The sequence below is a fragment of the Panulirus ornatus genome, chromosome 1 (genome assembly GCF_036320965.1).
Source record: "Panulirus ornatus isolate Po-2019 chromosome 1, ASM3632096v1, whole genome shotgun sequence".
NCBI lineage: Eukaryota > Metazoa > Arthropoda > Malacostraca > Decapoda > Palinuridae > Panulirus > Panulirus ornatus.
In genome coordinates this window covers 92974593-93046681 of record NC_092224.1, presented here as the reverse complement: position 1 = coordinate 93046681, position 72089 = coordinate 92974593, and the positions used below count along the sequence as shown (strand labels likewise).

General features: G+C 44.9%; 1 protein-coding gene across 1 annotated transcript; it reads left to right on the top strand.

Annotated features, from left to right (window-relative positions):
- The first annotated feature begins 25288 nt into the window (after window positions 1-25288).
- Window positions 25289-47731, top strand: LOC139751077 (uncharacterized). Its single transcript, XM_071666184.1, has 4 exons — window positions 25289-25442; window positions 39736-40585; window positions 40886-41041; window positions 44310-47731. Exons 2-4 carry the CDS (start codon window positions 39737-39739, stop codon window positions 44826-44828), a joined length of 1524 nt encoding a protein of 507 aa, XP_071522285.1. The 5' UTR covers window positions 25289-25442; window position 39736; the 3' UTR covers window positions 44829-47731.
- The last annotated feature ends 24358 nt before the right edge of the window (window positions 47732-72089 follow it).

Below are 72089 nucleotides of genomic sequence, written 5' to 3'. Positions count from 1 at the left end.
ACTGGAACTACTTCATCAACGACCACTGGATCAATTTCATCCACAACCACTGGAACTACTTCGTCAACCACCAGTGGTTCAACTACTTCCACAACTACGGGAACTACTTCATCAACAACCAGTGGATCAACTTCGTCCACAACCACTGGAACTGCTTCATCAACAACCAGTGGATCAACTTCTTCCACGACCACTGGAACTACTTCATCAACGACCAGTGGATCAACTTCTTCCACAACCACTAGAACTACTTCGCCAACAACCAAGGGATCAACTATTTCCACAACGACTGGAACTACTTCATCAACAACCACTGGTTCAACTTCGTCCACAACCACTGAGACTACTTCATCAACAACAAGTGGATCAACTACGTCCACAACCACAGGAACTACTTCATCATCAACCAGTGGGTCAACTTCTTCCACAACCACTGGAACTACCTCATCAACAACCAGTGCGTCAACTTCATCCACAACCACTGGAACTACTTCATCAACAACTAGTGGATCAATTACTTCATCAACCACTGGAACTACTTCAACAACCAGTAGATCAACTACTTCCACAACTACTGGAACTGCTTCATCAACGACCAGTAGATCAACTTCGTCCACAACCACTGAGATTACTTCATCAACAGCCAGTGGATCAACTACGTCCACAACCACTGGAACTACTTTATCGACAACCAGTGGGTCAACTTCTTCCACAACCACTGGAACTACCTCATCAACAACCAGTGGGTCAACTTCCTCCACGACCACTGGAACTACTTCGTCAACAACCAGTAGATCAACTACTTCCACAACTACTGGAACTACTTCATCAACAACCACTGGTTCAACTTCGTCCACAACCACTGAGAGTACTTCATCAACAACCAGTGGATCAACTACGTCCACAACCACAGGAACTACTTCATCAACAACCAGTGGGTCAACTTCTTCCACAACCACTGGAACTACCTCATCAACAACCAGTGGGTCAACTTCCTCCACAACCACTGGAACTACTACTTCAACAACTAGTGGATCAACTACTTCAACAACCATTGGAACTACTTCATCAACAACAAGTGGATCAACTAATTCCACAACTACAGGAACTACTTCATCAACGACCAGTGGATCAACTTCGTCCTCAACCACAGAAACTACTTCATCAACAACCAGTGGATCAACTTCATCCACGACCACTGGAACTACTTCATCTACGACCACTGGATCAAGTTCATCCACAACCACTGGAACTACTTCGTCAACTACCAGTGGATCAACTACTTCCACAACTACTGGAACTATCTCATCAACGACCAGTGGATCAACTTCGTCCACAACCACTGGTACTACTTCATCAACAACCAGTGGACCAAGTTCTTCCACGACTGGAACTACTTCATCAACGACCACTGGATCAACTTCCACATCCACTGGAACTACTTCCTCAACGACCAGTGGATCAACTACTTCCACAATTACTGGAACTACTTCATCAACGACCAGTGGATCAACTTCCTCCACAACCACTTCATCATCGACCAGTGGATCAACATCCTCCACAACCAGTGGAACTACTTCATCAACAACAAGTGGATCAACTTTGTCCACTTCTAGTGACGTAACAACATCAACTTCATCCGCAGGTACTCCTCTATCACACATCAATATGTAAATCTCCACATCTAGCCACATGGAAAGTAAACAAACTATTTGAGTTCATTCATCCTTCAAGAGTACTTTTAGTAATTTACTGATCAACTCATTTTGTTTCCTTTCCTGAAATTCCCAATGTTGAACACGTAAATTACCATGACACCGCTCGATTGGAGCCAGTTTACAAGGAACATTTTACTATCTTAACTTTTACATGTATTACACACTGTACTGGTGACAAAGGATAATCCCACTGGTTTACTTCGATTATACACGAGGCCTCTTCTCCAGTCGCTTGTGTACAAGACCTGATCTTTACTTCAGCTCACCTTATGCTAGGTGCAAATTCAAGATCTCTTAATGTTGATGCCTTAACTTTTTCTCCTCAGAAAATCTTAGATTCTACTTATCTTCCAGTTCAGAAGTGATCAAATACTGTAACCATCTTCATGCTAATCACAACCACTCTCTCTGAAATAAGCGAGGAAGAGCCGTAATGTAGTGGCGTAGTTTATTAACATATTACCATGTCTCCGTTAACCTTCTACAACTATAAATTAATGACGTATTTAGATACAAGACCTTTCATTATCAGTTATCTCTAGAACCATTAAGAAACGTTTACAGAAACGAAATTCTTTATATAAAAAGCTATTCAACAATTGATAAATATTTTTTACTATCAACCACAGATACAACCTCATCAACAACCAGTGGAACAACTTTATCAACAACCAGTGGAACTACTTTATCAACAACTAGTGGATCAACTTCATCCACAACCACCGGAACTACTTCATCAACGACCAGTGGACCAACTTCTTCCATGACCACTGGAACTACTTCATCAACGACCAGTGGATCAACTTCTTCCATAAACACTGGAACTACTTCGTCAACAACCAGTGGATCAACTACTTCCACAACTACTGGAACTACTTCATCAACAACCACTGGTTCGACTTCGTCCACAACCACTGAGACTACTTCATCAACAACCAGTGGATCAACTACGTCCACAACCACTGGAACTACTTCATCAACAACCAGTGGGTCAACTTCTTCCACAACCACTGGAACTACCTCTTCAACAACCAGTGTGTCAACTACTTCAACAACCACTGGAACTACTTCGTCAACAACCAGTGGATCAACTACTTCCACAACTACTGGAACTACTTCATCAACGACCAGTGGATCAACTTCGTCCACAACCACTGGAACTACTTCATCAGCAACCAGTGGATCAACGTCTTCCACGACCACTGAAACTACTTCATCAACGACCAGTGGATCAACTTCTTCCACAACCACTGGAACTACTTCGTCAACAACCAGTGGATCAACTACTTCCACAACTACTGGAACTACTTCATCAACCACCAGTGGATCAACTTCGTCCACAACCACTGGAACTACTTCATCAACAACAAGTGGATCTACTTCAACGACCACTGGAACTACATTATCAACGACCAGTGGATCAACTTCTTCCACAAAAACTGGAACTACTTCGTCAACGATCAGTGGATCAACTACCTCCACAACTACTGGAACTACTTCATCAACAAGTGGATCAACTTCGTCCCCAACCACTGGAACTACTTCATCAACAACCAGTGGGTCAACTTCTTCCACAATCACTGGAACTACCTCATCAACAACCAGTGTGTCAACTTCCTCCACAACCACTGGTATAACTACTTCAACAACTAGTGGATCAACTACTTCAACAACCACTGGAACTACTTCGTCAACAACCAGTGGATCTACCTCTTCCACGACCACTGGAACTACATCATCAACGACCAGTGGGTCAACTTCGTCCACAACCACTGGAACTACTTCATCAACAACCAGTGGATCAACGTCTTCCACGACCACTGAAACTACTTCATCAACGACCAGTGGATCAACTTCTTCCACAACCACTGGAACTACTTCGTCAAACACCAGTGGATCAACTACTTCCAGAACTACTGGAACTACTTCATCAACGACCAGTGGGTCAACTTCGTCCACAACCACTGGAACTACTTCATCAACAACAAGTGGATCTACTTCCACGACTACTGGAACTACATCATCAACGACCAGTGGATCAACCTCTTCCACAAACACTGGAACTACTTCGTCAACGACCAGTGGATCAACTACTTCCACAACTACTGGAACTACTTCATCAACAAGTGGGTCAACCTCGTCCACAACCACTGGAACTACTTCATCAACAACCAGTGGGTCAACTTCTTCCACAACCACCAGAACTACCTCATCAACAACGAGTGTGTCAACTTCCTCCACAACCACTGGTATAACTACTTCAACAACTAGTGGATCAACTACTTCAACAACCACTGGAACTACTTCATCAACAACCAGTGGATCTACCTCTTCCACGACCACTGGAACTTCATCATCAACGACCAGTGGATCAACTTCTTCCACAACCACCGGAAGTACTTCGTCAACAACCAGGGGATCAACTACTTCCACAAGCACTGGGACTACTCCATCAACAACCACTGGTTCAACTTCGTCCACAACCACTGGAACTACTTCATCAACAACCAGTGGATTAACTTCGTCCACAAACACTGGAACTACTTCATCAACAGCCATTGGATCTACTTCTTCCACGACCACGGGAACTACTTCATCAACGACCACTGGATCAACTTCTTCCACAACCACTGGAACTACTTCGTCAACCACCAGTGGATCAACTACGTCCACAACCACTGGAACTACTTCATCAACAACCAGTGGGTCAACTTCTTCCACAACCACTGGAATTACCTCATCAACAACCAGTGTGTCAACTTCCTCCACAACCACTGGAACAATTACTTCAACAACTAGTGGATCAACTACTTCAACAACCATTGGAACTACTTCGTCAACAACCAGTGGATCAACTACTTCCACAACTACTGGAACTACTTCATCAACGACCAGTGGATCAACTTCGTCCACAACCACTGGAACTACTTCATCAACAACCAGTGGATCAACGTCTTCCACGACCACTGAAACTACTTCATCAACTGACCAGTGATCAACTTCTTCCACAACCACTGCAACTACTTCTTCAACCACAAGTGGATCAACTACTTCCACAACTACTGGAACTACTTCATCAACGACCAGTGGATCAACTTCGTCCACAACCACTGGAACTACTTCATCAACAAGTGGATCTACTTCAACGACCACTGGAACTACATTATCAACGACCAGTGGATCAACTTCTTCCACAAACACTAGAAGTACTTCGTCAACGACCAGTGGATCAACTACCTCGACAACTACTGGAACTACTTCATCAACAAGTGGATCAACATCGTCCACAACCACTGAAACTACTTCATCAACAACCAGTGGGTCAACTTCTTCCACAACCACTGGAACTCCCTCATCAACAACGAGTGTGTCAACTTCCTCCACAACCACTGGTAAAACTACTTCAACAACTAGTGGGTCAACTACTTCAACAACCACTGGAACTACTTCGTCAACAACCAGTGGATCTACCTCTTCCACGACCACTGGAACTACATCATCAACAACCAGTGGATCAACATCCTCCTCAACCACAGAAACTACTTCATCAACAACCAGTGGATCAACTTCCACGACCACTGGAACTACTTCATCAACGACCAGTGGATCAACTTCGTCAACAACCACTGGAACTACTTCATCAACAACCAGTGGATCAACTACTTCCACGACCACTGAAACTACTTCATCAACGACCAGTGGATCAACTTCTTCCACAACCACTGGAACTACTTCATCAACAACCAGTGGATCAACTACTTCCACAACTACTGGAACTACTTCATCAACGACCAGTGGGTCAACTTCGTCCACAAACACTGGAACTACTTCATCAACAACAAGTGGATCTACTTCCACGACCACTGGAACTACATCATCAACGACCAGTGGATCAACTTCTTCCACAAACACTGGAACTACTTCGTCAACGACAAGTGGATCAACTACTTCCACAACTACTAGAACTACTTCATCAACAAGTGGGTCAACCTCGTCCACAACCACTGGAACTACTTCATCAACAACCAGTGGGTCAACTTCTTCCACAACCACTAGAACTACCTCATCAACAACGAGTGTGTCAACTTTCTCCACAACCACTGGTATAACTACTTCAACAACCAGTGGATCAACTACTTCAACAACCACTGGAACCACATCATCAACGACCAGTGGATCAACTTCTTCCACAACCACCGGAAGTACTTCGTCAACAACCAGGGGATCAACTACTTCCACAACTACTGGAACTACTTCATCAACAACCACTGGTTCAACTTCGTCCACGACCACTGGAACTACTTCATCAACAACAAGTGGATCAACTTCGTCCACAACCACTGGAACTACTTCATCAACAACCAGTAGATCTACTTCTTCCACGACCACTGGAACTACTTCATCAACGACCACTGGATCAACTTCTTCCACAACCACTGGAACTACTTCGTCAACAACCACGGGATCAACTACTTCCACAACTACTGAAACTACTTCATCAACAACCACTGATTCAACTCCGTCCACAACGACTGGAACTACTTCATCAACAACCACCGGAACTACTACTTCAACAACTAGTGGATCAACTACTTCAACAACCACTGGAACTACTTCGTCAACAACCAGTGGATCAACTACTTCCACAACTACTGGAACTACTTCATCAACGACCAGTGGATCAACTTCCTCCTCAACCACTGAAACTACTTCATCAACAACCAGTGGATCAACTTCTTCCACGACCACTGGAACTACTTCATCAACGACTAGTGGATCAACCTCTACCACAACCACTGGAACTACTTCGTCAACATCCAGTGGATCAACTACTTCCACAACTACTGGAACTACTTCATCAACGACCAGTGGATCAACTTCGTCCACAACCACTGGAACTACTTCATCAACAACCAGTGGATCAACTTCTTCCACGACCACTGGAACTACTTCATCAACGACCACTGGATCAACTTCTTCCACAACCACTGGAACTACTTCGTCGACAACCAGTGGATCTACTTCTACCACGACCACTGGAACTACTTCATCAACGACAAGTGGATCAACTTCTTCCACAACCACTGGAACTACTTCGTCAACAACCAGGGGATCAACTACTTCCACAACCACTGGAACTACTTCATCAACAACCACTGATTAACTCCGTCCACAACCACTGAGACTATTTCATCAACAACCAGTGGATCAACTACGTCCACAACCACAGGAACTACTTCGTCAACAACCAGTGGATCAACTACTTCCACAACTACTGGAACTACTTCATCAACGACCAGTGGATCAACTTCCTCCTCAACCACTGAAACTACTTCATCAACAACCAGTGGATCAACTTCTTCCACGACCACTGGAACTACTTCATCAACGACCAGTGGATCAACCTCTACCACAACCACTGGAACTACTTCGTCAACAACCAGTGGATCTACTTCTTCCACAACTACTGGAACTACTTCATCAACGACCACTGGATCAACTTCTTCCACAACCACTGGAACTACTTCGTCAACAACCACGCGATCAACTACTTCCACAACTACTGGAACTACTTCATCAACAACCACTGGTTCAACTTCATCCACAACCACTGAGACTACATCAACAACCAGTGGATCAACTACGTCCATAACCTCAGGAACTACGTCATCAACAACCACGTGGGTCAACTTCTTCAACAACCACTGCGACTACCTCATCAACAACCAGTGGGTCAACTTCCTCCACAACCACTGGAACCACTGCATCAACAACTAGTGGTTCAAGTACTTCAACAACCACTGGAACTACTTCGTCAACAACAAGTGGATCAACTACGTCCACAACTTCTGGAACTACATCATCAACGACCAGTGGATCAACTTCGTCCCCAACCACTGAGACTACTTCATCAACAACCAGTGGATCAACTTCTTCCACGACCACTGGATCTACTTCATCAACGACCACTGAATCAACCTCTTCCACAACCACTGGAACTACTTCGTCAACGACCAGTGGCTCAACTTCTTCCATAACCACTGAACTACCTCATCAACAACCAGTGTGTACACTTCCACAACCACTGGAACTACTTCGTTAACAACCAGGGGATCAACTACTTCAACAACTACTGGAACTACTTCATCAACGACCAGTGGATCAGCTTCGTCCACAACCACTGGAACTACATCAACAACCAGTGGATCTACTTCTGCCACGACCACTGGAACTACATCATCAACGACCAGTGGATCAACTTCCACGACCACTGGAACTACTTCGTCAACGACCAATGGATCAACTACTTCCACAACTACCGGAACTACTTCATCAACGACCAGTGGATCAACTTCGTCCACAACCACTGGAACTACTTCATCAACCACCAGTGGATCAACTTCGTCCACAACCACTGAAACTACTTCATCAACAACCAGCGGATCTCCTTCTACGACCACTGGAACTACATCATCAACGACCAGTGGATCAACTTCTTCCACGACCACTGGAACTACTTCGTCAACGACCAGTGGATCAACTACTTCCACAACTACCGGAACTACTTCATCAACAACCAGTGGATCAACTTCTTCCACAACCACTGGAACTACTTCATCAACAACCAGTGGGTCAACATCTTCCACAACCACTAGAACTACCTCATCAACAACCAGTATGTCAACTTCCTCCACAACCACTGAAACAATTACTTCAACAACTAGTGGATCAACTACTTCAACAACCACTGGAACTACTTCGTCAACAACCAGTGGTTCAACTACTTCCACAACTACTGGAACTACTTCATCAACAACCAGTGGATCAACTTCGTCCACAATCACTGGAACTACTTCATCAACAACCAGTGGATCAACTTCTTCCACGACCACTGAAACTACTTCATCAACGACCAGTGGATCAACTTCTTCCACAACCACTGGAACTACTTCGTCAACAACCAGTGGATCAACTACTTCCACAACTACTGGAACTACTTCATCAACGACCACTGGATCAACTTCGTCCACAACCACTGGAACTACTTCATCAACAACCAGTGGATCAACTTCTTCCACGACCACTGGAACTACTTCATCAACGACCAGTGGATCAACTTCTTCCACAACCACTGGAACTACTTCGTCAACGACCAGTGGATCAACTACTTCCACAACTACTGGAACTACTTCATCAACGACCAGTGGATCAACTCGTCCACAACCACTGGAACTACTTCATCAACAACCAGTGGATCAACTTCTTCCACGACCACTCGAACTATTTCATCAACGACCACTGGATCAACTTCTTCCACAACCACTGGAACTACTTCGTCAACAACCACGGGATCAACTACTTCCACAACTACTGGAACTACGCCATCAACAACCACTGGTTCAACTTCATCGACAACCACTGAGACTACTTCGTCAACAACCAGTGGATCAACTACGTCCACAACCTCAGGAACTACGTTATCAACAACCAGTGGGTCAACTTTTTCCATAACCACTGGAATTACCTCGTCAAAAAGTGGGTCAACTTCGTCAACAACCACTGGAACTACTGCATCAACAACTAGTGGATCAACTACTTCAACAACCACTGGAACTACTTCGTCAACAACCAGTGGATCAACTACTTCCACAATTACCGGAACTACTTCATCAACGACCAGTGGATCTACTTCGTCCTCAACCACTGAGAATACTTCATCAGCAACCAGTGGATCAACTTCTTCCACGACCACTGGAACTACTTCATCAACGACCAGTGGATCAACTTCGTCCACAACCACTGGAACTACTTCATCAACAACCAGTGGATCAACTTCTTCCACGACCACTGGAACTACTTCATCAACGACCAGTGGATCAACTTCTTCCACGACCACTGGAACTATTTCATCAACAACCACTGGATCAACTTCGTCCACAACATCTGGAACTACTTCATCAACAACCAGTGGATCAACTATTTCCACAAGTACTGGAACTATTTCATCAACGACCAGTGGATCAACTTCATCCACAACTACTGGAACTACTTCATCAACGACCAGTGGATCAACTTCGTCCACAACTACTGGAACTACTTCATCAACAACCAGTGGATCTACTTCTTCCACGACCACTGGAACTACATCATCAACGACCAGTGGATCAACTTCTTCCACGACCACTGGAACTACTTCGTCAACGACCAGTGTATCAACTACTTCCACAACTACCGGAACTACTTCATCATCGACCACTGGATCAACTTCGTCCAAAACCACTGGAACTACTTCATCAACAACCACGGGATCAACTTCTTCCACGACCACTGGAACTACTTCGTCAACGACCAGTGGATCAACTTCTTCCACAACCACTGGAACTACTTCATCATCGACAAGTGGATCAACTTCGTCCACAACTACTGGAACTACTTCATCAACAACCAGTGGATCTACTTCTTCCACGACCACTGGAACTACTTCATCAACGACCAGTGGATCAACTTCTTCCACAACTACTGGAACTACTTCATCAACGAAAAGTGGATCAACTTCGTCCACAACTACTGGAACTACTTCATCAACAACCAGTGGATCTACTTCTTCCACGACCACTGGAACTACTTCATCAACGACCAGTCGATCAACTTCTTCCACAACCACTGGAACTACTTCGTCAACAACCACGGGATCAACTACTTCCACAACTACTGGAACTACTTCATCAACAACCACTGGTTCAACTTCATCCACAACCACTGAAACTACTTCATCAACAACCAGTGGATCAACTACGTCCACAACCTCAGGAACTACGTCAACAACCAGTGGGTCAATTTCTTCCACAACCACTGGAACTACCACATCAACAACCAGTGTGTCGACTTCCTCCACAACCACTGTAACTACTGCATCAACAACTAGTGGATCAACTACTTCAACAACCACCGGAACTACTTCGTCAACGACCAGTGGATCAACTACGTCCACAACCTCAGGAACTACGTCAACAACCAGTGGGTCAATTTCTTCCACAACCACTGGAACTACCACATCAACAACCAGTGTGTCAACTTCCTCCACAACCACTGTAACTACTGCATCAACAACTAGTGGATCAACTACTTCAACAACCACTGGAACTACTTCGTCAACAACCACTGGATCAACTTCGTCCTCAACCACTGAAACTACTTCATCAACGACCAGTGGATCAACTTCGTCCTCAACCACTGAGACTACTTCATCAACAACCAGTGGATCAACTTCTTCCACGACCACTGGAACTACATCATCAACGACCAGTGAATCAACTTCTTCCACAACCACTGGAACTACTCCATCAACGACCAGTGGCTCAACTTCTTCCACAACCACTGGAACTACTTCATCAACAACCAGTGTGTCAACTTCTTCCACAACCACTGGAACTACTTCGTCAACAACCAGTGGATCAACTACTTCCACAACTACTGGAACTACTTCATCAACGACCAGTGGATCAACTTCGTCCACAACCACTGGAACTACTTCATCAACAACCAGTGGATCTACTTCTTCCACGACCACTGGAACTACATCATCAACGACCAGTGGATCAACTTCTTCCACGACCACTGGAACTACTTCGTCAACGACCAGTGGATCAACTACTTCCACAACTACCGGAACTACTTCATCAACGACCACTGGATCAACTTCGTCCACAACCACTGGAACTACTTCATCAACAACCAGTGGATCAACTTCTTCCACGACCACTGGAACTACTTCATCAACGACCAGTGGATCAACTTCTTCCACAACCACTGGAACTACTTCATCAACAACCAGTGGATCAACTTCCTCCACAACCACTGGAACTACTGCATCAACAACTAGTGGATCAACTACTTCAACAACCACTGGAACTACTTCGTCAACAACCAGTGGATCAACTACTTCCACAACTTCTGAAACTACTTCATCAACGACCAGTGGATCAACTTCGTCCTCAACCACTGAGACTACTTCATCAACAACCAGTGGATCAACTTCTTCCACGACCACTGGAACTACTTCATCAACGACCAGTGAATCAACTTCTTCCACAACCACTAGAACTACTTCATCAACGACCAGTGGCTCAACTTCTTCCACAACCACTGGAACTACCTCATCAACAACCAGTGTGTCAACTTCTTCCACAACCACTGGAACTACTTCGTCAACAACCAGTGGATCAACTACTTCCACAACTACTGGAACTACTTCATCAACGACCAGTGGATCAACTTCGTCCACAACCACTGGAAGTACTTCATCAACAAACAGTGGATCTACTTCTTCCACGACCACTGGAACTACATCATCAACGACCAGTGGATCAACTTCTTCCACGACCACTGGAACTACTTCGTCAACGACCAGTGGATCAACTACTTCTACAAATACCGGAACTACTTCATCAACGACCACTGGATCAACTTCGTCCACAACCACTGGAACTACTTCATCAACAACCAGTGGATCAACTTCTTCCACGACCACTGGAACTACTTCATCAACGACCAGTGGATCAACTTCCACGACCACTGGAACTACTTCATCAACAAACACTGGATCAACTTCGTCCACAAGCACTGGAACTACTTCATCAACAACCACTGGATCAACTACTTCCACAAGCACTGGAGCTACTTCATCAACGACCAGTGGAACAACTTCGTCCTCAACCACTGAAACTACTTCATCAACAACCAGTGGATCAACTTCTTCCACGACCACTGGAACTACTTCATCAACGACCAGGGGATCAACTACTTCCACAACCACTGGAACTACTTCATCAACGACCACTGGATCAACTTCGTCCACAACCACTGGAACTACTTCATCAACAACCAGTGGATCAACTACTTCCACAACTACTGGAACTACTTCATCAACGACCAGTGGATCAACTTCGTCCACAACCACTGGAACTACTTCATCAACAACCAGTGGATCTACTTCCACGACCACTGGAACTCCATCATCAACGACCAGTGGATCAACTTCTTCCACGACCACTGGAACTACTTCGTCAACGACCAGTGGATCAACTACTTCCACAACTACCGGAACTACTTCATCAACGACCACTGGATCAACTTCGTCCAAAACCACTGGAACTACTTCATCAACAACCACTGGATCAACTTCTTCCACGACCACTGGAACTACTTCATCAACGACCAGTGGATCAACTTCTTCCACAACCACTAGAACTACTTCATCAACGACCAGTGGATCAACTTCTTCCACAACCACTGGAACTACTTCATCAACAACCAGTGGATCAACTACTTCCACAACTACTGGAACTACATCATCAACGACCAGTGGATCAACTTCGTCCTCAACCACTGAAACTACTACATCAACAACTAGTGAATCAACTACTTCAACAACCACTGGAACTACTTCGTCAACAATTAGTGGATCAACTACTTCCACAACTACTGGAACTACTTCATCAACGACCAGTGGATCAACTTCGTCCTCAAACACTGAAACTACTTCATCAACAACCAGTGGATCAACTTCCTCCACGACAACTGGAACTATCTCATCAACGACCACTGGATCGAGTTCTTCCACAAGCACTGGAACTACTTCAACAACCAGTGGATCAACTACTTCCACAACTACTGGAACTACTTCATCAACGACCACTGGATCAACTTCGTCCACAACTACTGGAACTACTTCATCAACAACCAGTGGATCAACTTCTTCCACGACCACTGGAACTACTTCATCAACAACCACTGGATCAACTTCTTCCACAGCCACTGGAACTACGTCAACAACTAGTAGATCAACTACTTCCACAACTACTCGAACTACTTCATCAACGAGAAGTGGATCAACTTCGTCCACAACCACTGGAACTACTTCATCAACAACCAGTGGATCTACTTCTTCCACGACTACAGGAACTACTTCATCAACGACCACTGGATCAACTTCTTCCACAACCACTGGAACTACTTCGTCAACAACCACGGGATCAACTACTTCCACAACTATTGGAACTACTTCATCAACAACCACTGGTTCAACTTCGTCCACAACCACTGAGGCTACTTCATCAACAACAAGTGGATCAACTACGTCCACAACCACAGGAACTACTTCATCAACAACCAGTGGGTCAACTTCTTCCACAACCACTGGAACTACCTCATCATCAACCAGTGGGTCAACTTCCTCCACAACCACTGGAACTACTACATCAACAACTAGTGGATCAACTACTTCAACAACCACTGGAACTACTTCGTCAACAACCAGTGGATCAACTACTTCCACAACTACTGGAACTACTTCATTAACAACCAGTGGATCAACTTCGTCCTCAACCACTGAAACTACTTCATCAACAACCCGTGGATCAACTTCTCTCGCGACCACTGGAACTACTTCATCAACGACCACTGGATCAACTTCTTCCACATCCACTGGAACTACTTCGTCAACAACCAGTGGATCAACTTCTTCCACGACTACTGGAACTACTTCATCAACGACCAGTGGATCAACTTCCTCCACAACCACTTCATCAACGACCAGTGGATCAACTTCCTCCACAACCAGCGGAACTACTTCATCAACAACAAGTGGATCAACTTTGTCCACTTCTAGCGACGTAACAACATCAACTTCATCCGCAGGTACTCCTCTATCACACATCAATATGTAAATCTCCACATCTAGCCACATGGAAAGTAAACAAACTATTTGAGTTCATTCATCCTTCAAGAGTACTTTTACTAATTTACTGATCAACTCATTTTGTGTTTCCTTTCCTGAAATTCCCAATGTTGAACACGTAAATCACCATGACACCGCTCGATTGGAGCCAGTTTACAAGGAACATTTTACTGTCTTAACTTTTACATGTATTACACACTGTACTGGTGACAAAGGATAATCCCACTGGTTTACTTCGATTATACACGAGGCCTCTTCTCCAGTCGCTTGTGTACAAGACCTGAGCTTTACTTCAGCTCACCTTATGTTAGGTGCAAATTCAAGATCTCTTAATGTTGATGCCTTACATGTTTCACAAATTTTGTCTTCCCATACGTTCTCCAAATATGTCTGGGAGTTTCAAAACAGAAGAGTCCATCGCCATGGGGTACCGGGCTCAAAACAGAAGGTTGGTACACTCGGGTGGCTTGAGGTCCACTTTTCCTTCTTGGGAATACCTTGCCGGGCCGGAGGAACCATGCACAAGTAACAGTCACTCGCGTGATCTGTCGGTTGCTGTTTCTCTTCATTCTTTTTCTGAATAATACCACGATTTATGTTCGTTTTCCTCTCCCGAAACTGCTTGCTTGTGAAATTCTTTACCTTCTCATGTCTTTATATAATAGCCTCTATTAAGGAGGTGACTTTTTCTTGCAGTTCCGAAGTGATCATGCAAATCACTAACACTCTTTCTGAAATATAATTGAGGGAAGAGCCGTAATGTAGTGACGTAGAGTTTTTCTAACATATTTTCCCGTCTCTGTTCATCTTCTTCCAGAAATATAATACTAATGACGTATTCAGATACATGAAAATTATTATCAACTATATCTTTAGAATCATTGAGAGGCGTTTTCAGAAGAGAAATTCTTTATAAGATATATTAATAAATATTCTCCACTAACAACCACAGGTACAACCTCATCCACGACCACTGGGACAACCTCCTTAACAACCAGTGGGATCCCTTCATCAACGGCCAGTGAATCAACCTCGTCCACAACCACTTCATCAAAGACCAGTGGATCAATTTCGTCCACCACTGGAACTACTTCATCGACGTCAAGTGAATTGACTTCGTCTACCTCTACTGGCGTAACAACAACATCACCATCTACATCTACAGGTACAACCCGCTCGTACATGAACAGGTACACATCCACTCGTAGCCATATGGGTTGCAGTGACACGACTCTAGTGAACCTGGCCATTATCATTACATTCAGCCATTTCCACAGGTCGAATATACGTACAGATGGAGAGAGAGAGAGAGTCAGTTCATATAGATATACCTCAACTCTCATTGACAAGGTACATTCGATTCATCTGTCTACGGAACCACTCTTATTCATTGAGTCTGTATATGTGTTTTACATTTCATCTACTTTTTAATTTCATTGACACGGGATGAATCAATTTATCTGTCTGTAACATATACTTCCGCTCCCTTTTACGTATGCACACCCACACCCGGTGTTAGTCGTCCACACCTACACCCGGTGTTAGTCGTCTACACTCCCACACTCGGTGTTAAGTCATCCACACACCCATACCCGGTGTTAGTCGTCCACACACCCACACCCGGTGCTAGTCGTCCACAAACCCACACCCGGTGTTAAGTCGTCCACACACCCACACCCGGTGTTAAGTCGTCCACACACCCACATCCGGTGTTAAGTCGTCCACACACCCCCACACCCGGTGCTGGGAACCCTCAGTAATGTCTCTCTTGTTTACTTTAACAGCCACGAAGCCTTCATCCTCCTCGTCCACCACCACCAAGACGACTACAGGTAAGGAACCTTCGTGCATTCATCTACAGCCACCAGGAGACGTACGTGTGGGGAAAAAAGAAAGTAATGTTTTACAGCCATGTCTATTGCCAATGATGCTTCCATTTCAAGGATGTTCTGTCGCGACACATCACTACGAATCATAGCTTGATCAACGTCACATGGAAATAACCGAGTGCATAGATGAAATTCATTTGTTGAGACACAGAGTTCGTAGTCCAGTCAAGGGTGAGGGAGTAGTAATGAGGAATATTACCCTGTGACATTCCACATTAGTGAGACATGATTCATCACATCTATCTTCTCATTGCTCTTGCAATTTCACTTCTTCCTTATAACACGGTAGTTGAAAATCTGCCAACGATGATGAGTGATAAATCTTAACTACCCATTGTTATGTTGTGATGCACACGAGTATATACGTAAGTTGATCTCTGCTGCTACTGGCAGCATATAAAAAAAGCAGTGCGCAGAGTGTGTCGCTTTTGTTCCTCAGGAACACCAAATGAGTCAGTAGACTGAGTGTGTGTTTTTAAGGAGACATGTCAGAGTCTATATCCGTTACATATAAACCCGGTCATACACATCCCATGTTAATAATGTTTTGGTGTGGACTCTGTCATGTGCTTCATCCTGATTACTTTTTTCTGTAGGTCTGTCTGCTAACAGGAGAGCCACAAAAGTAGGCGAAAGGACGATATAGCGTATATATTCCTCTGAGTCCACGGGGAAGATGAAAATGAAAACTTATCGCGTTTTCATTTTTCCCCATGGGCTCATAGGAATATACTTGATCACGCGCAAAATTGTGATACTTTCCAACAAAGTATATGTATATATATATATATATATATATATATATATATATATATATATATATATATATATATATATATACCTGAGAACTGAATATGAGAAGACTGTCACAAATACTGCCTCTATAAATCATATAGTTTTGTGGTCATCATACCTCCTCATACGTAGGCAGAATCGACCACATATTCGTCCTACATTTGCCTAAGTCAGATTTCGCGATGTCTTAGCATTTCTTCTCAGGAACTCAAGTCGGGTGTCTTCAGCAAGAGGGTGATAGCCAGGTTTGTAGACTTCTGTTCTCTCGTAACGTAAACCCATTACTCAGGCATTCACACATGACTTGAGTTGAGTGAGGAGGATTTCAGTGTCTCTGAGGAAGTGGTTCCCAGGCGCAGGGGACGTATGGGACCAGTGGCGCGAGAGGGTCGTCCAGATGGGACGCGATGCCAGACTTACATCTCCCAGTCGTAAGCAAAAAGAAAAAAAAAAATACGAATGTATCGTTAAGTTAAAGACTATGTGATGATATATTTTGGACATATTTCTCTACGTAATGCCATAATCTCAAGATTCATTCAGGTTTAAAGTACTTTTACAGTCCCAAGGTGATATTGTAGGTGTATGGAGGTACTGAGGGAGAGTGGAGGAAAGACAGGTCAGCAGCAGGAAAGGTTGGGATGGTGATGGTACGGTCAGCCGAGGAGCAGACCAACCAACCAGCCAACCAACCAGCCAGCCAGCCAGTCAGCCAGCCAAAGCCACCCAGCCAGCCAGCCAAAGCCACCCAGTCAGCCAGCCACTGAGAAGAAACTTCATTCGTCAATCACAGCTACAAGCGACTTCAGACTTCCGAGTAAGTTTCATTCTTCTCTGAAATATTCCTTAATATGATGAAGTTTAAGAAAAGTATACGAAGTTTATGAGAGGAGGAGAGACATATATTTTCACAATATGCTTCACATGCATGACGGTCGTCTGTACTAGACCTGAAATGCTTCAGTTTTCCTCTATAGCTCTTTACTATGATCTTGAAGTTCATCCACTATGATCATGAAGTTCAGAAGTACCACAAAGTTTTCTTTATTGCTCTTAGTATCCTACCGTGCGTGATTTCCTACCGACGTCCGTCATATTCCACGTACGTGTTTCTCGGTCCGTTGATCTTCAGCGAGGCTTTGCACGTAATATGGTAAGCAAAGTACCTTCTGCAAGGTACTTTGGACCTGGACCTTTTCAGGCGACCAGAGGCCGATCCTTGGTGACGCATCCTGTTACTGTATTCTGGAGAAGCGCGTTATCTGTGTACGTTATGTGGGAGGGAAACCAAACCACACCCTCATCACATGCCACACGTACAGAGATCTTCAACAATGTTGGTCTAAACCTCATAGTGAAACATGTGAGGGCTCTCGTTAATATGGACTCCACTAATGTGAAAGTTAATGTTAAGTTTCGTAAGAGCATAACAGTAGGATGGGTTGACACAGGCCTCGCGCACAAAGAGCGAAGGTAAAGGAGGGACTGTAATCACCAATACGGAGTTATTCTTTATGAAGGCGATACGATTATGATGGGAGATCATACGTGATTAACTTGAATCTATTCTCCTTGGGAAAGAGATGGTTAAGAAGAGATCAAATACTAGTATTCAAAATGATCAGAGGCTATGATAATCTTGATCCATCAAGTTACCTAAGACTTGATTCGTCTGAATTTCCTCGTAGTAATGGATACAAACTCGTGGGCCAACGATTTACCTCGAATGAGGCGAGGTACTTTTTCTTCCACAGGAGGAAGGGTGGGGTGGGGGGGGGGAGGACAGACTTACAGTCTGTCAAAGGGCATGGAAGGAAAATCTGTTATTGTTTGCTGATGACACGGAGTCGGTAGAAAACTCGAGTGAGAAACTGGAGAAGCTGATCTCTGAGTTTGGGAGAGTACGTGAAAGGAGAAAGTAAGGAGTAATATTTCATGTATGTATTATGAAGGTGCGCGTTCATATCACTTTGTTCATATACATATATATATATATATATATATATATATATATATATATATATATATATATATATATATATGTGTGTGTGTGTGTGTGTGTGTGTGTGTGTGTGTGTGTATGTGGTTGGTTTGCAGCAGGGGTATGTGAAGTCACTATGGTTGTATACTCTGTTTATGAATGGGGTGGTGAGGGAGGCAAATACAAACATATCGGAGAGATGAGCGAGTATGTAGGCTGTTGTGGATGAGAGGGCCTGGGAAGTGAGTCAGTTGTTGGTTGCTGATGATAAAGCACTGGTGGCATATTCGGGTGTGAAACTGCAGGAGTTGGTGACTGGGTTTGGAAGAATGTGTGAACGGAGGAAGTTGATGGTAAATGTGAATAAAAACAAAGTTATTAGGATTACCAGATTTGGGGGATATGTTGGGGTATGAGCTTGAACAGGGAAATAATGAACGAAGAGAAGTATTCTAAACACCTGGAAGTGGACATGGCAGCCAATGGAACCATGGTAGAGGATGTGAGTCATAGGGTGAGGGAGGGGGCAAAGGATCTGGGAGCACTGAAGAATGTGTGGAAAGAGAATGTTATCCAGGAGATCAAAAATGGGTATGTTTGAAAGGATAGTAGTCCCAACATTATATGAATGAGAGGCATGGGCTATAGATAAGATTGTGAGGAGAAAGGTGGGTGTGTGAGGTGGTTTGATCGAGAAAGTAATCAAAGGGCAAGAGAGAGGTGTGGTAATAAAAACAATGGGGTTGAGAAAGCAGAAGAGGGTGTGTTGAAATGGTTTGGACACATGGAGAGAATGAGTGAAGAAACGTTGACAAAGAGGATATGTGTATGTTAGAAGTGGAGGGAACAAGGAGAAAAGGTAGACCAAACTAAAGATGGAAAGATAGAATGAAAAAGTTTACAGCGATTGGTGTCTGAACATGCAGAAGGATGAAAGGCGTGCACGGGATAGAATGAACTGGAAGAATGTGGTATACAGGGGTCGACGTGCTATCAGTGGACTGAACCACGGCATGTGGAACGTTCGGGGTAAACCATGGAAAGGTCTGTGGGGTCTGGATGTGGATAGGGAGCTGTAGTTTAGGTGCATTACACATGAGAACAAGAGAATGAGTGTGAGCGGATGCGGCCTTTCTTCGTCTACTCCTGGCGCTACCTTTCTAATGAAGGAAATGGCGATCAGGTAAATAACAGAATGATATACATATATGTATAATTTCTATGTTACTACATCCAAATACAGGTTAGCTAAACACATCAACAGGACCATATCTTCCTACATTCCTGCCATGTGCTGTCTACGATCAACTTATGAATCTACTGACATTCTCCTTAGCACCTGACCAGATGGACTCTTGGCATCACTAGATGCAGAGAGTCTACTTACTAACGTTCCAGAAGAACCAACTATTGAGATAATACTCAACGGTGTCTACAACCTCCCCCTCCCACATCAAGACCAGCAGCCAAGACTCCGGGTATGGCCACACTATAGTTGACCTATACCGCCTGCTGGCACCAGCCAAGCCAAGCCCCACACCCCGCAACCCTGATGGTGAGCTGTGTCATCAGGTAGAGCGCAGGCGCCACGGCCTCTCTACTGGGAACCAACTCTGGATGACCTCTACATGTGTCATGTAGACAACCAAGTTCTACATGACAGCACCGTCTACGTCCGTCTACGTCCGTCCCTCCGTCTACGTACTGTCGGTACGTTGATGACGTTTATGTCGTCATAAGGAACGAGGAACATCTTAGGAAACGACAGAAGGCTATGGAGGAGACGTCTGACCCGAGACTCACTTGGGAGTTGGCTGGACGACAAGACTCCCCCTTCCATGATGTCACCTCCGGGCTCATGATGGGGGGGCAGCACACCACACCAGTGTTCACCGTCAGTGCACCAGTTTGGGGCAGGGGTCTGGACCGCTGGAAGTGAGGTGGTGCCCCCGAGAGGGGTAGATGATAAGCTTTATCAGAACTTACTCATTCCGTGCTTACAAGAACTGTTCAGCAATGGACCTCCTCCACCAAGCAATCACCCGTGTCGAGCAAGTCTCAGTGAACAATGTATTTTCTAATAAAATCACTGATAGAGAGACAAGTGTGTTCCTCCAACAACCTGGCACTGTACATCAAATTTTCTACAAGAACTTGATGTCTCCTCCCTTCCTATCGGACTATATATATATATATATATATATATATATATATATATATATATATATATATATATATATATATATGGCGAGGCATGGGCTATAGATAGGATTGTACAGAGGAGGAAGGATGTGTTGGAAATGAAATATTTGAGGACAATATTTGGTGTGAGGCGGTTTGATCGAGTAAGTAATAAAAGGGTAAGAGAGATGCGTGGAAATAAAAACGAGTGTGGTTGAGAGAACAGAAGAGGGTGTGTTGAAATGGTTAGGACATATGGAGAGAATGAGTGAGGAAAGACTGGCAAAGAGGATATATGTATCAGAGCTGGAGGGAACAAGAAGCGGGATATAGTGAAAAAGATTTTGTGCGATCGAGGCCTGGACATACAGGAGGGTGAGAGGGTGCAAGGAATAGAGCGAATTGGAACGATGTGGTATACCGGGGTCGACGTGCTGTTAATGGAATGAACCAGGGCATGTGAAACGTCAGAGGTAAACCATGGGACGGTCTGTGGGGCCTGGATGTGGATAGGGAGCTGTGGTTTCGGTGCATTGCACATGACAGCTAGAGACTGAGTGCGACGAATGTGGCCTTTTTTGTCTGTTTTTCCGGCGCTATCTCGCTGAAGCAGGGGGGTAGCGATGCTATTTCCTGTGGGGCAGGGGAGCGCCAGGAATGGATGAACGCAAGCATGAATATGTAAAGGTGTATATGTATGAATATGTGCGTGTATTGGCGTTAATATATATATATATATATATATATATATATATATATATATATATATATATATATATATATATATATATGTGTGTGTGTGTGTGTGTGTGTGTGTGTGTGAGTGGATGGGGCATTCTTCGTGTGTTTCCTGGCGCTACCTCGCTGACACAGGAAACGGGGATCAGGTATAAGAATGGCAACAACAGAAATACCACTCTTGATCGCAGTCTCCCGCGTTAGCAAAGTAGCGCCAGGAACAGAGGAAGAAAGGCCACATTCACACAAACCCATGTGTAATGCACCGAAACCACAGCTCCCTGTCCACAAACGGGCCCAACAGGCCTTTCCATGGTTTGCCCCGGACGCTTCAACGTGCCCTGGTTCAGTCCATATATATATATATATATATATATATATATATATATATATATATATATATATATATATATATATATATATATCCCCTATCCCTGGGGATAGGGGAGAAAGAATACTTCCCATGTATTCCCTGCGTGTCGTAGAAGGCGACTAAAAGGGAAGGGAGCGGGGGGGCTGGAAATCCTCCCCTCTCGTTTTTTTTTTTTTTCCAAAAGAAGGAATGGAGAAGGGGGCCAGGTGAGGATACTCCCTCAAAGATCTAGTCCTCTGTTCTTGGCGCTACCTCGCTAACGCGGGAAATGGCGAATGGTATGAAAGAAAGATATATAAATATATATATATATATATATATATATATATATATATATATATATATATATATATAGGATGCACCACTAGGTTGACAGGTGAACAGGATCTGAACCCATGCGCTCGACCCCGAGCACCCCGTGAATACGTCACGGTCAGGAACGCTAACATTGTGATACATACAAGAGTACGGTTGATGGAGCTGAAGCGGGTGCGCTGAAGTGATTGGGACAGATGGAGAGGGTGAGAAAAGAGGTGTATCGGGTGTAAGGAGAAGAGGGAGACCGCGGATTGGAGATGGAAAGAATGAAATGAAAAGGGATTTTTGAGTGCCCAGGGCCCCGAGCATGCAGGAGGGTGTGCGTCGTGCACGGGATAAGAATGAAATGAAGTGGTGTGGTATATAAAAGGGTCGACGTGCTGTCAATGGGCAGAACTAAGGTATACTGAAGCGTTCAGGGGAAACCACAGGAAGGTCTGTGGAGCCTGGCTGTGGTTGGGGAGCTCTGGTTACGTTACATTATACACGATAGCTAGAGAGTGAATGTGAATGAGGCAATTTCTTCGTCTGATCCTGACGTTACTTCGCTGCCTTTGTTACGCAAAGAACTTGGTAATGCCGCCAATCAACCAAATCCCTGGACAATTCTTATTATATCTCCATACGTCTTAAGTCTTATCAGTATGAAACAGTACAGAGTTAAAAGGGAATTCTAGGGTAGATATTTACAGTGAAAATGTTCATCTCCAATTGTTTGTACGTGGTAAGAGAGAGGAATCTTTCCACGTCGTCAAAAACTTTTACCCTGAAAAATACTGAGGCAACATAATACAATATTAACAAGTTGCTTCCTGCCAACCAGAGGCTGGCACCCGCAACCACTGATAATGTAGAGTACTTCCAGATGTTTCCAATGTGTCAGTTGTACGTCTCTCTCTCTCTCTCTCTCTCTCTCTCTCTCTCTCTCTCTCTCTCTCTCTCTCTCTCTTCTCTCTCTCTCTCTGAAGCAGGAGGGTAGGAGGGTAGCGATGCTGTTTCCTCTGTGGGACGGGGTAGCGCCAGAACGGATGAAGGCAAGTAAAAATATGTACATTTGTATATATGTATATGTCGGTGTATGTGTATGTATATGTATGTATATATGTTGATATGTATATGTATGTATGTGTGAGTGTCCGGGCGTTTATGTATTTATATATGTATATGAGTGGATGGGCCATTATTTCTTCGTCTGTTCCCTGGCGCTATCTCGTTGACTCGGGAAACGGCGATCAAGTATAATAACCATAAATAAACGTACGAAAACAAACAAACTGGGAGCAGCTTAATAAAACTGGTTCTTGTCGGATACAATACACGTCCTAACCTGAACTAGCCTCCAGTCGACCCCTCCTACCTTACCCTGGCTGAGTGATGTCAACTTGGTGGTGCGGGACACACAACCCAGAGAAGAGAGCATCATTCACCCCGAGAAATTTAGAATACAAGTCCTTTTAAAAAAGGTTCACTTATGTAACAAAATAGTGCATGTACTTAATGCTTCTTGAATATAAAATTCGAAGGCCAACATCGCTGCTTATGAAACGATAAAATTCGAGGACTGGTAACATAATTCGTATATATTGCAACATCAGGCAACTTAACTCGTGAGATGTGCATTAAGGTCGGTATCAAAGTTTCTGATGCGCCTTTACGAATAAAGAATTCTTCAAAGTAGCATTTGTACATGAAGTATGGTGCAAAAACCTCAAGAAGTTATTTCAAACTTTTCGATTCACTTCTACGTTAAAAATTCATGGCACCTTGTTTGGCAACAACTTAAGACTTAACCACCAGCATATTTTTTTTTCTTTTTTTCATATAAACCTCTCGGTCACACAACTGTTTTTAAATCTTTCTAGGAAATGGCAAGTGGATCATTCCTTTAATGTCCAGATTTCTTGCCTATTTCTATTATCATTCTGCTATAGGAATTCCCTACTCACACGATAACTGTATTGACAACTGTAAACATAAAAGAAAAATGACTGAGATAGGCTGGAAATAGGCGACTTGGGGTGGAGGCTGTAGATAACACTGGTGATCTCCTGTGGTGCTGGCAGTGCTACTTGTGCCACGAACATTAATGTGTTGATAAGATCAATAGTGGCCTTATTAACAATGGTGTGATGGTAACAGTGGCAGTGTTATTCTATGACATTTTCATTGGCGTGGTGTCAACGTTAACAAAGATATAAATGGTGGTAACATGGGTGACGGAGTGTGGCTAACAATGGGCAGTTTGCTTCGATGGGTTGCGGGGTCTGGTGGTAGAATATTACCAAGATGACGGTATAGATGGGGGTGGAACAGATGGTGGTGATTGTGGTAGGTGACCCGCTGTGGTGTTTGAGGTTATTGACATGTGTGACTACAGGTGATAGAGTGATTGTTGTGGTATATATATTTATTTGCATATGGTGTTGGTGAAGGTAACGCTGTGTGGTGGGAGGCAGCAGAGCAGAACACCTTGTGATGGAAATGTGGTCCCAGCCAATCTCGGTTAAAAGAAAAAAGTAAATAAAACTGGCGAGACTGGTGGCGAGCTGGCAAAGCTGGTGGCTTTGGTGGTGGTGGGAGGGGCAAGTGATCCAGCCTTGACGATCAGCTGAGTCTTCACAACAGCCGAGCAGGCAGGCAGGCAGACAGGGAGCCGTGCGGCGGCGGCAGGGGAAGGTAGTTGTCCTAGACGTCTCCTCAACCTCCCCAGGTCAGTGTCACTCTACCTCTTAACATTGTAAACACATTAACCATCGTCTACTGCTTAAGAACATAGGTGGAATTCGGAAAGTTGTCACGGACTAGTGCTCCTGTGGCCCTCGTCCCCACTGTCCACTCGTTATATCTTTGTGATGTTATGGTGTTATTGTTTTCGGTGTAGAGTTGAGGGAATATTCACGTTCACCATATGTGAAATAGAATCACAGACGCCTAACTTGTACGTCTGGCAGTGACGAGTGAGTTGTCGTAATAAACGCATCAGAATTTCTCGAAACATTACTGACTAATGCTGTAAGCCATTGTTTAGCAAAGAGATACGCAGAAAACTTATTTTATGCTTCTTGACTACTTAGACCAAGATGCATTATAAGATACAGCAGGGAAATTGTGAAAATTCATTGACGCTCTAGAAAGTGCGAAAATTCTCAGTGCTCGCCTGACGACAATTTAAAACAAAGAGGAGCGTCCTCCTGCCCGTGTATGCATATATTGTTTATTTATTTACATGCTGCTGTATATGGCCAATATGGACGTTGATGAAAGTTGCAGGCATAACACATGACCAAAAGGATATGCTAAACCTCGAGAAGCTGATAGAAACCAATGAAACAGCGGGTTAAATATATATTTTTTTTATATATGATCATTGTCCTCGATGTGCCACACTTCACGCCACCTCAAGTATGTCTCGTCCTCAGATATTGTTGTTCTGTCTAGTACGTGCGAAAGGTATTCACCACCAAGGAACAGAAGCGAAGCACTCTGTAGGGGTTGTGTGTGTGTGTGTGTGTGTGTGTGTGTGAGAGACAGAGGGAGAGAGGGGTCGCGACCTTGAGCCACAGTTCAGTAAGCGTGTTTCCAGTAAGATCTCACACATCCGTTTGTTGTGGGTGGAGGGTGCGGCATAACACTCCTGTATTCTCCTGTAACCCAACGCATCTTACTCTGTGTGTGTGTGTGTGTGTGTGTGTGTGTGTGTACTTATATAACAAAGACAGAACGTTCAGTCCACTTCTCTGACCCAACCTACATATTACTCTACCGTCCACATTTAAGGGAACTTTACATAACATGTCCTAGGATTTTATCTATGTACTGAATATATACAACACTCACTCACCTCTTGTCACTTGTATAAATACCTCTACCTCTGTATTTCACATAACTGTAGACACTCAATGTCGAGTGCCTGTAATGTCTCGCCCACGCAGTATCATAAGAGGTGGTAAATATAATGATGAAGTTAACTTCGCAAACACCCAGACTGACGCATGAGTCTTCCTCGAGCCACTGTGACCACTTGCTGGGCCAAACTACCTAGCATGACGAAGTCGTTAGGCCGGCCACACTAGCCAGTGTAACCACTCGGTATTCCACAGTGGCTTGTACGATCCCTCGTTACGTCACACTGGCAAGTATGACCACTCGTCAAGCTACAGTAACCACTCTATATTCTGCCAACGTTATGAGCCATAACGACTCAATGATGATGACTAGTGCGTTCTCATGCACATACAGGCACCACGAACAGTGACTTAGTGGCGAAAACTGTGTTTACTCAAGCCATACACTGACGACAGTGCATTCTCCTGCATACAGTGATGTGTTGTCATGCTCAGAATGACGAGATGATGATAACAGAGCATTCTTTTCCCTCATAGTGAGTGACGCAGTGATGATGACAGAGTGGCCTTTCATGCTCATAGTGATGATAACAGTTCATGTTCAAAACAATGTAGAGATAGTGCGTGTTGGCATGCACACTGTGTCAGTGATAGGCTGCGTTCAAATTGTAAGTAGCCCTACTTAGTCCCAAGAACAGAGAGTTCCGTTATAGAAAAGTGACGCTGTGATGGCAGTGTGTAAGACAATTGGGGGCACATTAGCGCGTTACGTATTACAGTAATACTGTAATGTAAAATGCTTGCTGTTGTTGCTAGCGGGGGATCCAGGCTCTGTAGCGTTATGTGGTTGATGAGCAAAGTGAATTGGTCTGTGAGGAGGGTCTGTTGGGGTCATTACTTTTAACCACAGTGTGTGTGTGTGTGTGTGTGTGTGTGTGTGTGTGTCATGAGCGTTAGTTAGAAGGCTGCGTCCGCTGCCGTGTGGGTGTAACAGGAAATGACGATCTTCACAAAGAAAAATCTCCGGCAATTGGAAATTATGGTACGAGGGGACTCACTCTCTCTCTCTCTCTCTCTCTCTCTCTCTCTCTCTCTCTCTCTCTCTCTCTCTCTCTCTCTCATTATTATTATTATAACTCAAGGTCCCTTACTCCGGGGGCTCCAGCATCTCGAAGGCTGCGCTAAACTCAGTACCAGGGAAAGGATGAGTTCTTTTAGAGTATGAAATTCTTCGATGGGATTGAGTGTACAGGTGTATCGTGTGATATTATTATTATGCATGTTGGTGATTATGTGGAAGCGTGTCTTATATGGTGTCATATATATTATACTCCCGGCAGACTGGTGGTGTATATGTATTTGTGTTGTATCTATTTTTTTTTTATGAAGATTCCCCAAGTTAAGCTGAACATTGTATACTGTGTACACTGACGGAGGATGACAGAGCCTGGGAGCCTGAGTGCTGTGAAGCTTGGAGGGCACCAAGGGTGTTCCATGTGTGTACTGTTGTCCAGATCTGGGATTAGGTCTGTAGTTTGTGTATCACACTTGTCTTCACGTCTCTGCCATACTTTCTCTTAGATGTAAACCGACCGGTTTAATCTTTAATAGTTCGTGCTGTTCGATGGTGCTTTTCAAAGTATTGGGGCAATTTTTTTTTTTTTTTAATGTGACGATTAAAGAGCGTTATTTTGTATCCTCTGTAACTTCAGCATGCGTGGTACAGGTGAGTGAGTTAGGACAGGTATTATCATGGCCATGACTACTAGAGGTAATTTTTCGTTCTCTGGAAGGTGCCAGAATCTCTACAGTCTGGCCAGGATCGCTTTTCTTCGTTCGAACCTCTTCGTGATGTGATGTGTAATCATATCCCTTTTATGTTCGTGTGTGACCCAAAGATTCTGCTGCTCTTCTTGTACTCTGACGTGTTACCTCTTTTGCTTATGTCGTTGGGTTTGATTCACCTTAGCAGTGCTATAAGAAATATAAGTTTGTTTTCTTTTCTCTTCCAGTCCTTTTCGAATCTGTTTGGTAGTCTGGTGGTCTCTTGATTGTACTAAACGAGTATTGTTTAGGAGTGAGTTGTTTGGGACTACTATGTTAGTGGCTTCGTCGGCTTAGATGTCCATGCTCATGGCACCACCTGGTGAGGAGACAGTCAGCTATGTAAGTCATGAATAATGTTGGTGGTAATACGCGACCCTGGGGTACCCCGCTCACTCAGGTAAATTTACACGTGTTACAGGGCTGATGATGATTTCTGCTGTGTTTTGGTCAAGATCCTCACACAGCATTAACTCCGTGACGTCAGGCATGCCCAATTGTTTGTCATTTACATCGTAGGCCGTCTGTCTGTCTGTCCACACTCTCTCGAGGGCTTAATCTTATGTCTCTGTTCAGCTCCACGGTTCGTTCCTTGTCCTGTGGAGGTAGCGAGCGAGCTGCTTCTGTCGCGATAGCTGAGGTGACGGTATTTGCCCCTCCGGAAGCCGTATATTTAGGGTTATAAAGGTTATTGTTTTCAAGGTGTTCTCTCTCTCTCTCTCTCTCTCTCTCTCTCTCTCTCTTACACACACACACACACACACACACACACACACACACATATATATATATATATATATATATATATATATATATATATATATATATATATATATATATATTCCCTTGGGATAGGGGAGAAAGAATACTTCCCACGTATTCCCTGCGTGTCGTAGAAGGCGACTAAAAGGGGAGGGAGCGGGGGGCTGGAAATCCTCCCCTCTCGTTTTTTTTTTAATTTTCCAAAACAAGGAACAGAGAATTGGGTCAGGTAAAGGCCCAGTCCTCTGTTCTTAACGCTACCTCGCTGATGCGGGAAATGGCGAATAGTTTGAAAGAAAAAGAAAAAAGATATATATATATATATATATATATATATATATATATATATATATATATATATTATTATTTTTTTTATTATACTTTGTCGCTGTCTCCCGCGTTTGCGAGGTAGCGCAAGGAAACAGACGAAAGAAATGGCCCAACCCCCCCCCCCCATACACATGTATATACATACGTCCACACACGCAAATATACAAACCTACACAGCTTTCCATGGTTTACCCCAGACGCTTCACATGCCTTGATTCAATCCACTGACAGCATGTCAACCCCGGTATACCACATCGCTCCAATTCACTCTATTCCTTGCCCTCCTTTCACCCTCCTGCATGTTCAGGCCCCGATCACACAAAATCTTTTTCACTCCATCTTTCCACCTCCAATTTGGTCTCCCTCTTCTCCTCGTTCCCTCCACCTCCGACACATATATCCTCTTGGTCAATCTTTCCTCACTCATTCTCTCCATGTGCCCAAACCACTTCAAAGCACCCTCTTCTGCTCTCTCCACCACGCTCTTTTTATTTCCACACATCTCTCTTACCCTTACGTTACTCACTCGATCAAACCACCTCACACCACACATTGTCCTCAAACATCTCATTTCCAGCACATCCATCCTCCTGCGCACAACTCCATCCATAGCCCACGCCTAGCAACCATACAACATTGTTGGAACCACTATTCCCTCAAACATACCCATTTTTGCTTTCCGAGATAATGTTCTCGACTTCCACACATTCTTCAAGGCCCCCAGAATTTTCGCCCCCTCCCCCACCCTATGATCCACTTCCGCTTCCATGGTTCCATCCGCTGCCAGGTCCACTCCCAGATATCTAAAACACTTCACTTCCTCCAGTTTTTCTCCATTCAAACTCACCTCCCAATTGACTTGACCCTCAACCCTACTGTACCTAATAACCTTGCTCTTATTCACATTTACTCTTAACTTTCTTCTTCCACACACTTTACCAAACTCAGTCACCAGCTTCTGCAGTTTCTCACATGAATCAGCCACCAGCGCTGTATCATCAGCGAACAACAACTGACTCACTTCCCAAGCTCTCTCATCCCCAACAGACTTCATACTTGCCCCTCTTTCCAAAACTCTTGTATTTACCTCCCTAACAACCCCATCCATAAACAAATTAAACAACCATGGAGACATCACACACCCCTGCCGCAAACCTACATTCACTGAGAACCAATCACTTTCCTCTCTTCCTACACGTACACATGCCTTACATCCTCGATAAAAACTAGAAGCAGTGAAAAAAAAAAAAAAAAATATATATATATATATATATATATATATATATATATATATATATATATATATATATAGAAGGATTATATATGGCATTCATGGATCTGGAAGGTGTTACGAACATATGGTGCGGGAGGAAAGCTGTGCAAAGCAGTGAGGAGTTTTTATCGAGTAAGGTGCATGTGCGAGTAGGTAGAGAGGCGGATGAGTGGTTACAGGTTAAAGTCGATCTTTGTGTGATGACACCATGGGTGTTTAATCTGTTAATAGAGGGGGTATTTTCGGGGGGGTTAGGATGATGCCTAAGGGGTGATTCGGTTATTGTTTGCTGATGACACAGTACTGGTGGTAGATTTCAATTAGAAACTGCATAATTTGGTGTCTGAGTTTGGGAGGGGAGGTGCATCTGGCTGAACCTGTTGTTTCGCCTCCCAGTGTGGCAGGTACCCAGTCATATACGATAAAACACAAGCTAACCAATCCGAGCCACACCCTAGAAACCTGTAAAAAAAAATACACGTTGTACAAAATAATATCATAATCACGACCAGGGGCATATGAGCCCAGCACGCTAGGGAGCAAAACTACAGTGAGCGAATATATATATATATATATATATATATATATATATATATATATATATATATTTTTTTTTTTTCATACTATTCGCCATTTCCCGCGATAGCGAGGTAGCGTTAAGAACAGAGGACTGGGCCTTTGAGGGAATATCCTCACCTGGTCCCCTTCTCTGTTCCTTCTTTGGAAAAATTAAAAAAAAAAACGAGAGGGGAGGATTTCCAGCCCCCCGCTCCCTTCCTTTTTAGTCGCCTTCTACGACACGCAGGGAATACGTGGGAAGTATTCTTTCTCCCCTATCCCCAGGGATAATATATATATATATATATATATATATATATATATATATATATATATATATATATATATATATATATATACAGTATCCCTGGGGATAAGGGGGAAAGAATACTTCCTACATATTCCCTGCGTGTCGTAGAAGGCGACTGAAAGGGGAGGGAGCGAAGGGCTGTAAATCCTCCCCTCCAGTTTTTCAATTTTCCAAAAGCTGAAACATAGAAGGAGGCAAAGTGAGGATATTCCCTCTAAGGCTCAATCTTCTGTTCTTAAGGCTAACTCGCTAACGCGGGAAATGGCGAATGTGTTTGTGTGTGTGTGTGTTGACTGTGTGTGTTTGTGTGACAGGTTAGAAGTTTGGGGATTAGGTGTGTGTGGTGTTAGGTAAGACCCAGGGCTAAACCAGTCACCCCTATTTTGAGACGAGGAAGGGGACCGTTTTCTTTAGACTCCCCTCAAGGACGCCAGAGGAAGAAGGGTTAACGATAAACACAAAATAGCAGGGGATAGCCACGGTTGCCACACCCGTCCACCTTCACGCACCAACTGTTGAGTAACCCTGACGTGCAGCTGTTAGTACTGTGTTGAGCATCGAATAATTAGGAAGAAAGAGCATAGATTAAGTATATATGTAAACAACGCCGCTGGTAGCATCATTAAGGATAATGTCCGGAGGGCAAGATCAGCCAACAGACCAGCGCAGCTGCAGCAGCAGCGGTGAGGGTGGCTGGCTGACTGGCCGGCCAGAGCGGCGACGGGTCGGGGTCAGAGGTTAGTGAGGAGGGGAGTCTAGAGAGAGAGAGATTATGGCACCTCCGGCAGTCCCCAGTTCCTCCCACCTTTGAGCCGCCGCTTAGGGAAAGAGACCCATCCTTTGGCAACCTCCCTTCCCTCGAATGATCCAGCTACTTCAGTGATCAAGTATCACACGGTAAGGACAAATATAAGACCAGAGAGTGGATGGGAAGCTTCCCACGGCATTAATGTAGTTACAAGCGACGGGTGAGGGTGGAGTGACCTGATACACAACACGAGGCTTCCAGGACCATTATTATGAAAGACTTAACCATAGAGTCAGGTGAGCTTCAGATGTGTGACCTTCACGATGAGCCAATTAGAAAAAAAATGCAGCGAGACAGCGACAGTTGGAGACACGGGAATTGAGTGGAGGGTGGAGACTTGAAGATGAGAATGATGAAACGAATTCATCACGGGAGCAACAGAGTGCCCTTGGGAACTCTCGTATGACTTGGGTAGGACAGAGGCGGGAGTGATGTCGAGGAATTACCTTTGCGCGGACACCGGCTTAGGCGGGGAACAACACCGGAAAGTACAGAGACTTGATCTGCAGAAGAAGTCTCTGGCCGCTGGACTGGTCTTAAAAGGTGACTGGGAGGTACCGCCACCTTCCGTTGGGCCGGAAAGCCTTTACCCCTTTTGAGGGCGCCCCTCTTCTCTCGCCCATCTGAGCCGGATGAACGTGTCATCACCGACTGCGACCCAGAAGATGGACAACTAGCAGAGGTTATCACCGTAGGTGAGGTATAGCACACCACCTCAAAGCCACGAAGACATCTGCCCCTGGTCCTGACGGAATGCCGACTCGTTTATTGAAGTCCATTCCCCCAAGAATTCTTGCCAAAATGTTCAACCTGTGGCTTGCTACGTCAAACGTTGCCAGAACAATTTAAGGTAGATTGTACGGTGCTGATTCCTAAGGTACCGAACCCAACAGAACCCAAGGACAACAGGCCTATCGCGATGGCTTGTGCCGTAGTTCGACTGCTTCATAAAATCCTGAGCTGCTGCATCTCGAGCCTCGTCCAGACCGATGGAGCTCAAAAGGCATTCGTTCCTGTGGACGGATGCCTTGAGAACTTCACGATCCTGGACGCGATCGTCGGTCGTGCGCGGGCACACGCCCACGGTGTGCACCTGGCATTCCTCGACATGGCCAAAGCATTCGATAGTGTTAATCATAGCACTATCGAGCGGGGCCATGTCGCGGAAGGGCATTCCTGCCCTCGTCAGGGCATATATCATGTCGACGTACGAGCGAGCCTTCACTCACATTGAAGGCAGCGGCGAGATGTCGGAGAAAGATCAATATGACGCGTGGGGTCAAACAGGGAGATCTGTTATCACCTAATCTTTTCAACCTTGTAATTGACGAAGGAGTTGCAAGGGTTAAGGACTCTGGTTGTAGGAGTTGGGTTCGGAGACCAAAAGGTGTCAGCACTGGCATTTGCCGACGATCTGGTGTTGGTTGCGAAGACGCCGACTGGCTTGCAACAGGCAAATAGACATTATGGCAGAGACTTGCGGGGGGTGGACTTCGAGTAAACCCCGGGAGAGTGTCGTTCCCTCAGCATGGAGGTCGACGGCAACCGTAAGACTTTGGTTGCGCTATCGGCTCCATGAACGCTGAGGACGACTACAAGTACCTCGGTATTCTCGTCGGAGCAGGAGGAAGGCGAAAATCCTACGGTGCCCTGCTAGTAGAGGGGCTCTGTAACATCACCAGAGCCCCTCTAAAACCTCTACAACGGATTACGTTGCTCGTGGGACATCTAGCGTCAAAGCTCATGCATCGCTTGGTGCTTGGGGAAGCGTATAAGACATGGATACAGACAAGTGCGAGTCGCGGTTCGCCGCTGGCTCCGTCTAGCCCATGACGTGCCCTGTGCTTACTTCCACTCGGCGGCAGGAGATGGTGGGCTTGGTATACCGGACTTTGTCTCGACCTTCCGACTAAATAAACAAGCCAGGTTCGAGAAGTTACTCACCTCGACCGACCCGGTGATTCAGGCGGCTGTCCGGGAGCCTGCAGTGCTGAGCAAGCTGCAGCGCTGGTCTGGACCCGCTTGCATTGCTGGTCGGCAGGCGAGTAATAAACTCGAACGCCATCGCGTATGGAGGACTAACCTGATCAGCACCGTCGACGGTGCGGGTCTCGCTCCATCTACTACCATGCCCTCAGGTTAGTGGATGGGTAAACAGCGGGAACCGCTTCCTGTCCGGGTCTGATTACGTGAAGGACGTCCAAGGGAGGATTAGCGCCTTACCCACCCCCGCCAGGGCTTCCAGAGGCCGGCCCGAGATCAACGGCTTCTGTGGCACCTGTCATAAGCCCGGTACGCTCGGGCACATCGCTCAGATGTGCGCACGTACCCATGGTGGGAGGGTGAAGAGGCACGACAACATCGGTGCCTATTTGGCCGGACGATTGAGACAGAGGGGGTACGAAGTGTCCTGTGAGCCACGCATTCCGAGTGTGGGGTCCTTTAGGAAGCCGGACATCGTGGCTTCCAAAGGAACGAAGGCTGTCATTATTGATACTCAAGTCTCTGGTGTCCATGTCGCACTTTCAGCTGCACATCAACACAAGTGCAGCTATTACGGCACCCCGGAAGTCCTTCAGGTCGTACGGGATTTCACCGGGAAAGGCACCGCGCATGTGACATCTGCCACATTAAATTGGCGTGGCGCATAGTGCCAAGAAAGTGCGAGGGCTCTCAGAGGGTTAAGGGCTTACTTACCGGGACCTAGAGGTGTGCTCAGTAAAAGCCCTAACCTGGACCCACTCCCTTTACAGGATGTGGTCCAAGAGCACAGGTTAGTAATCGTGCCTGCCTTGTACATCTGGTGCCGGCCGTCGGGCTGGCGAAGGTGGTTCCCTCTCTGTGCGCTTGTGGTGAGCGGGATTAGGCTGTTCTCCCGAAGCTCCAAGGGCAGGTACCAGTTCCTGAGGGTGGGTTGTCGTAGCGAGCGGTGGCTGCCTTAGCAGGGTCGTCTGCTACTCCAGCACGACAGGCCGCACTGGAGGGTGAGCGGTGCCGGTGGGTCTCTGTGCATGAGTCAGTGAGGTGGGGTAAGGTACCCAACCATCGTCTAACTGCCGCCTCTCAGCTTACTTCTATCTATGCTGTCAGCAGTCTGATCTACCATGTTCCTCTTGGTATGTCCATACAATCCTTCCTTCAATTAACAACTTCTTTCACCATCAACATGGAGTTTAGGTCACCTACGGAAAAATCCCATGTTGTAGTAGATCATAAACAACAACGAAAAAAAAAAAAAGAGATGCACAGCAATAGTATGTAGTTAAGACTTCCCTGCACGTCCCATCACTAAGTGGAAATCGATGAAGAGATGCACTCCAGTCAACAGTCGTTGGAATTTCGCTCAGCCCCACGGGGGGCAAGAAACAGATAGCCATGATACTCCCGACGAGTCCTGCACTGTGTTGTGGCGGGAGAGAACGTACACGTTCAGACAGACCCGTTCCCTGGAGGGATAACGAGTCGGTAGTGTTCCAGCTGGGGTTTTACTGATGGCCTCTAGTAACTAGGTCTTTCTAGCCTGGGTGAGGAGCTGAGTTCACTGAAAGACGCAGCGAGAACATGAGCCGTATGAAGGACATGTTTAGGGTGTGCTTGACCAGGCTGGCGCGGTAGGAGCACGGGTGATGCAGTTACGTCCCACGGACCAGCATAACCAGGCAGGCGAGGTACGCAGCGAGGGGTAGCCACCTGCCCCCATCCTGCATATCAGCGGTCAACGGCAGCGAAGGACCTGCGTGTTTCATGACCTGCTGGATTTGGTAACGTTGACTCAACCAGATGAACACTGAGACCCGGGGCGTGTACCCTCCAGGTATGGTTGGAGACGAGTTGAAGGCGTGCACAATGTGCCACGCCGCAAAGTAATCTTGAACACCAGAGGTACAGCTGGAGCAGAATAGTACTATGTGCTATGTGGCAGGAATTATTGTACCTTGAAGGGCTAACCAACTCTGATCTCGGATGAATTTACGTGTCTTTCCGATGATTCTTATATATTTTCTGTTCACTCCTGTACTGTACGACTCACCTCGCAGGTTCTCTCAGTGGCAGTATTGATGTCTTTCATGTCTTTAGCTGGTTCTCTCAGTGGCAGTATTGATGTCTTTCATGTCTTTAACATGTTAGTTATACGTATCCATGTATGGTGTCTCAGGATATTTAGGAAGGGGTTCCTACTAACAGTATTGAGATCCTATATGCTCCTAGTATGTTACATTATTCATGTTACGTTACACTTATGTGTGTATGGTAATTCGGTATATTCAGTGTGACTGAATGGTTATTTACACATTGCGTTTTAGAGAATGGGTACGACCCTTCCCTAACCTACAGGAGGAAGGGTTTTTTTTCCCCCTTCCCCAACCCCATACACTTGGAAGCAGAGCATGGTTGTACTATATATATATATATATATATATATATGGATGGGGTTGTAAGGGAGGTAAATGCAAGAGTCCTGGAAAGAGGGGCAAGTATGAAGTCTGTTGGGGATGAGAGAGCTTGGGAAGTGAGTCAGTTGTTGTTCGCTGATGATACAGCGCTGGTGGCTGATTCATGTGAGAAACTGCAGAAGCTGGTGACTGAGTTTGGTAAAGTGTGTGGAAGAAGAAAGTTGAGAGTAAATGTGAATAAGAGCAAGGTTATTAGGTACAGTAGGGGTGAGGGTCAAGTCAATTGGGAGGTGAGTTTGAATGGAGAAAAACTGGAGGAAGTGAAGTGTTTTAGATATCTGGGAGTGGATCTGTCAGCGGATGGAACCATGGAAGCGGAAGTGGATCATAGGGTGGGGGAGGGGGCGAAAATTTTGGGAGCCTTGAAAAATGTGTGGAAGTCGAGAACATTATCTCGGAAAGCGAAAATGGGTATGTTTGAGGGAATAGTGGTTCCAACAATGTTGTATGGTTGCGAGGCGTGGGCTATGGATAGAGATGTGCGCAGGAGGATGGATGTGCTGGAAATGAGATGTTTGAGGACAATGTGTGGTGTGAGGTGGTTTGATCGAGTAAGTAACGTAAGGGTAAGAGAGATGTGTGGAAATAAAAAGAGCGTGGTTGAGAGAGCAGAAGAGGGTGTTTTGAAATGGTTTGGGCACATGGAGAGAATGAGTGAGGAGAGATTGACCAAGAGGATATATGTGTCGGAGGTGGAGGGAACGAGGAGAAGAGGGAGACCAAATTGGAGGTGGAAAGATGGAGTGAAAAAGATTTTGTGTGATCGGGGCCTGAACATGCAGGAGGGTGAAAGGAGGGCAAGGAATAGAGTGAATTGGAGTCATGTGGTATACCGGGGTTGACGTGCTGTCAGTGGATTGAATCAAGGCCTGTGAAGCGTCTGGGGTAAACCATGGAAAGCTGTGTAGGTATGTATATTTGCGTGTGTGGACGTGTGTATGTACATGTGTATGGGGGGGGGGGGGGCCATTTCTTTCGTCTGTTTCCTTGCGCTACCTCGCAAACGCGGGAGACAGCGACAAAGTATAAAAAAAAAAAAAAAAAAAAAATATATATATATATATATATATATATATATATATATATATATATATATATATATATATAGTTGGATTAGCGTAGTTACGAAAAATAGAGCTTTTGAGCTTTATTTCTATAACTTTTTGGCTTGAGAAACTTTCTTAAAGAAACTAAGATACAAAGATCCAAGATTATAGATCCATAGGCCACTCCTGACCTCGCTGGACGTTACACAGCATCTCTCTCTCTCTCTCTCTCTCTCTCTCTCTCTCTCTCTCTCTCTCTCTCTCTCTCTCTCTGACTCCTTGTTCCCAGCTGCGTCCCCGTATTTTACAACACCCGTATGTTTGCAGCTGCTGGAGCCCAGTGCATGAAACCATTTCGGTAATTGTTCCCTTCTGTGCATATGTGATCCGTTTCTAATATACCATTTCAGCCTCTTGCCATGTTGGTTGGTAACCATGTTTGTCTATATGTTCAACAAACGCATTCGATGTCCTGTGGTGATGTTATATTATCTTTACGATTACTGATCCATTTGGTTATACCCCGCCCTGTTTTCCCATGGTGTATGGTCAGGCATCCAGTACATGGGATACTGTATACCACGCTATTATCAATAACACATCTACCACTTTTTGCTCTCCGTTTATCACCTACTTTCGTCCCTAAAGAAGTACCAAACTTCCAAGCTTTATTCTCGTTTTCTATAAGCATCTGTTTATATCCGAGGCCTTATACTTGAATTTGGGGCTATTACATACATCATTTTCTGGCTGTGCTGCTTTCACTCATTCCTCTGCGTCTTTCCCTGATGTTATTGGCCTTTTATAAGTTTTTGACTTATAAACTTCAGGAAAGACATCTTCATCAACGCCTATATAATCTTATTTGTTCTTCAAGTACTCACAACCTCAGGAGGGAGAGAAGAGATATATCATCGAGGCATTCGGGAAGTTGTGTTTACCCCCAAACACCCATTAGTTAAGCTCAAGAAGGCTAACAACATCACGAAAAGAAGACAGGAGTGAGCTAGGTAAGAGAGATGATATTTATAATAAGAAGCGGTAGCGTGGTATAAGGTATACCTTGTATTGGATGTCGGGTCGTTTACTGCAAGGAACCAGTACGAGTTATTGCCTAAAAGATGAGTGAGCACAGAACTGGTGTAGATCCTCACAGGATATTGAATGTGTTTGTTGTCCACACAGACAAAGAATGGCCACTTACCGAGGTGGCAAGGAGATGAAATGATTCATAAAGGATTGAGCAGACGAGTTGGGGAAAGCCCTGGAAGCGGCCCACATATGCATTGGAGAAAAGGCCAATAACTGTGATAGCTTCGTATGATACCCTGTAGCAGCAGCAGCGGCGAACGTAGTAATGACGGAACGTATGTAGGCGAGGCCGAGGACAAGTGAGTTCCAGCCTGTTGGGGGAGGAAGGCGTTGTACCGTCTAGCGAGGTGAGGAGTTGCAAGGCTCAGCGATAGAGGAATACAACTCAAAAGCTTTAATCTTGATTTACTGAGCATCCCAAACGTCGTTAAGGATGTGGATGTTCATGATACACGCTTCTCGCTCACCAAGCTTTGGAATCGAAGTCCTCGTTCTATGTTTTCTACTTTCTTCCTCTCAGCGAGATACATGAGAGTATGAATAAAATGGATGGTATGTCACAGTATACAAAATGCTAGGGGGGGCGGGGGGATATGTTATCTTATTCATTCTGAATGTGATGGTAAAGATTATTCCTGATGCTCATATGGTTAAGGTAGCGTCAGCCAGACGTGGATGTAACAGTTGTGTTTGTTGTGCAGGATGGAGGAGGCGGAGCTTGGGTGTTCGGTGTGCCATGAGCGGTACGACGAGAGCCGCAGCCCGAGGAACCTTGGTTGCGGCCACTCCGTCTGCACCTCGTGTGTGCAGGAGATCATCAACAGGAACCGCAAGTGTCCCGAGTGTCGCCGGCCCTTTTATGCCACCATGGCCACCGCCCTCCCCGTCAACTACCCTTTGCTCAGACTTTCCAGGACCTTAGCTTCCATGGCGCAGCATCAGAGCCAGCAGGCATCCACTGGCTCTCCCAGACACAGCACGCACACTGCGGCACAGCTGGACGCCGGGGAGTGTGCCGCCCACATATCCCGCATGGTGCTGAGGTGTATGACGTGCAAGGTCTGGGCCTGCCAAGACTGCTTGGTGATGGACCATGTCGTCCCACCCGAAGGCGACTGTGAGATTCTCCCCGTCGACCAGGCCTTAGAGGAGATGAAGAAGGCGCACTTGGAGAACATATCAACCATGTACCACACGCTTCAGGAACTTAAGAATGACGTGGCCGACCAGATCTCGCAGGTGGACACCAACAAGCGACGACACGACGAAACGGTCTCCAGCCTTCGACCGATACTACAAGCGGAGCTGGACATCATCCAGGATCTCGAAGCCAAGAAAAAGGAAGCGGCGGATAAGATGTCAGAGGTAGACTGCTGGGTGCAGTCGCTGAGGGAGACGGAGGCGTGCATCATGCAGGCACAGACGGTCCGTGAGCTGGCCAACGCCAAGCTGGCAGCAAGGGATTGTGTGGCTAATGTGGAAGCTTGCATCCAGCAGGAGAAGGAACGGCAGATCGTCTACAGCAAGACCATGCCAGCGTTCGGCCCACAGGTACGTCACACGCTAAGCTTACTATAGCTGTTCTGTGATCAATATTAGTACGTGTTCCTATTAGCCATCAACTTCGAATTACTACCCATTAACCGTGTCCCTATTAGCCATCAGTCTCGAATTACTACCCATTAACCATGTTCCAATTAACCATCAACTTCGAATTACCACCCATTATCCGTGTTCCTATTAGCCATCAACCTCGAATCACTACCTTGAAGTCTTGTACAGAGTAAAATTCATTCCGTCGAGTTGTCATCTTTACTGAAATAACCCATTCACAGTCGTGTTTACCTGCAGAACCTGAAGGGAGTGTTGCAGATGGTCAAGGCAATATACGTAGTGCATGAAGATCGGGGAGGGCGCCGCTGGGCCAGGGTCAGTGTCCATGACTGTCTCCTGCACCTCCACGTACTACAGCACGAGCCACCACCGCCCTCAGCTCCAGTCTTCTCGGTAAGTCATCACAAAAACTTGATTACTTCAGTTTACGTTTCCACAAGTCATCTCCCCCGCCCGAGACTTGCCTACTACGTGCACACCGTCTCAAAAGTCCGGACACAGAATTCACTATATGCCTTTCCTTCAACACAAGTTGAAATTGAAAGTTCACGTCTTATAATCTGAACATCAGTTCATCTTAATCTTAATACTGCAGTCAGCGTCTGAACATCAGTTCATCTCAATATTAATACTGCAGTCTGCGTCTGAGTCTGGGCTATCAAGACACCGTGCGATGTTCAACAGTATTTTTTCGAGCCAGCACAAGTTATCACACACCAACTGTAAATGATAAATGAAGGTATGTATTAGCTCAGTTGCGCCACCGTCTTTTTCGACATTTCGTCATAGAATTTGATTGGGAAATCAAAATTGTGCTAGAAATGTTAAATCTGGTTCATTAAGATACCCTACCTTCCCTTAGGCTTCCTTACAATTTCAAAAGAGAGAGGGAGCTTTGAGGGGATTTTATAAAGGCTCAGTCTCACAAGAACTTTAAAGTTGACAACAATCGTTAAAACAGGCACGGAAAATATTTTACCTATCAGGCTGGACACAGACAACAGAGGCGCTGTGCAAGCAAGCGCTTGGTGTGTTTCGATGCTAAAGCAAACCATGGCTCATACGCATGTATACGTTGTAGTTACAACTGCCTTATTAAATTGTGTAGTACAGCTAAAGAAGATTAGATCCACGGAAGGCTTATGTATCCATTTGATTTGAAAAGGTTCTGCTCAGTGGCGGAGTGATGTGAAATTTGTTTATTTACAAAGGTGACGTCACGGTCAAATGAGGTTACTTTTCGTATTCTATTTCTTTAAAACATGATAATTTTAACTGGCATTTCAAACATCTAATTTAAAAAAAATCTATTAAGGCTCATATATTTCAGGCATAAATGAGAAAAATTTGAGAAGAATGATCCGTTCAGAGAGAATACTATAGATTCTCAAAGACCGAACTGGGCACGACAATATGGTAGATTTTCACACGGGTGGGGAGTCCGCCTCTAGAGGGTGACGAGTAAGAAATCAACCATACTGTCGATTCCCCGTTTAATTTAGATACTCAACTGTGTCATAAAGCAGTGAATCACTGCCGGGAAATTATCGTCCAGTTAGCTTTACTTCTGAAGTTGGTAAAATTGTGGAAGCCGTCATTAGGGATAAGCCTGTAAACCATTTAGAGGACCACCACTTCAAAGATCCTTAGCAGGGTTCCGACGAAATCGGTCTAACCAAAATCGCTTGATTTCTTTGATAATACAGTGTACGATGAAAGTAAAGCCCTTCATTTCATCTCTAAGATTCTCAAAATGCATTCGATAAAGTTCTAGTACATCAAAACTGACGCATTAATGTTAAGTCACACGGTGTATATATATATGGTTGTACCTCAATGGTTAGGAAATTTGGTAGATTGGCGGTAAACAAAGAATAGTGGTGAATGGTCAAGCCATGGAATAATTAGACGTAACAAGTGGTGTGCCACAAGGATCATTCTTTTGCCCTCCCATGTAACGGTCGCTCTTTCCACACATTCTTCAGTGCTTCCAGGAATCTTCGCTTCCTCCCCCACCTTATGACTCACTTCCACTTCGATGGTTCCATTCGCTGTCATGTCCACTAGGAGATGTCTAAAACACTTCACTTCCTCAAATTTCTCTCCATTCAAATTCGCACCCCAGCTAACTTGTCCCTCAACTCTGCTGAGACTAATAACCTTGCTTTTATTCACATTTACTCTCGACTTTCTCCTTTCACACACTCTTCCAAACTCAGCCACAACCTTTTGCAGTTTCTCACTTGTATCCGCCACCAGTGCTTATCATCAGCAACCAACAACTGCCTCACTTCCCAGGCCCTCTCATACCCCTACAGACTGCATACTCGTCCCTCGTCCCTTTCTCCAAGACTCGCATCTACCTCCTTCACCATCCCATCCATAAACAAACTGAACAGCCATGGTGTTATCACACACCCCAGCCACAGACCCACCTTCACTTGGAACCATTCACATTCCTATCTTCCTACCCATACACAAGCCTTACAACCTTGGTAAAAAAAAAACTTTTCTACTTCTAACAGCTTTCTTCCTACTCCGTACATTCTTGAGACTCCACAAAGCATCTCTATCAACCCTGTCATATGCCTTCTCCAGTTCCAACTGTTTTTCTAAATATTTCTCACACACATTCTTTAAAGCAAACACCAGAGCCACACATCCTCCACCACTTCTGAAACCACACTGATCCTCCTCAGTTCTGATGCTCTCTACATGCCTTCACCCTCTCAATCAGTACCTTTCCATACAACTTGCCAAGTATACTCAAACTTATATCTCTGTAGTTTGAACACTCGACTTTACCCCTCTTGCCTTTATACAGTGGCCCTATACATGCATTCCGTCAATCCTCAGGCACCTTAACATGACCCATACATACACTGAATATCCCTTATCAACCAATCAACAACACAGTCACCCTTCTTAAGTAAATTCAACAGCAATACCATCCACTACAGCCGCCTTGCCGCATTTCATCTTTCGCAAGACATTCACTACATCTTCTCTCTTCACCAAACCACTCTCCATGACTCTTACTTCACATACCACCCCAACCAAAACACCCCACATCTGCCACTGTCTCATCAAAGACATTTAACAGCCCTTTAAAAATACTCACTCCATCTCCTCCTCACTTTATCATAACCTGTTATCACTTCCTCTTTTGCCCCCTTCATTAATGTTGCCATTTGTTCTCTTGTCTTTCGCACATTATTTACCTCCTTCCAAAACATCTTTTTATCCTCCCTAAAGTTTAATGACACTTGCTCACCCCAAATCTCATTTGCCCTCTTTTCCAACCCCTGCACCTTCCTCTTGACCTCCTGCCGCTTTCTCTTTTACATCTCCCAAGCTTGCCTCTTTCCTCTTTCACAAGCAAGTTTCCTTCATCCCACCTCTCACAATCCTTTCTAATCTACCCATCTCCCGCATACCACATGCATCTCTAGCACACATCATCACTCCTTTCCCCAAATACCTCCCAATCCCTTACCGACTTCCCTCAGTTCATTTACTTACATTTTGCCATTCTACACTCAATATCTCCTGGTATTTCTTCACGCAAGTCTCCTTTCCAAGCTCACTTACTCCAGTTATTATATTTTGTCGTCCCGGATGTGACGTTGTAAATGTCGTTGTTGCTTTATTTTACCGGCAGTACTCCAGTGTGCGGTCGATGGCGTCGCAAGAGTCTCCGTCCGCCTTCCTAGACCTGGGCTGGGATGGCCACACGCAAGGCCGCGTCTACGTCCGCATGTTTGGAGACACGCCGCGCGGCCAGCAGTTCCTGCTCCTCTGCTCGGGAGAGAAGGGACCCTCGTACTGCAAGACGCAGTTCTTCGACGCCGACAGGATCGGGGAGAAGGGCGAGATCATCCGCGGCGGAGACTACGACAATAACGACGGGACCGGAGGCGCCGCTGTCGTAGAAGGGGTGACGAGTGGCGAGTGTCAATACCAGAGGGAAGCTGTGGCAGGGATGGTGGTGGGTGCTCACGCCAGGCAGGTGGAGCGCCTCGGGGTATTCGGCATTATCCTGACCGCCTGGCCCAACAACAAGACAGACACGGGCTTCGGTGTTGTCACCAGCGGCCTGGGCACCCTCAGGTCCGCTGCCAGGCACAAGCCGATCTCGGAAGTGGTCGTCGAAAACTGTGGTCTGGTCATTCCGATGTAAGATTCTGACACCCGTGAACGAGACGGGGTTGGGGGGAGGGGTGGGAAGGGGTTCGATGCTTCGTCATGACTTCCCAGAGTTGAATATAGTTCGATGCTTCGTCATGACTTCCCAGAGTTGAATATAAAGCACAATATAAGACGCAGATGGAGGAATGCTCAAGTCTGCTGTCGACATGCATAAAAAAAAGCCAACCTGGGAGTGTCCTTTAATAAATGACACGTAACATGGTTTTTCTCAAATTGTATATTGAATACTTTAATCTTAAATCAAGGACGCGACATCTTTATGATGGAATTGAACGGTCTGAAAACCACTTTAGTAAGGATCTCACAAATTCTAGTTTTAATCGTTTTAGAGGAAGTGTTATTAGGTCTTTCATTCTCATGACGCATTTCAAAGCCTCTGGTAAAACTGAAAACCATCTGAGTATGTGAGTTGGTTCTCGAGGTCGGCCTCCACCAGCGGCATCACCAGCTGCAGTTCACCTAGACATTAGCTGCTGATGTGAAGTCTCGCTGCCTCCATGTTCGGCCGAAGGCACATCACGATCGCCAAATCATGATCAAATCATTATTTTGATCGGTTGTATAACCAGGTGATAACTCTTGTTACAGATGGGATACAACTCTCAATCGCCAGCATCTATATAATACAAGTGTATTAGTCGAAGTAGGTGGGATAGGGAGTTCATACTGCTCGTTAAAGTCCGTAACGTATCGATATAATCAAATGATCAGTGACGATAGGAGGGTCATGTGGTGCCCAGTGTGGGGATATGGTTGCAGTAGGAAGAGTAAAACAACGTACTTGTAAAAACCAGGAAAAGCGGAAAAGTCTCAAAGTGTTAAACTTGCCGAGTTGGATGAACTAGACGAAGGGCTGCTCGCCAGCAGGAAATTTGTTCAAAAAAACAGATGCGTATACAGTTACTGAAGGGCACACCACACGAATCCGAGACTTATTCTGAGCGATAAGTGAAGGGTAACTGGTAAGGGATGCGTCGTCTGTCGAGTCGCACCAAGATGCGGGTGCTTGACCGAGGCCAAGTGTCTGAGAGTAGCCACTGGCGACTGGAGACATAAGAAGAGAGCCGAGGGAGGAGACACACAGGATATGTCAGCAGAACGAGAGAACACACAGGGTCGGGGGACGTGCAGAAGGCAATGCAGGTGGAACACTCACACATGTAAAGTGAGTGAACGGAACAACGACCACCGTTGCTGTGAACGAAACAAATTGACGAGGCTGTACAGAGCGGCAGACACAGAGCAGTGCTATTTGTACCGTGATGTGCACTACCACTAGTGAAGGTAGCAGAGAGAGAGGGGCAGGCAGTTCTGGGAGGATGGAAGTACAAGGAGGCAAACACTACAGGAAGCCAAACAGCACAGGGAGGCAAGTAGTGAAGTGAAAGAGGCAGTTTAAAGAGGCAGGTAGGACAGGGAGGGAAACAGTACAATGAAGAAGGCAGTACAGGGAGACAGGCTGTATTTCATTCACTAATTATGATGACTGGACTTGGTATATTGACGGAAGTGAGGACACACTGGACCAGGTACACTGACTTGATTGAGGACACTATCTGGACTGGACACTGAGTGAATCAGGTAAATTGACTTGACTGAAGACACTAACTGGACCAAGTACGCTGACTGGACCGAGTGCAATGACTGACCAAGTATAATGAATGGACCGAATACACAGACTGGGCCAAGGACAATGACTAACCAATTACGATGACTGGACCAAGTACACAGACTGGTCCAAGGGCAATGACTGACCAAGTACACTGACTGGACCGAGAACATATAGATTAGATTAGACTAAGTACACTGACTGGACCAAATACATTGACTGGAACACGTACCCTGACGACCAAGTACGTAGAGAGTGGACCAAGTACACCGACTTGACTTAAGTACACTTCCTGAGCAACAAGACTGTGTCAGTGACATTATGGTGCAGGACGTGCTGAGGAGGAGGGGTGTCCCAGCTGACACGTCCCTCTCCACCAAGGTGGGTTTTCATGACCACTTGGCCTGACATGGCATCTCCACACAGCCACTTGAGTTCTGGGAATATACTGATGTGTGTATGTGGACCAGGTTCGACCTACGTTAGGAAAAGTTAGGTCGAGGAGATATGTTATGTGTCACACACGAGGTCGTGCACACACACACACAGGTTCCTAAACAATGTCAAATGAAAACAAAGGTGTCCACAGTCGAAGTCAGGAAGCAGCAGTATTAACACAAAGACTTATCTCTGAAGCAACGAAGATCTCTACTCATTGCAGGTCATGGAAGACTTTAAGAGAAAGATGCTGAAACAGCTTCCAGGCAGACTGACCTTATAGTCTTTCATGGATGAAAATTAGAGTAATATTTCAAGATTACTTTAGTCGGTGTTACTGTATGTTTCAGGAGGCTGTTCTCAGGCATATATATATAATCCTGAAGGTCGAGAGAACTGTATTATAATTATCATTATCATTATTATTATTAATTATTATTATTATTATTAGATATTGTGGTGTCATTATACTGTACTGTGAGCCCCAACATCTGCTCGTACAAGAGAAAGTGGGGGTTGTCCCCCCGAAGTATACTGTGTCTGCATCTCGCTACCAGAACGCTTTCATTCTCATGATGTTATGCCTATATACCCTACGTTCATACTTGGCCCCACCCATCACCGTCTCTGCTGTGGGTGGAGCCATGATAATGTTAAGCAGCCTCCTCTCGTTTACATATTGTCTTGAGAATGCTCACAGGTCAGAGACCTCTCACGTCAAGACGTTAATATTACACGAGTATTATTTCTGTAAATGTTTCTGTGTATTGGACACAACTTGTTCAATTTTTTTACTTACTTATTTCTTAAGTAAAAGAATAAAAATAGTTGGTTGTTTTGATTTTCCCTATATAAATGGACTGACATTCTGGGATATATATATATATATATATATATATATATATATATATATATATATATATATATATATATATATATATATATATATATATATACGTAAATAGTGCATATGAACGTGCAATACAGTAACCTCCAACAGCAAGGATCGAACCCGGGTCCCCTTCATAGGAGGCGGGAGCACTACTGCTAGGCTTTGATCACCGCCTCCTGCGCAGGGGAACCGGGTTCGATCCTGGCTGTTGGAGGTTGATATGTTATATATATATATATATATATATATATATATATATATATATATATATATATATATATATATATATATATATATATATACATATATATATATATGAAGGTGAAATCGCAATTCAGTAGTTCATACAATTATGTTTAACTTGTAATATTTCTATAAATGTGGCACGACATGTTTCGTGGAGACAATCCACCTCATCAGGTGTCAGTATTTAACAAAGTTCTTTCAATCTCAACATCACACAGGAGTACCGCCGTCCAGCCTCTACCAGCACGGACAACACACTGAATATTGACCGACAGTAACCGATGAAAGGGAGAGTGATTAAGGGGGGCCACTTGGCCAGCTGGGTGCGTCTTGGACTTCATTTTTTATGTTTTCGTGTTTTCTCAATTCCCTGCTTTTTATTCATATATATTCAGTCTCAACTTTCTCCTTTCACACACTCTTCCAAACTCAGTCACCAGCTTCCTTTCACACGCTCTTCCAAACTCAGTCACCAACTTCCTTTCACACGCTATTCCAAACTCAGTCACCAACTTCTGCAGTTTCTCACTGGAATGAGCCACCAGTGCTGAATCATCGGCCAACAACAACAGACTCACTTCCCAGGCCCTCTTATCCTTAACAGACAGACTGCATACTCGCCCCTCTCTCTCCAAAATTCTTACATTCACCTCCCTAACCACCCCATCCATAAACAAATTAAACAACCATGGGGACGACATCGCACACCCATGCCGCAGACCGACCTTCACTGGGAACCAATCACTCTCCTTTCTTCCTACTTGTACACACGCCTCTCACTTTGGAGACGAATATATATATATATATATATATATATATATATATATATATATATATATATATATACTGCCCTTCATATAAACGGATACACATCACAACACTTTATGACCTGTGGACCCGTCTGTAGTGCTGCAGTAGCCTCATACTGATAAGAAGGGACCCCTGGAGCAGAAAGTAAATAAGTATATATCATTTTCCTTACGACAATGAGTCCGGGAATAGACCGAGTCCACGGTGAGGCCAGGCTCTTCCTGCCACACATTAAACACACGTACATAAGAGAAAGATCAGCAGATAGGGGCCCCACCAGTGTATGACTCCCTCCCCGTACAATACAAATGATCAATCATAAATACGTAGTTACATACACACACCTGGCCTAGGCTTGGGTGTGTGGACATATATAGGAGTGAAGATATAATACATATATACACGGTTGGGAGACGAGGCAAAACCAGCGTAAAACTCTCTCCTCGTAAAGCACAAATTATAATTACACTGGGCTCATAGCCACACTACACCATAACACTAACATACATTGGGCCCACAGCCACGGTACACCACACTATCACCAGCCACGGTACACCAAACACCACACTAACACCAGCCACGGTACACCAAACACCACACTAACACCAGCCACGGTACACCAAACACCACACTCACACCAGCCACGGTACACCAAACACCACACTCACACCGGCCACGGTACACCAAACACCACACTCACACCAGCCACGGTGCACCAAACACCACACTAACACCAGCCACGGTACACCAAACACCACACTAACACCAGCCACGGTACACCAAACTCCACACTCACACCGGCCACGGTACACCAAACACCACACTCACACCAGCCACGGTACACCAAACTCCACACTCACACCAGCCACGGTACACCAAACACCACGCTAACACCAGCCACGGTACACCAAACACCACGCTAACACCAGCCACGGTACACCAAACTCCACACACCAGACGCGTCACACAAGACGCTCGTCTCTACCACAAACCACAGGATTTCGCGACCTTCCTCTGACGTCATGATATCTTTGTTTCCCCTTCTCGTTATTACGATCCGTTATTACCCGTTGCCTCTGTTGGTATGGCCGTTTCATTTACCGTTTGTGTTTTGTTCTGTTGGTATGGCTGTTTCATTTACCGTTGATGATTTGAGTGTGTTTAATGATGACCGGACTAACACACACACACACATACACACGTTCATTGTACCTTATGTTCAATTACAACTTTGGAAGAAATACAAATGTTTCTCTACAGATAGACAGCAGACAACTGGCATAACCTGCCACCTCCTCCTCCTCCTCCTGCCGCCAAAGATGCCACGACGAAAGACTGGTTCGGGAAGACACCACACAGTCACTTCCAGTCGGTGAGTCAACTACGTCATTAAGTCGAAAAGGGCATGAGCAATCGTCTTCCCTCACTGGTCAAGAAGCCTTACAAGCAGGAGCCTTATTGGTCAATCCACGGATCTTCGAAGTGTCAGTGCAAAAAAAAAAAAAAAAAAAAAATACATCCCTATGGTTTGATGTCATCACTCCTTCTCGATGTGTATTGCTATTGTCTATCAACCCTACATCAATCTTTCCCACCAGAAGTTAGAGAAGGGAGTAAGGACGATCACACAAGACTGAAGTGAGATCAAGACGGATCGCCCCTACAAGACGGCACAGACGAGCGGCTCATGGTGGCAGCAGCATCTGGAAACACCTGGCAGGGAGTGAGTTCTCTTGACTGGTGTCTATCGTCATCAAACACCAACGGTCAGACGTTCCAATCCTCCTACCTCGTCGGTGTCAGTATCTTGCGGTCTGTCGTGGGGTTGGAGTCTCTTATTTCGCCTTTTGGTACGAGTCATGGCACGACCCCTCGGCAGGGAAAGTAATAGCTCTACAAGCTACTGCCTCCATGAGGACAGAGGACGAAGGTGGTCCAGCCGATGTGACAGAACACAGAAATCAACCAGAGAACATCGCCAGGTGGACGGTCCAGGACTGTGGAAAAACGTGAAAAAAAAAAGAAAGAAATCTGGAAAAATCAGTGTATGAAATTTGGGTCACGAAAGCCTCATGGACTTGATAAAAACAGGTTGACAACAGAAGAGGAAAACTCCCCGAGTATCAATACTGGATTCGTGGAACCCTACTTAACAAAGCTTGACACTGTAAGTTAGATAAGCTGTAATGTGTGTGTCTCCCTGCAGCTCTGAGATGATGTCAAAAGTAATTCTTCGAATGTGATGCGCCGATATTGTTTAAAATCTTCAGCGTTATTGCCATAAACGTATGGAATCGGCATTACTGGAGTGCGAAGCGTTGTGAGGACAGGTCTCCTAAACAATGCGCTTCACGAAGCGTTGTGAGGACAGGTCTCCTAAACTATGCGCTTCACGAAGCGTTGTGAGGACCGGTCTCTTAAACCATGCGCTTCACGAAGCGTTGTGAGGACAGGTCTCTTAAACCATGCGCTTCACGAAGCGTTGTGAGGACCGGTCTCTTAAACCATGCGCTTCACGAAGCGTTGTGAGGGCCGGTCTCCTAAACCATGCGCTTCATGAAGCGTTGTGAGGACCGGTCTCCTAAACCATGCGCTTCACGAAGCGTTGTGAGGACAGGTCTCCTAAACCATGCGCTTCACGAAGCGTTGTGAGGACCGGTCTCTTAAACCATGCGCTTCACTGTCGATGAAAACCATCACATTGCACCTCAAGAGTGACTTGTCTGCTCGGTTGAAGGTTTACGTCCAACGGCCAAGGATTAACATTTTTTCTTTTCTTCCTTTCCTTTATCATAAAGTACTAAAGCAGGTGGAGTTCTGTGTACATCATGATTTATAAAGGATTATAGGATCAGGTTCAGTTTCCCCTAGAAATTCCCTTTTTTTCTCCAGGACCAGGTCCAGTTTCCCTTAGAATCCCTTTTTTTCTCCAGGATCAGGTCCAGTTTCCCCTACAATTCCTTTTTTTCTCCAGGACCAGGTCCAGTTTCCCCTAGAAATTCCTTTTTTTCTCCAGAACCAGGTCCAGTTTCCCCTACAATTCCTTTTTTTCTCCAGGACCAGGTCCAGTTTCCCCTAGAATTCCCTTTTTTTCTCAACTCTCTCCAAGTGTCTGACCCATCGTTACTTTCCTACACCACAGGGACGGTGGACCAGTGCACAATGATGTTTAGTTTTCGAGCAAAATTGCTCTACCGTTCATGACCAGACCTACTGTGTGGGTAATCATGGACGACACGACCCAACGTGACGTGTTGAGGAGGCCCAGGTCTTGGGGGGGGGAACGTCACCCAACCGAGCAACATCAAGGTGCCAAATCTTCAAGGCTGAGCCCGGAGTGGCGCCTGTAGGTATGGCGGCAACACGGGCGAGCACGGTGGGAAGAGATGGCAACACGGGTAAGATGTGCGAGACGCCATTACACTTATCATTTAACCATGTAATAACACAAACATGTTGGACGAAACCGTGGCCTTCACTCTACCCTGGAAACCTCGCATGCTAATCGTCACAAAACTTGCCCCCGCAAAAGCTAGGAGTGGTGTATGAGCACCGTGTTAGTCCTCTTGTGAGCTAGTATCTCATATCATAAACCACTACCGTGTTATTCCTCTTGTGAGCAAGTGTCTCATATCATACTCACAACACCACCGTGTTATTCCTCTTGTGAGCAAGTGTCTCATATCATACTCACAACACCACCGCGTTATTCCTCTTGTGAGCAAGTGTCTCATATATTCGCCCTACAACGGATAACTGCTCGCACATCTGGTACCGCCTCTTCGTCCAACTCCAGCCAACCTCAACCCAACCCTTCCATATGTTCATAACAAAACATAATTGCCTACAGAGAACTCGACCGACAGACTTGTACACTTGAAGAAAAATGTATCAATTTCGATACGAAAAAACAAAGGAGAATATAATCACACGAAGTGAATAAAGGCTGAGAGCAACATATCTGATCCACATGCACGATGGGTCGGTACATAACAGGACGGAACTTACACAGTCCCCGGTATAAGACAGTAAGTTCACTGACGCATTACAGTAATGTGGTTTACTTTCCCATTGCCTCTCTTCACACAATGATCATTATTTTGGTTACCTGTAACACATCATGCAAACTCGTCATGTTAACTGTAACACATCATGCAAACTCGTCATGTTAACTGTAACACATCATGCAGACTCGTCAGACATGACACCTTAGAAGCATAAGAAAAAAATGTTTTATTTGTTATATCCTTGCTGGACCATGTTGATGGCAATATGGCATAACATCCTATCTAACGTTCCCCGCCATGACTCAATGTGACAACATGATGTGGTTGCAAGCCCTTCGGGACACATGTCCGGGAAGAGAAATCTTTCTTAGGTCACTGATAATCCACTGGAACAGTTGCTGCTTGCTCCCTCCTGTCTATTATGTAATGCTTAACGAATGCTTATCAGCAGATATGTTCGTACGAAGAAAAAAAAATTGAGAGAGCTAAGCCTTGTTCATATGCCAGGACACCACAGTGCACAGTTCTCTTTACATCTCGTTCACGATGGGACTGGTTTAGTTCATATACAGTATATTGTTGACGGGCCTTACACAGTGAAGCATTCTGAAACAATTTTTGTGTTATGGAGAGTTTAACACTCATTGGGCCCGTCATTCAACTGCAATACCACCACTCCGGCCTCCTTGCCACATTTCATCTTGCGAAAGGCTTTCACCACCTCTACCCTTTTCACCAAAACATTTGCCATGGCCCCTTACTTCTCATACCACCCTGACCCAAACACCCTAGAACCACAACCCTATTATGAAACACATTCAACAGTCCTTCAAAGAACTCATTCCATCTCCCCTCCACATCTCTACCCATTACCAATTTCCCATCTGTCCTCATTACCGATGCTCCCTTTTATAAATATTCTACCTCCGTATTCCTGGCGTGTCGTTGAAGGCGACTAAAGGTGGAGGAAGGTGCAGGGGTGGAAAAACAGGGCAAATGAGAGCTGGGGTTGAGCGAATATCAGTAAACTTTATGAAGAATAAGTTGTTTTGAAAACAGGTTAATAATGCACGAAAAAGTCCTAATAATGATATTCATTCATCCCCATGACTTTAGTAAAATGATATTATACATGATGATAATGACAATACGGACAGTATCATTAATGAAAATAAAAGCGAATATCATAATGACATCAAGTCATCCGGGAAGAAAATGTTCAATGCTCATCTTCCTGTTATCAAGCGACTTGGACGTCCGGCGGAGCCACGGCCTACGGGGTGCTCCAACAACCTGAGCGGCGGTTAGGAAACTCACAGCCACGTAACTGCCGGGGAGAATGATTCTATTTTTCCACCGCAAGAGCAGCTAATACACTGTGTGCACTCCTACCCACGCTGTGGACGGTAGCACTAACAGAGGATACAGAGTGCATAAAAGGTCCAGGGACTGGTGGGTCCCCAGTGACAGAAATACATCATAGGTTACAGAGTGAGGAAGGTGTTGACACGGTCGCTACGACTGTGGGTCCTGCAGGCGCCACACTGTGGAAGGTACGCGGAGGTTGCTACAGCCTGTTGCGTCTAGATGACGCTCCGACCGCGGCACATAACTCGTGGTCCAGGGAGTGACGTTAGATGACCCCGTGAAATGCGACACAGGCTTTGGGATCGACCGCTCTGGCGGCGTTGCCGGTCATCAATACTGTTGATGAGGATCTCTGACAACCTGCTCGCGTCCTGCATCTTGGTGGTGGAATAGTATTGGACACGTACGTTAAGCAGGGTACACACGATCAGTGTCATTGCTGTCAGTGTCAATACTGATGTTATTTTTTGGTTTTGTCAGTATTGTGAACACACGTTAATTATTGTCAGTATAATCGCGTGGTTTTGTTCCCAGCGATTATTATTCAAGTGAAATGGAAAATAAGGACAAAGCTAGTCTCGCAATTATTCTGGTAACTCTGTGTACAAAGCAATACATTGCTGCAATAAAGCTTCTCTCCGTCTTGTGTTTCTCCAAAGTTGTTGCCACGGCAACTGTGTTGTTGTTTCAGGTGGCTGTGACGATGCTGATCCTGGGAATGACAGTACAACGAACACACGACCAGGCATTAGTCATTCCATGGGCCCCGCCCACATACTGACGCCTGGATTTCAAAATGTCTGAAAATACATCAATATGAATTTTCGATGTTGACAGTACATCACACACACACACAAACACACACACACACACACACACACACACACACACACACACACACACAACCATCATCAGTAATACTGACAGTACAGAAAATTCTGACAGTAAAATTGATGGTGTGTACCCTGCTTTAGTACTTCCTTATTAATAAATAAAACTAGAGTTCCTTCTATAAAAGCTAATACACAAGTTAATACGCTTGTTCATTTGTAGTGACCTAAGGTCAGACCAATGACGTCGCTATTACTGTGACCTCACCTGACCTATTAAACCCCTCCCCCCCCCAAGAAAAATGTGTTTGGTGACCCATCCTACACATCTGCACCCGCGGTATTAATCCCTGACACCAGCCCTCGAGGTCGGCGGGAGCAGATCAGAAGCTGCCGCTGTAATCATAGATGACACCGACGCTTACCTTAAGAAGCGCCGCTCTTATGGGCTTAACCTCAAGTTCACCATCAGGTCTCTCATTCCCTCTGGGAATACCTACCCCTCACGCACCCCTCCTGCTGACCTCACCGCCTCTTACATCAATGCGGCAAAGACCCACGTCGGACCAACCCGTGAGTGGTCTGACGATCTCAAAACAACGCTGTAAACCAGTCAGGCAGTTGACTGGCCACTAGACAACAAGTGTACCACGTCTCCGTCAGTAGATGTCCCAACGGGACTCCAGGCGTTTTCATCTTCCTGGCAGGTTTCATTGTAGTGCCTCATCACCGACGTCCACCTTCTGAAGGTGGGACTCGCGTGGGACATCGCCTCCGCCCGTCACGAGCAGCAGTCGTAACAAGGGTACAAACTGGGGGCGGAGGCGGTTGGCGGAGGTGAGGTGGGTTGGGGTTTAGCCCTCCGCCAGAAGCGTCCTCACCCGTGAAATCTGGTCATATCAACACAAGGTTTTCGTCCGTTCGTTAAGGCCAACAAGAGACTGCTGTGTGACCTACGGCCACGCCCGCGGCATTCCTGCATCCCTAGCGCTTCTTCAGGAGCCTCCTGCAATCCAAGCACTTATCGGCAGCCGCCGCACGCTCCAAGAGCCGCGATACGAGCCACATCCACCTCCTCTTCCTCCTCCTCCTACAGGAGGTCCACGTTAACTCGGTAGCCACGCACTTCTCCCACGTGTTCCTCCTGCTTCATCTGACGCCTCCTTCCACCACCAGCATCCCAGGACCCCTGCCAAACTTGTCTCGTATTACTCGACCTACCTTACCCCCCCCTTCCTCACCATAATCCTGCACCTCAAGAAGCCAATTGCTTTGTTACCTCACCTTGTATATTCTACCCCAAAAAAAAAAAATCATGGTTGTTGTTTAACGTGTTTCCGTGCCCCTCTCTCAGTTGCACCACTCCAGCCTACCCAACCTACAGCACCCGCTAAACACTTACATATACTATTGTAGCGACCTCACTGTTGCCCCACGAGTGTCACCTTAATGACAATGCCTCGACTCCAGCCCGTGCGTTCGAATCTTGCGGTAGGCATTCCCGCGTCTCCGTCTTCCTTCATATGAGGGGAGCCTTTGATACAGCTCAGCCTGCCCTCATTTTAGCTGAATTGGCGCCGTAAGGGGTTAAATGGCTCGCCTCTTACCTCACTGGGACGTCAGGCCCAGGTTCTCTCGTTGAGGATTCTACCACATCCTGTTCAAGAAATGAAACTCGGCATCCCTCAAGGTGGAGTCCTGAGTCCCACCTTGTTTAACACTCTCATGCACTCCAATGCATCTCTCCCGTGGCCAACAGTTTTTGTCCACTCAGGACATGCCCCTGACGACCCTAGCATGCAAGAAGCCCTTGATCGGGTCACCAGTGGGTGTGATCCACTCGGTTTCCGTCTTTCTGCCGCGAAAACAAAAGCCATGTAGCACAGCGGTCATGTTGTACCTTCCCCCATTGTTCTTATCAAGAACGCCCGTGGACTGGGTTAATGAAACCCAATACCTGGGTGTGGGTGCAACTCGCACACAATGTCAGATCCCTAGAGACCGCAATCTTCGAGACGTATGCATTCGGCGTCTCGCTCCCCTCTTCTTCACCACCATGAGCAGGGGCGTTCCCTTCCCCATCCCTGTTCTTCTCACCATGTACAAGTCCTTGGTCCGCTGCTGGTGTCGGCTACGCCGCCCCCTGCCCTCGTCAACGTTGGTCGCACTGCTGTCAACCTTCGCGAAGTTACCCAGATCCACTCACTTCTGGTCACAGGAAACGTTGATGTGCCTGGGTGTTTGAGATGTGGCCTCGTGTGGCCGGTAAGTAACCGAGTACGTAAGACCAGTGATGTGAACCGTGACGTAACGATCCTCCGGTGGCGTCGTGACTGGCTGAACATTACGTCGTTACGTCATTATCTCGACATTTTACTACGTCGTTACGTCACTATTTTACGACACGTTTTCCCTCTCCTTCCGTCGAAAACGAAAAAAAAAAAAATCAAAATGAGGAACCTCTCCTTAAAAATGATAGATGTTTGATTAGAAACATTCTGATGGGAATGTTGGATCAGTAAGCTTGAATGAGGCAGTGTTATAACGTGGGTGTTGCCAGGGAGTGTGTGTGTGTGTGTGTGTGTGTGTGTGTGTGTGTGTGTGTCTAGCGTTGATGGTTTACGGGCTGGGTGCTGGGTCATGACTCGTTAGTGTCTTTGTCGCTTACACTTATAAACACAGATTGAAATCAATGATGCAAAATCTATATCAAATCAATGGCGCTAATTGCACAGAACTGATGTAAGTGCTGCCCCATATTCCTAAATCGTAATCCCTCATTCCATCATCAATCCATCCGTAATTTACCTAATCAAACACATGACAACTTTTGCACACGAGGGACTACCTCCCGCACCTCCATAACTAACCCAATACCCCTAAACCATCCCCTCCCTCTGGCCCCCGTAACATTCCCCCCTCACCCCTACCCCTCCTTCAGGCCCCGTCACCCGGTCCCCACAACTCACACTGTCACCAACAGGACGAAGCATCTATAATCAGCTGAAGCATCATGGCCAGATAACACAGGACGAAGCATCTATAATCAGCTGAAGCATCATGGCCAGATAACACAGGACGAAGCATCTATAATCAGCTGAAGCATCATTGCCAGATAACACAGGACGAAGCATCTATAATCAGCTGAAACATTATGGCCAAATAACACAAGATGAAGCATCTATAATCAGCTGAAACATTATGGCCAGATAACACAGGACGAAGCATCTATAATCAACTGAAACATCATGGCCAGATAACAAAGGACGAAGCATCTATAATCAGCTGAAACATTATGGCCAGATAACACAGGACGAAGCATCTATAATCAGCTGAAACATTATGGCCATATAACACAGGATGAAGCATCTATAATCAGCTGAAACATTATGGCCAGATAACACAGGACGAAGCATCTATAATCAACTGAAACATCATGGCCAGATAACAAAGGACGAAGCATCTATAATCAGCTGAAACATTATGGCCAGATAACACAGGACGAAGCATCTATAATCAGCTGAAACATTATGGCCAGATAACACATGAAGAAACATCTATGATCAACTGAAACATCAAGGCCAGATAACACAAGACGAAGCATCTATAATCAGCTAAAACATTATGGCCAGATAACACAAGACGAAGCATCTATAATCAGCTGAAACATTATGGCCAGATAACACAGGACGAAGCATCTATAATCAGCTGAAACATCATGGCCAGATAACAAAGGACGAAGCATCTATAATCAGCTGAAACATCATGGCCAGATAACACATGAAGAAACATCTATGATCAACTGAAACATCAAGGCGAAGCATCTATAATAATCTGAAACATTATGGCCAGATAAAACAGGACGAAACATCTATAATAAGCTGAATCATGGTTAAATAACACTGGACGAAACACCTATAATCAACAGAAATATCGTGGCCAAGTAACACAGGGCGAAACATATATAATTTCAGCTGAAACATCAAATAACAGAACGAAACACCTACATTTCAGCTGAAACATCGTGGCCAAATAACACCGGATGAAACATCTATATTCAGCTGAAACACCCAATAACACAGAACGAAACACCTATATATCAGCTGAAACATCACAGCCAGATAACACTGGACGAGACATCTATAATTTCCGTTGAAACAGCGTGGGCAAATGACACTGGCCATATCACCTATAATCCCTTGAAACACAGACAAACATTACGTATAATGAGCAGAAGCGTCATGACCAAACGAAGACGAGCAAAAAGAATCATAAAACTTACCTTCCGCCAGCTGGCATGTGAGGGAAGGTGGGAGCGGGTGTGGTCGTGCAAACCATTACGCGTGTGTTCCAGACAATCACACTATATCCAGGTTCTGTATATCATTTCTAAAGGTTGTAGTGTACTGAAGTTATTTATCATTTATCATTACCATACATACCGGAGTATTTCACCATATTTTTCTCACTATAATCACTCTTTGTTGCTATTTCTCCATATACAGATCACCCGTATTAATGGGGCTCAGTGTTAAACTTCTTTTTACACAGTTGTTTACTAATCACAGACCCTTGTAAGGGTAGATTACACTCAATATATCAACACTCTTCCAACCTTAAGGTCGAGTACGTTCGCTACATTGATCTATCTCATCACTTAATTTACGCTCTAGAAATACACTATCGTCACACTGGAAGCACATCTACATTTTCTGTGCTACTCGATTCAACCATCTTCAATTCTTCGGAACACATCACTTGCAGAGTAATATTTCCCGTGATGTAAACGACGCACACAACTTAGGGAAATGTATGAACACTCACTACACCATACATATGCCGCCCCATTCACTAACCTAGTGACGTCGTTCATGTCAACAGTGGCTTACGATTCACAGCCCCGCGTGTGTGTGTACATTTCCACTCCTTCCTGTTGTATACATTTTCACTCCTTCGTGTTGCCCCGACCACCGTCTGGACGTAACTGGCTGCTACTGACAATGTGAATGGGGATAAGGAAAAAAAGAAGCGCAGCTTAAGACCTTTGGTAAGCTTATTTTCGTGACGTTCAGGACAGCGCCATCTGTACGTTGCGTTAGGGACTAATATTAGGACAAGGAGATTGTAAGGTCCACAGAAAACTCAAGGGGAAAACTCAAGGGAAAATCGTAAAATATTGGAAGATTGCTACGCAGTAAATAATGTTCTTTATGTCATATCTTTTGCAGTGTAAATGTTATTGTTTGCTTACGCATCGAAAAAAAGTTAATATAAACAGACGTTTTGTTAAATAACACGAGGAGTCGAGGCTCGCTTAGACTACCTGAGCTTGGCAAGGGTGTGCCATTATTGGCACGGGTCGATTGTGTTCCCAGATGTGTCATTACTGGCACAGGTCGGCAGCCCAGGTGTAGCTGTAGTGTAGCGGGCTTATAAGTCCATGTAGGTGGAGTATGTGATGATTTGCTTCAGCCCAAATAAATTGCTCATGATACCAGCCGATCAACCATTAGTTCATATTGGTGATCGACTGTAATTTAGATTTCCCGAATCCTTTTACATATCCGATTTGAGAATATTTACACACAATCTTGATATCAATCTTTTCTTAGATATTGTGACATGAGAAAACGAATATTCATGTAATCTTATAATCTATTCAGTACGACACGGTATTGATAACTGTGCATAACAACAAACAACCAGTTTTCTTTACATTACACACACACACACACACACACACACACACACACACACACACACACACACACATAGCAATACAAATTATATCAAGGCCACGTCTGACATGTATGCATATTGATATTTATATGCAAACATACGGTCTTGCATCTGCTTTAAAACTCAGGCAGTAATATTCAGTCAATCATGAGTCTTAAAGAACCGCACAGTATATTGTACATGGATGAAAATACACAGTCACTAGTATCACATATCAAAATTCATATGATCAAAGCATGCCATGTTGATACGCGAGGCAGACTTCAACTCCCATGCAAACATGTGCGATCATACCCGCTGAAAATGAAAATAAAAGCAGAAATGTAAAGAATTATTTCAGGTCTGGTGAAATCATTTGCCTTAAGATGAATATAGCCCTTGCATACAACACCGGGTACAACAAACATGTGGTCGATGGAAAGATGGAAGAGATGAGGAAGTGTTTAATTAACACTACAAATCTGTGATCGTGCACGAAATCAAAATTTACGTGGATGAATCTCATACTGTCTACCAGATGAATAAATAAATACATAGATAAATAAATAATTAAATACAATTATTTCCAAAAAAAATTAACGTTAAGACATGATACAGAAGCAATTTCTCTGCCGGTCTTTCAAGCTTTTCCTTTTGTATTTGATAGAATATTTTCATTCTTAAAAATTAAAGTAATACGCATTATACCGTCGGCAATGCACAGATCTATCTTTGCGTCAACATTTTTGCCCAGAATTTCATGCGTATTGGTCCTAAATCCCCCTTTCATAACCCTCGTTTGATCAGCATCGAACTGAAATACACAGTGTTTCGATCTCCAGATGTGCTGATGTTTAGGGCATCTGAGGTCTCACTACCACGCAGACATGTTGTGTGTCCTGAAACTGAAGGTTAATGCTGTCCAGGTAGCTGTATGCACACACAGGTATAAGGTTTTACTATGGGTACCTGGAGTAGAGCAACAGCTGTTTATCATGGCGTGGTCTGTATATATATATATATATATATATATATATATATATATATATATATATATATGTGTGTGTGTGTGTGATTCAGTGACGAGAAAATGGTCATGAAGACACTTTACTTGCAGCAGCTTCGATAGCTAGTGTTATGATGACGTACATGACATTACCTTCAGTATGTATCTTCATGCCGCCGTATGTGTGTGTGTGTGCGCGCTCGGGGTGCCATTACTGGCACAGGTCGACCCATGTACACTTAACTGTAGCGTTGTGTAAAATGCGATGAGCTGCTTCCTCTCAAACAATATCAAGTCTTCGTTGATGCTGTCCATGACAACACAAGTATAGTTTTGATATGATAATTTGATGATTCTACATGATAATTCTATATGATCTTTATCATATGACACGATATATGGGTGACTGATGCGTGATATTTCTTTTCTGTTTCAGTTCTGCCGATAAATTCCGAGTGACATGTCTGGATAAGATGTGGAATCATACAGTGCCTTGGATTCCTACAGACCCGCGAAGAACCAAAGCTACGATCAGGGCTCGGAGCACCGCCCGAACGGCGCTAAGGCATGGCGGAGAGCATAAGAAGCGGTTAGATGAATAAAATGTAAATAATGATATTAAGAAATGTAAAAACGCCAAATCCTTCTTCAAACTCTGTTCCAGGCTGCATTATTAACTAATCAGCGCGGAACTCCCGGGCTAAAATGACACACATTTGGGAAATCGGTACACTTTTAACGCAATCCTACCGAGAAGACATCCAGAAACCAGCTATAAAACACCGTTCTGGGCCTCTAGATGGCATGATGGGCCGATTGTCCCGGGACGTCCGGTTTAGAGGGCCACACCCTAGCCGAAATGGCACACATTTACGTAGATGAATGTGATCGACTCACTGCTAACGTGACGTCACCCAGACCCTACCTACAACACTCCATTCCAGGTTTTAGACCGCATTGTTGGACAAATCGGCCCAGACCACTTCGTTCTAAAATTCACTCAAATTCGTCTGTTCTTAAAGTATTTTCTTTGCGACCCACTATAAAATTACACTCACAAAAAAAAGGTTTTTCTCTAATGTAAACAAGAAATAGGATAATAAGATGTAATACAATATATCATCGTTCAAACTGACAATATATTATTATTCAAACTGACAATATGATACCGTAATTTGGTCTAATCTAAATAGAATAATTAAAATTAATGAGAGGTGACTTTTGTTGTCGTGTTAGCCAGGTCGTCAAAGCTAGCTAGGTTTGTTGGCAGATAAGCTGCAGCCCAAATATGCTCGGGCTGCACCTGTTTCGAAGCTTCGTCTTTGCCAGTGCTACTATTGACAGTCCTGCCTCACAGAGGAACGTGGTTATAAATGGCAGGAGGAGTTTCAGAACTTCGACAGCAACGATTACTTTGTCATGGCAGTGTATGACTCAAAAAGTACTAAGAGATCATAGCCTAAATTTACATTTTTGCCGACAATAACGGACCCGCGGCTCGTTCGAACAGCTCGGCGACCCGAATTTAGCTCACGACACTTAATTTAACAACCACGATACATGTTGAATACATAGGATCGATACAGTGACGAAAGGAAACACGTTTACACCTCCGCTCTGGCAGAGGACATACATACACACCGCCCGAAAACATTCGTACGGTGCCGATCTCACTTCACCCAAAATGACTCGTCCGTGTATTACGTAACTGAAAGTGATCTATGCAATGGTAAAGAGACAGCCCTCAGAATCCACATCTAAAACTCTGTTTCTGGCCCTGAATATCATCGATTTATGTAACATGTATGACTATGGTTGATTTGTGCCGGTGTCCCCAGCATGTTTATTGTGCACCCGATGCTCATCCTGTGAGCGGTAGTGCAAAAGGATTACAGGGTGACAAAGGGTCTTAATCAGACCCCAGTGGGTTGATAATACATGTTACAATTCGTATTTCAGTACATACATTACATAGTTTCATATGATAAGTTTGACCGACTAGATAGATGCAAAAAGTGGATACAAACTTAAAATTTCAGGTATCTTGTTATCAACAATAAAGTGTTGTGACATTTCTTGCAGGGTTTGTTTAGATCTATCCTGAAAGACTCTATTTTTTTCTTCTAGTCTGTGTCCAAATCTTTGACCACAAACTTTATAATTCCCGTGGTTAACATCTCCAGTTAGGCTAAAGCGCCATTAGCACCTATTACAATTCCCATGGTTAACATCCCCAGTTAGGCCAAAGCTCCAATAGTACCTATAGCCTAGCTTTAGTCGATTTAGCATGAGCCCAAACCTACACAGGACCCGATGTTTCGGGCCGATTTGTCATTAACAATTCAGTGTTCGGAACGCAGTGTAAATGGGTTTTCTTTAGTCATTGTCATTGCCTTAGATCACATTCATGTTATGTCACTTTGGCGAAGTGGAGACCTTGTGAACCGGACTTTCCAGGGCCGTTTATTACTGGAATAAAAGGATTTTTGGCTGGAACTGGATAAAAGCAACAATAAACAAAAAATCTTTGCCAATATAGCTTCTGTAAGATACATATGGTTTCTCATGATTCATTTTTCTCTGTTTTTGATGTCAAAGTCCCGTTCTGGACTGTTTCCTTATGTTTTTGTTTATATTACTCCAATGTATACATCTCGGTTTTAACTCTTCATAGCAGTCGCCTGTAAGTGCAATACGTTGGCATGAAATGAATTCATGTGGCACAAAACAGGTCATCACATTTAACACAAACATAGACCCAACTTTGAGCCCATTACACTATAGTTACACGTGAGTCGCCCTGTGCCAGTAATGGCACCCCGAGCACACACACCCGACCTGTGTACTCCCAAAAGCGGGCTTGTCACTGACAAGAACCCATACCAGGCATAGTCTTGGCAAATCTTACAACAAACAACATGTACACAAGTGATGCATAGGTTATCTACTATTTCTTCATCGTGGCACTTCCCATACTGAAAGAGTATCATTATCAATAGGAATTTAGACTGAAATACTATAATTAACATTATAAAGTCTACTAGTTACTTCTAGATACAACACCCCAGCTACCTACCCTACTGCCACTGGAGTTGTGCTAAATTCAGGCTTTGTGGATATTGATAAAAAGATTACCTAATCCTTTTATATCCATTTCACATTATCAAAACACAGAAAAATTACATGTGGCGCTAAAGATTTACCAAAGCCTTGGCCTGGCAAGGGATTTTGTTTGTATATCTGGTAGGATATTGTCAGAGAATATCTTAAAGATTCTGGTGATTCAAATAATTTCATGAATCTTTTTTTTGGATTAATTTGTTTTTCCGTATAATCTTGGTTTGAGTCTTACTTCAAAGTAACACAAGTCAAATATGATTTACTTTTCTATATTTCATTTCATACTATAATTTTACTGCAAGCCAAATAAATCCTTACAGCTTACTTAGAAACAGTTACTCAAAAGTATAGTTTTCTATCATAATGTCTTAAAAGAAAACGAACTATTCTGGATAACTAGTATATTGTTAGCCAATTACTCTTACCTTGAAAGTTGATTACCCTCTGGCATTGCCTGCGAGCAGCATAAAAACCATCATTCAGAAAGAACATGAAAAAAAGATCTTTTAAACTTACGGCGAAGTGAAATTAACACTAACTGACCCATATACCACCACAATATCTTGCAAGAACTATATATATATGGTTCCATCAACTCCTGTACATGGCAGAATCCTTGATTTTTGTGTAGGTTTCATCATTTCTCATACTGCACATTCTGCCATCATTGTTAATGACATGTTGAGCGATCAACATTCCTGATACCTTTCTCCCTGGGAGGATGCTCAAAGGAACCCGGCTCACAATTCCATCAGATTAGCGTCACTTTATTTCTCACACGTCCAGCTGATGCGAGTTCTCCCACTCTGACATTACAGATGAGTTTAATAACAAACCAAGGTAAAGCTACCCAGAAATTTTCGGAATGACCTAGACAGATTGGGAAACCCGGGAACACATCCCTCCCAGCCTAAATAAAAAAATTCATATATATCCCTCCCACGAGAATGATCCACAACATTCAAAACTTATAATTACCTCATTAAGGAAACTGGACCAGTTTTCACGCAATCACGCACAATGGAAATACTGGAACCGTTCCAATTAGCAGTTACAACTGCCCAGCAGCGAATAATCGAACTTGGGCACTGTGACCGAGAAAGATATGTTAGTGTACTAGATATGCATACACCTACCAGTGCAGCGGGGAGAGCAACTAACAAAATCAAGGGCCGGAAAACCAGTCAAGTCTCCCATCCAAACACTTTACAAAAAGCCAACGACCTACTTAACACCTGAGCCACTACGTCTACTTGTGCAAACCTACCATCCGAGATACAGGCTATATATAATCCGTAACTTTAGCATACATATAGATTAATCCACTTCATGATGAACAAAGAACGTAGTGATAATAATTCCATATTCGATGAATCTGAGCAAGACGCAGCCCACAGTAAGAACAAAGCTACGTCCATAAGTTTAGGATGGTATCATGATAATTAAGACTCCTATGCAACGTTCCCAGCGATCCTTTTCTTGCACTATACATGAACTATGTGATCCGAGGTGTAACTGCCTCGTGCACGTAACAACCATACCATTCCCATACGCAACACCAACAACCCAGTCGCCGTAAGACACACAAAAAATACCATAACTTTGCCTATCGTGCGTAGTTCATTTCTTATATATTTCGTTACATTATCCTGTGCCTATTAACATTTTTCTAACTCCACAACCTCAACCACTGAGGCCCAGTCCCTGAACCTTTTGTATGTTCTAAATTTACCTTGGATTCTTTTTTTTCTTTTTGCCATCACCTACAGGAGTGTGCAATGAAATCGTCGTTCATGCGGCCAAGAATATAAAATGAAATATCAGTCCTTGTTAACTACACAGGCTCGCCCTCCACCTCAACAGGCTCGCCCTCCGCCTCAACAGGCTCGCCCTCCACCTCAACAGGCTCGCCCTCCGCCTCAACAAGTTTCAAGTAGGCTACAACAGAACGACCACCTTTCACATAAGGCAAGAGTTTCGGTCTGCCACCTCAGTACCTGAGTTGCGGGAAGCCATCATCTGGTGGCACTCAGCAGTTGTGAAATCGCAACACCGACCGTGAGGTGAGGTCCATCTGCCACAATGATCGCAGGACCGAGCCTCAGTGTGGCCTCCTGTACCACACGTACGTACGGTGGTGGAGTTGGATGACCTCTCCTTGGCCACAGTTGTAGGAAGCTGATGACCGTAGCCAGACAATACCAAGCACATGTATATCATCACACGATTGTACAACCCTTTTCCTGGATTATACAATTAGGTAATTACACTGTCACTCCTGCCTCTGTAGGCAGCGGTGACACGCACTGTTAACCCCAACAAAATATGATATTTATAGCTACTCTTGTTTTCTATGTTCTCTGTTCACCTATTTACGTTTCTCTCTATGCCCTCCTTGTAACTAACTCCCTATGGTATTCAAGGCAGACATGCCATTCCATAATGGATAGATACTAATGCATGAAATAAATTGAAAGACTGTCCTGCTGTATTTCATTTAGTCCGTTGGCACTGAAGCCCTGTAGGAAACCTGTCAAACCGCCATGCAAGAAACCATTACAATGTAAAACAGTCTACTGTACGGCACCCAGGGTTAAATATTAGATACAGGTTTTTATTTCCAAGGTCAGATTCCGTCACCAGGTTCCGGGAACTGCTCGAGTGGGTGATGAGGGGGTTGGATGTGTCAACACATAACTGTGTCAACCACTCCATTTTGTACTGTTCACGGTCTGCCAACCACTGCGTCCCTACAGCCAAATCACACCTTACTGCCTTCCAGTTCGGAGTTTTCCTCACTAACACTTGCGCTGCTAGCATCAGCATAGATGACCGGCATAAACCAGTAGATTCCCAGAGGAGCGACACATTTCATGAGCATCAACACGTCCGTCATGTGAGGCCGGAAGCGGAAATGTGGGCGACCATCCTTACCAGCGACACAACAGCCTGGCTCACCCCGACACACACACACACACACACACACACACACACACACACACTCCATTACATTGCTATTCAAAGAATTTTCCCCCTGGCTGCATAGAATCGTCATTTACTTTAATACACATATAATTCACGTTCCACTAAAATCTGATTAAGTTTGGTAAACGCGCGATGGACATATACCAGCGCACACCAGGCTCCCACTCAACGGATCCAGACGTGCGGTAGGCATATATAAGATGAAGTTCGATGTGGTTTAGTGCTTCTTAAAATAATCGACGCAGACCCGTGACAATAATGCATAGTACCCACAAACGTTGAACACCTACGCAAGAAAACAAAGATCTGTTTAGTTCTATTCGCCAGCATCAGACCCCTCCTATCCCTGACCAATAACCGCCAGCCCCTAAGTTGATATATAACAAAGTTTACCCTTGCCTTACATTTGTACTCACACATCCCTCCCACTCCCAAAAAATACAGCACAAACGAATCACATTCATACTGATATAACGTTAAGCGTTAAACAACCGAGGCTCCCAACTTAACCACCCTACCAGATAGACGGCCATCAGAAACCACACTCCCCAGACAAACACGAGTCACACACTACAGCTTCCGCTCTGAAAACCACCCATCACTACAACACTACAAACACCGTTTCAGTATACCACAAGACCCTTCATGCCCGCTATGCAACTACTACAACGAAGACACCGAACACTTACTACGGTGTGCGTGCAAGGCAATTAGCCCTGCACTCCCCCTCCCACCCACACACACACACACACATACGCACACACATTAAAACAGACCTATGGCCCTGACCAGCAAACGCTGTCAGCTTCCTGGGCGTTGCAGGAACCTCATGAAAATAGAAGGGACTCCTGAAGCCAAGTAAGGACTTTCCCTCTTGGGCTCAGTCTTCAGTTTTTAACGTTACCTCGCTAATGCGGGAAATGGCAAATATATATATATATATATATATATATATATATATATATATATATATATATATATATATATATATATATATATATATATATTCCTATGAGTCCATGGGGAAAAATGAAATACTATAAGTTCCCAAGTGCACTTTCGTGCAATAATCACATCGTTAGGGGAGACACAAGAGAGAAATATGTCAGTTGATATACAGTGAATATATATATATATATATATATATATATATATATATATATATATATATATATATATATATATATATATATATATATATATATATATATATATATATGCATATATAAAGTATTATAGTTAATAAAAAAAACAAAAATTAGCCTTAGGAAACGAGAGGATGACACAAGCGGTGGTGGACGGGAGGGGTGGGTGGGAGGGTGTGTGTGTGTGTGTGTGTGTGTGTGTGTGTGTGTGTCGACACCTAAGCCAGCCACACCAGACATTGGTGGCCACACACCGGAACCTGATACGGTGTCTGTGTTGTATTGTTACACCACTGTGGCGCTGCCCGGCAGGACATATTATACACACAGATGAACGTATACACTCCTACACCTACACGTAATATCTTACTTTGGATGATGAAGCTTCGGGTATCCCTGAGCTGAGGTGTACAACACAGATGGTTGGTTCACTGAAGCCTTCGGTTCATCAACACACATGACGTAGAACCAAACCTAATGGGTTAACTGCATCATCACGGACGCCTCCCATCATCACTTCTTGCTCGAGTGCTCCGTAAGGCTACACCCAGCTGACGAGCCCCGGATCATACCCGGCATTAAGAGCCTAATGTAACGGCGAGATCCCAACCCCACATTCCCTCACTGACGTACGACCTACTGCTGCTGCTGCTGCTGGCATCTCTCTCTCTCTCTCTCTCTCTCTCTCTCTCTCTCTCTCTCTCTCTCTCTCTCTCTCTCTCTCTCTCTCTCTCTCTCTCTCTCTCTCTGAGAGGAAGTGTCGTGTTTCATTGGACTGACTTTGCAAAACATCTCAAGACTCACAGACCTCAGGATGTGGATAAACATGAGGACCTCCTCGAACACTCTCACTCACTTCCTCGTCAGTTCAGCTCCCATAACTTCGTCGACCACGACCTCTTCAAGTCGGGCAACACCGACCTTCATGAAGTGCACCAAGGCTTTGATCCCTATCAACCACAACGGAACCATCAGCAAAACCATCAACCTTAGCCTTGAAATCTCATGTCGTGCCAACGTTCTCAGTGCACGCTTCGCGGCACTTTCTCCAACATCCAGTCCTTTACGTATGAGGGTTTTTTTTTTTTTTTTAGGCTCTAATAATGGTGCTCTCGTGCCTCCCTCACCCTTGTGAATGATAACCTGATGATGCATCTCCTTCGCGGGAGTCTGTTGACGACTCCACGATAGGTATCAGCAATGACAACACCTCCGCCGATCACATCGGCCTCCAGAACCAACCTAACATCCTTCAGAAATGGACCGACACTTGCCTCATTGTCTCAAAGCACGTCCGACACTTACCCCATTGTCTCAAAGCACGTCCGACACTTACCCCATTGTCTCAAAGCACGTCCGACACTTACCCCATTGTCTCAAAGTACGTCAGCCTTGCTTCCAAAACACCTACTACTGACCATCCAGACTCTCCAGCCATCACCTGGACCTCATCTAACATTTCAAGATGAAGCTGCTTGCTGCACCATCCCCGCCACCTACACTTCTTACCACCAGAGATCTTTCGTCCCTGGGTTGCAGTTCGAAACTAAAAACGAGTCGAAATAGCACAAGATCGTATAGGTGATACAACAACAGCTCCACTCCAAATTACGTGAACATTTCCATTTCCGTTGTAAATGTTTTGTATATTCATACCACCTGTTGGTCTTCACCCTGAATACTTGTGAGAGAGAATTGTCCTATTTCTTTGTACAGCATTCCTTTAAGCCTAGTTATAACGATGGGTATTTTCATCCTTTGGAGTCAGCTGATTTAATAAACCTTTTCTTACTATCACACACACACACACACACACACACACACACACACACACACACACACAGTGGTTAGTGTTACCGACCATAAGTATCCGCGGGCCAGCCCAGGGTCGAACCTGTACGGGTTCGAATCCTGCCCAATAGGTAGGTACCTGGCTTAGGCTAGTGTGTGTGTGTGTGTGTGTGTGTGTGTGTGTGTGTGTGTGTATGTGTGTGTGTGTGTGTGTGTGTAAAGGTATGGATAGATCAACCAAGGGGACACAACTCATCAAGGATAAATGCACACCCTCATTACTCCTCATAGAGCGGACCACTCGGTGTGCTTCACTATGCACGACAAGAGAAGACAAACCCTATCTTTTGTAGGATGGTCAGGGCCTCACAGAAGACGTGTTAGGAAGGACGTCAGGAAATACAGTCCATCAGCAGAGTCCACCGTGGACCTCCCGGGGACGCGGAGCAAAGAGGAGGAGGAGTGGACCTGTCGGGGACGCGGAGCAAGTGGAGGAGGAGTGGACCTGTCGGAGACGCGGAGCAAAGAGGAGGAGGAGTGGACCTGTCGGGGACGCGGAGCAAAGAGGAGGAGGAGTGGACCTGTCGGGGACGCGAAGCAAAGAGGAGGAGGAGTGGACCTGTCGGAGACGCGGAGCAAAGAGGAGGAGGAGTGGACCTGTCGGAGACGCGGAGCAAAGAGGAGGAGGAGTGGACCTGTCGGGGACGCGAAGCAAAGAGGAGGAGGAGTGGACCTGTCGGAGACGCGGAGCAAAGAGGAGGAGGAGTGGACCTGTCGGGGACGCGGAGCAAAGAGGAGGAGGAGTGGACCTGTCGGGGACGCGGAGCAAAGAGGAGGAGTGGACTTGACGGTTCAAGAGTTCGTGCGATACATATGCGAGGTGGGAAGTGATCACGCCCCACCAGTGTGTGGGTCTCCTCCCCTGGAATAGGCAGTACACCCTTCACAACACCCGCAGCAGCCTGGGCAATATGGGCATACATGCAAAACATCTGCCACACGAGAAACAAATATAACCAACATAGTTTTCCAAGAGAACAACTAGCTATATGGCTTTGAAAACAGAGGCAGCAGCGCTCAAACTAACATCACGAAGGACAGGATATTCATCTTATCTTTCCTATTTTTTTTTTCTGCCTCTAAGGTTTCAGATCCAGACAAACGTCCTCATCAAGGCCAGGCGTTGGAATAGACATGAAGAAACACTATGCTGTTCACCCATTATCATATCACAGACACAGATTACAATACATATTAGACGACTCCA

What these genes read in the sequence shown, in the direction of transcription:
- LOC139751077 (XM_071666184.1), top strand. Translation starts at nt 39,737, where the DNA reads ATGGAGGAGGCGGAGCTTGGGTGTTCGGTGTGCCATGAGCGGTACGAC. An exon ending in TGCCAGCGTTCGGCCCACAG is followed by an intron (nt 40,586 to 40,885) that starts GTACGTCACACG and finishes GTTTACCTGCAG; the next exon opens with AACCTGAAGGGAGTGTTGCA. An exon ending in CCTCAGCTCCAGTCTTCTCG is followed by an intron (nt 41,042 to 44,309) that starts GTAAGTCATCAC and finishes TTTTACCGGCAG; the next exon opens with TACTCCAGTGTGCGGTCGAT.